This window comes from Puntigrus tetrazona, chromosome 14 (assembly GCF_018831695.1).
Source record: "Puntigrus tetrazona isolate hp1 chromosome 14, ASM1883169v1, whole genome shotgun sequence".
In the NCBI taxonomy this organism is placed as follows: domain Eukaryota; kingdom Metazoa; phylum Chordata; class Actinopteri; order Cypriniformes; family Cyprinidae; genus Puntigrus; species Puntigrus tetrazona.
In genome coordinates, this window is record NC_056712.1 from 15578140 (window position 1) to 15650228 (window position 72089).

Genomic DNA, 72089 nt, shown 5'->3' on the forward strand with positions numbered 1-72089 from the left:
GAGATAGAGTCAGAGGAGCGAGGCACGAAGAGAAGAATTTTAATACCCATGCTGTTAAACACTCTGGCAGTGGTTGTATTTTAGCCTCAAATCATGACACTGGAAAAGGAGATGCTATAAAACAGCAGTGTGAACTTTATTAGTGCATTTCATTTCAGGGCGAAGTAGACTGTACAAGCACCAGGAAATGAAACCCTCTATTAACCTCTCACAGCATGCGCCTGAATTAGTAGTAAGCATTAGCCTGCTTGTGTAAAGAGAGATTCAGAAGTCAAGGTCAAATAACATTAAAATTACATACTTTTTTTAATGACAGTCCGTGCCTGAAAGATGCTTTTCCCTCCAAATCCTAACCAGCCAAACCCTGACCCTGGGTTGTTTTTTTAGCTGCTTTAAAGCTGTTATGGACATAGTCAAAATTAATATTTAAAACAATAATTAAAAGAAAAAAACCGTATCACAAACTGTTTATTCATTGCTTTTTTTATAAAGGACCCATTTAGTCTTTTTTTAACTTTTGTTTTTCATTTTAAATTTTATGAGAATCTAGCTACACAAAGCCCATTCTCAGTCCTGGAACAATGACAGCTGTTCATATGTGAACACTATATGTAAATATTATCCCATATACAGTTTGAGATGCTTCCTCCATGCATGTGTGATGCAGAAGATGCCTGTGCTGGAAGATGATGCATGCTTGCACTGGACTGACTTTCTCTAGTACTGAAGAAAACACTTTAGAAACAGTCTCTTGGTATGTCCTGCTCCAACGCAGTAAGTTTTCATTGGGGCTTTGTCCATTTTCTGCACTCTTGACCCTGCTCATCACCCCAAATAACAGATTTCAGGTGTTTCTGTTTTCCTTTTGATGCACCTGAAATTGCACCAGAACAACCATACAACCAACACCAAGTTGATCAGAGGTCAGAAGAGCTCCAAATCCCCTGCCTGCTCTAATTTACCACCTTATCCTAGATCCCAATGCTTAACTAACTGCTGTCATATTGTTTCAATCATTGTGACATAGTGTGTACCAGGTTCTGGGCGATATAACTGAAATTATTGTCTTTATTTCACTGAAAGAGTCATTTTTAACTTTTTTGTTGTAAATCACTTCTTGCATATATATATATATATATCCTTTATATAAAATGATATATATATACCTGCTATGCAAATTAATGTAATTAAACAATTTCTATACAGTGAGAAATCATTGAACATTATTGTAAACATTATTGTAACAAAGTTATGTATCGCCCAGTCCTACTGTGTGTTATGCTTTTCTTTGTGTCTTACCTTCTCTTCTTCTCTTTCTTCTGTATATTATGTGTTCTGCTAATCTTGTTACTGTTGTTGCTTATTATTATTATTATTATTATTATTATTATTATTGACTCCATTGTTGTCATTTATATTTGTCCCTTTTCTTTGCTTATTTCTCTCATTGTGTTGAAATAGTTTGTTGCTTGAGCGCTATCCCTTTCTAACCCTGCATTCATTTTGTTGTGGCCCGACCGCAGTCCAGGATGATGCTGCCCCAGGTACCCAGGAGTACATTATGTTGCGGCAGGATTCCATCCATTCTGCGGATATAAGGGGTAAAGGCTCCCCTTTTCGTGCTAAGTGTCATGAAATCTTCTGCTGCCCACTGAAGCAAGTCGTCCTCAAAGAAAGCTCAGAGCCTGAAGGTTTGTGTGCAACCCAATCCGTGTTTTTCTTTACTTTGCTAATGCTTTATATCTTTTACTTAAGCGCTTAAGTTTCATTTGAACTTACTTTTGTTTTTTGCCTTTTTCGTAAAAAACACTTGGCTTGTGTGCATTTTCTGTTCCTTAGCTGGTATGTGTGTCTTGTAGAAACTGCTTGAAGCCTGCGATGCTAAAATGCCCTGAGGACACACTCTCCTCCTCTCTCTCTCTCTCTCTCTCTCTCTCTGTGTGTGTGTGTCTGTCTGTACTGAATGCAGACCTGTGCTCATGATTCTTCAGATCTGTATTCACCAGTGATTACCTCGATGATGTCACTCTGCCTCAGCTGAGGCTCCATACTTACATTTAGAGGCACAAATCGGGCTCTACATTTACATATTTTTCAGGAACATCTACATATCCAAGTTAAGCCATTTTTAAATATGAAATACATAACCCAACAAAGGCCGTTGATTACTTTTCTGTTAATGTTTCTTCAGGTAACCTGACAGGCAACATTAAGAAAGAACAACAGCCCAAAGGAAAAAGTTTAGTTTTTGGTCGGGTGTTCTTGTGCAACTAAATGTATTTTTAAATGACATGCTTTAGTGTAGAGCCCTGTTCATACAAAAACAACCACACGATTATATTGCAATCCCTTGATCACTAACTCTTTAACTTGATTGAGTGAGTGGACGATGATGATGATGATGATGATGATTGACACCCCTCACCACAAGCTCCTCCCCTTCAAAATCCAGCACTTCTCTTGCCGCCTCTTCCTCTGTATCTCTTTCTTCTTCTTTAGCCCTTCACTCATTTTCAGACTCCCCTCTCCTCACGCTATCAGGTCCACTTCCTCTTCGACGGATATCAGTTTAACTTCTCCGCCCATCTGTTTCAGACAAATGATACAGTTTCTGCTTTATAGCTTGACCTCTATCTCTTTGTCTTTCTTTTCCCATCAATCTGGCACTTCCCTGGGGTCAGGGTGTTTTCTAAACGTATGAGGGTTGCTTAACACTGCTGGTACACAGGTCCACGCGTCCTGTTGCTATGGGGTCCTGCATGTGGCTGAATGCTGCTGTATTGTCTTTGGCGTTGAGGGAATCTTTTAGAGGCTAAGACTGTCCAAACATGTTATAAAATGTGATTGTGAAGCAGTTTTTTCTTTTCAGACTCTCTCAGATCACTGGGTGTTTCATCAGCAGTCACCCTGCTTCTCCAAATAAATAAAGTTAAACACAAATGCGCTCATCTCTCAGCCGCGGCGCTGATGTGACATATGAATTGTTCACACATCGCTGGAATGCAGCTCAGGATTGGATGGATAATTTAGTTGTCATAGATACAGCGCCATTGTTGTTGACAAACATGTGCCTAATCAATTATTCAGTAATGGTTTATATTCACGGTCATTACTACCGCTAGTTTCTGCGTCTCATAGAGTTGTACAGAGTTCTCTGGAGGAGCTTAGAGCTTGGTTGGGCAGGGAATCTTTTCTACGTCTGCTTCAGGTAAATTTTTATCTGCCTGGATCATGCTGCAAACAAGAGGACACGTGGTGAAAAGAGAAGGAGGGAAGGCTTATGAAGAGTATTGGTGACCAGAGTACTGTAGGATCTATTATTCATTCAGTTCGATCAGTTCTGTTTGGACGTGACTGAATTTGTAAAGAAAGTCATTGGTTTCTTATGAAATGTGTTCATGTTATGCATCCCGCCAAGGGTGAGGAGAATCATTCACCTTAAAATGAAAATTCTGTCATCATTTATTCACCCGCTGTCGCTCGGGCGGCTTTCTTTCCTCGGTGGAACAAAAGGAGATGTTTGGAAGAAATTACACGCTGCTCTTTACATACTGTGAAAGTGACTGTCTAGTTCAATTAATGATTAATCTTCTGTCATTAATTACTCAACCTCATGTCACTTGAAATTTAAGACATTTGTTCATCTTTGGATAATCTATTCAAAATATGCTAATATAGCTTCCGGTAATTAACAAAAGTCTTACAATGAGTTTGGAATGATCGTGAAGGTGAGTACTTAATGACAGAACCATAGACATACCAAATGAGTTTTATTATTATTATTTTTTCATAATTTCACATTTACTTGTCTTACTTCAGGCAATGTATTACTTGTTGTTTTTTGATTTTTTAATTACAGGTGAGATTTGATTGAAATTTCTTGAGTAAACCCAATGCCGCGTAGTGACTTTATTTCAATTGTAGCAAAAATCTTCCAGTCTATAATTTCTCAAAACTTACATCATACAATAATATGTGGTTTGCCTGTCAAAGAAAGGTATCATATATCTTCAAAAGATGTGGAATATAGCATACATGTAGTACAAACTAGTTTTAAGATGCTTCTGGAGCTTTACACTTCAATACCTTGTCACTATATGTTTTCACGCGCAAGTTAAAGTACTAACACTCTTCTGAACTTTTTCTGTTGCAAAACCGTGGAAAGATACAGGTTTTGAATGATACAAGGGTGTGTAAAGACAGCTTTTAAGTAATCACAGTTTACATTTTTTGATGAACTTCTTTCTTTAAGAGAGAAAAAGACATCTGAACCAATTTGAGGAGGAGGAAGACATGCTGGGATCAGATTGTGTGTCACAGAGACTCAGAGTTACTTTGGACATGTTTAAAGTGATGGAGGGATGGGTGCAGGTGCTTCTCCTGTAAGTTGAAAATCTGTTGCTGATTTCTTTACAATCACAAATATTATTGCAACGCACACACACGCTCGATGGAGACTCTGATCAGCAGTGGAGTCTATAATCCAAATCCCCTGTCGCCCACAAGTGCAGTAGACTCTGTCACGCTTCTCTCTTCTTTCCTAACTTCTCCTCTCTGCCCCCTCTTTCTGTTACTACCATTTACCCTCAACATCCTTTATCTCATATGCTCTCTCTGACAGCTCTAAATTCATCCTCAATCAATATCTGCTTGATTTCTGCTTCTTCTCTATCCTAACTCTCTTTCTGTAATCCAATTTCTTCTTTTTCTGTCTTTTTTCATTCTTCCAGTATCTCCCAACGGCCTGTTTCTTTATCATATTTAATCAATAACTGAGGAACAAGTTGTATTTCTTTGCTGTTTATCCTCGTAAAGCACATACTCAAACCTCGGTATGTGCTAACATTTGTTATTTATAGGCCAAACATCTTCTATAACCCACGCTTCTATTATGTCCCTTGTCTTCTCCGTGAAATCCATATCACACTGTGATACGCGTGTGGTGTGCATGTTACTATTTTTCCTCTGAAATTCCTAAGTACCATTAGAAAGTTGCAGAAACTTCGGAAAAAGATCATTGAAAGGTTTATGGTCAGAAAGATGCTCAAAATCCCTTTTACATTTATTTCAGCAAAATAAATTAAAAATAGCAATATTGTGAATATCTGAAGTTATTACAGATGTTATAATTGTTATAATGTTAAAAATATTTGAACATTAACACTGACTCATAACATCAGTGCTGATGCATGCTATACTTTTTTTCAGATTTCTTAAAATATGTGTGTATATATATGTATATATATATATATATATGTATATACATGTATATTTGCAAAACAGAAAACATTGGGGTTTTTTTAGGATCTAGTCAAAAAGAATAAAAAAAAACAACAGTTTGATTGAGATTAATTTAGAATGCACCATGATTTTTGAAAAGCAGTTAAAAACCGAGTTATCTGTTTTTGCAAGTTCACTCTCTAATTTATTTTTTAGCTCTAATTTAAATTTCACTTTTGGTAAATTGAATGCATTCTTTGCTGAATTACTTACTATTTTTTTTAATTAACAAACATACACTAAAACATTAATGTATATTTAATGCTGTGAAGATTTAATCGAATTATTTATGTTTTATATCATGTTTTCTTAGTAATAATAATAATAATAATAATTATTATTATTATTATTATCATCATAATTTCAGATGTTTTAGATTTCTAGATTTTCACATTTTTGGGTTCAAAACATTTTTATAAAAGAAAGAATGTTAATTGCATTATGTTTTGCTAATAATGTTTGCTTAGTCACGCTGAAAAGAATATAATGCTAATAAAAATGCAGCTTTCCAACTCCATAGCACCCAACCCTATTAGAGACCATTTGCTGGCCTGGCAGTCATAGTTTCTCAAAATGATGTCTATTGTTGTTCACTTATATGGTATTCTTCGAACACATAACATATTGCAGTTATAAATCACGACTGTGTCCATAGCCCTATTTTCTCAGAATCCAAAATAATGGCTGGCTTGCTCATTTCCACAAACCATGTGTATCAATAAAGCGCTTGGCACATTCATCCACTCTCCCACCTGTGTAAATGGCATCAGTGCGACTGATGAGCTCTGAAATTACATTACGACTGACCCCACTTCTCATTTCAGCTGCTGCTCTCAAACTGCATGACTCAACAGCGCTATCAATAACCGCACAAGTCTAGCTCTAATAATGCATGCTTTTGTTTGTTTGGTTCCTCATTTTAGTTGCATCACGCCACGTGGATCAGGCTGGAGCTATTTATGCAAAATGTTTGCGCTAAACAGAGAAAGCATGAATAAGTCATGGTTATGATAATAGATGTGGGCCGGGGAATTGAGATGGTGGAGCAGAGTGAAGGACCATCTGCGCTGCACTCTGTTCGAAAGGTGTTTTTAATAGTGCGTTTATATTTTCACGCTTGATGCATAAAAAGGTGAGAGCTTTGGGACAGCAGAGGAGTAAGTTAGCGCAGCTGATCCGGTTGGTCATTCAGGTGGCAGTACTGCCATCATCTTGCTCCAGGACACACAGCCAGCCTTTTTAACTGCTGTGAAATGCCAACAGTGTGATGGAGGGCCTTCAGTGCCATGAGCTGGGTTAATGGTGATGTCTTTAGTAAAAAAATAATATACTAAAAATGCATTTATATATTTATGTACTTTAATTAAAAAAAAAAAACATGAAAAATGCACTTAGTTGTATAATAAACTGGTATAATTAAAGTCTGCTAAATTGGAACAACTAATAGTATATTTGACTGTGCTAAATTGAAACTATTGCAAGTATAATGTAGGCACCTTTTTAAAGATTTTGCATTTAAAGCCTGCTATTATCCAAAGATCATACTTATTCTTATCAAGTAGTGAAATTAAAATATAGTTTCAGCTTTAATATAAAAAATGTACTTTCAAATAAGTTTAATTATAATTTTCATATCAGTAAGTCTACAGTAATATGGCAATAAATGTATTGTTAAAGTTTTAATCAAAATGTATTTAATTTACATTTATGAAATAAATGTTTAATTAAATTTAATAAATTAAATGTATTAAAATGACTTTTTTTGCCTTTTATACTGTCACTTATTAGTATTTTAGTAAGTATTTGGAAAAATCTCTAAAATTTGTTTTTTTTCATTTCTTTTCTTTTTCTTTTTTCCAATTAACTAATTCCTAAATGTGCAGTTTCTTTTATTTCCCCTCTTATGATTCTGTCTATATTTTTTACAGCTTTTTTCTTTTTTTTTCCTGGAAATAACTATTGTAGTCATTATACATAAAGTGTAGCAATAGAGGCACTCTTCCCTTCAGCCAAACTACCCTGGTTACTAGTGCACCATAACAATCAAGATCCTTAAGCACAACTCATCTTAAAGCTTTCTTGAACCATTAGGCCACATGATTTCAGAGAGGTTTCTTTTACACGCCTCACAGACCTTCTGCGGCTCTCCTGGAGTGAAGATGTAAAAAAAAAAAAAATCTCACCCGCTGTCACTTTAGTGGATTCGGTCAAATCCAGTAACGTTCAATGCCAGATTTTCACAAAAACTTTCAGTTTTTGAGCAGCAGTTTGTGACTGCCATTGACTCACTTGCAATGTAAACAGCATTTTAGTCTGTAAGCTGTCTATGCTGCACAGCCTGCTGCACATGCATATCATCAGAATACATACTTCTTTTAGAAGTATGTATTCTGTTTTTAGACTTGGCAGTTTTTAGACTTGTTTTTTGTTTCTAAAAAAAGTACTGAGTGTAGTACAATATAATAGAGCAGAATGCAGCTGTGATGTCAAGGACTATTTTTAACCGCACACAATGACTTATAAATGCTTTATATCTAGATTTTTTTTTGATATATTAGTAACTGTGCTTTAATTTATGGAGCCATCAAGATGATAAAATCAGTTATCGATTTATTAATACTGTAATAAAAATTAATTTATTTTCATATGGAAAGGTAAATGGTATGTAGTTTAACTGTATGTAACAACAATAAATACTTTTTTTATAAATTAGTTACAGTTTCAAAGTGCTGTATGAAACTGGATGGCTCAAATGTAGGAGCAATCTAGTGTACATATTTAATACAAATCAATTTTGATTAAAAACAGTTTAAGGCTCTGATAACAAAATGTTACGACTAAAACATACAGTAAGATTCCATATAACCTAGCTGACCTCACTAAACAGTTGATTGCTAAACGAATAGAAATTGAACATTGTGACCCATCTATGGTCTCCATGGACCCACAAAGTCACAAATCAATCACTGGGTGATACAAGTAAGATACAAAACCTTACTTAACCCCTTTTCTTAAATGGTGCATAATACTACCTCAAATTACATATAAAAGTATCTATTGCTAGCTAAAGTGTACATTTTAGTAACTTTTGAAAGTTTAGTGTCCGCAAATGCAGATGGGGCTCTGATGGAATGAGGTAAAGATTGAGTGTCGATGTTTGATAAAGAACAGCAAAATATGTGAATGGTAGGATCGTGGATAGGACCGCTCACAGCACGCTTTCAAATCCCGCCAAACTCCCCTCTTTCCTTAAACACTCACACAAAACGCACACAAACACACACGCTTGGTCTTTTTTCCTCTCGCTTACGCCAGTGTATTCCCAGATGCCTGTTTAGACGGGTAGTCATGAGTCATCTCCCACACACGCTCTCGCCTATTCTCCTCTTTCATCAACCTGTTTCACACCTCTTCAATCCCTCGCGCTCCTGGAGAGTTGAACCAGAGAGGTGTGTACAGTAGGCAACTTCTCTCCTCCGCTCCCTTCTCGAGAAGCAAAACTAAAGCCGGATGCTGTAGCGGCGCCACCGTGAATGGAAATATTCCACCCCGCCAGAGAGAGAATCAATAGGTGAATAGCTCTACAGCTCCGTTTAAAACAAACAGACTGGCGATGCCCTCTGGGCTTTTTAGTCGAAATGTTTACCGGGAAAGTTGTGTTCTCTGTCTGTTCAGGTAGTGAGAATATGAACCGCAAGCCCTCATTCACAGAAAGCGGTCCTGTCCCGTGGGCCAGGGGACGCAGTGGAATAAGCGCAATTACATAAGACTCCAGAGCGTCTTCTCCCAAAGGGCTTCCTGGCAGGCTAAGGCCTTATCGGCACTGATTTACACAGACACCCAATTTTGGAGTATCGTCTCTCCTGCCAGCCCTGGTGAAGGATCTGAGAGTGTTGGGCTGGACAGAAGATGCAGAATTAATGTTTGCCAGCACTCTCTCTTCCAGCATACCAATATATAGATAGAGGTGTTTTGTGTTTATATGATTTCTGTTGGAAAACAGCTGAAATACTAAGATGTGTTGAAGGTTCAATATCGTAACAGCCTGTTTAGGCGTGTGTGTAATACTTATTTACCGGCTTACAAGGGATAGTGTGTTTTTCTGTGATGTGATACTGTGGATCAGTCACATGAGGGACGATCCCATTGGAGTAACCTTGGGTTAAATGCATTGCTCAAAGGCACGGTGGTGATAAAGCTCGGGTAGCCGGCCACCTCAAAATCACACTATACTGAAAGAATGATCACAAATGTAGCTCTCTGATTTCAACATATTTGGATAATACAGATCAGACCATAATTAATTTCACATTGTGGTTGGTCAGTATTTCATGGGCTGATATAAAAAGTTAATTGTGTACTGTTTTATGTAAATAGATATAAATCAAGACACTGCAAAAACAGCATTAAATGATACACATTAATTTAGGCTTCACAACATGACGGACTGAAAAATTATTCATTTTAAGATTTGCTTGGGGGTTACATTTAACAGTATTAACTGATTAGTGTTTAATTTTTAAGTAGACAGTGGATAATGGCAAAAGCAAATGTTAAAAATAGTGGGAATCAGCATGAACAATTAAATACTGACCAACATCAGTATGAAATGAAGAAAAAATCTGACATAAGCACACTTTACAATATATACTATCATGGCTTCATTCATTTATCAAAAATACTGTAAAAACTATTTGTATTGTATATTGTGAAATAGTAATATTAATAATCTCTTTATAATTTATTCCAGTAATGCAAATCAGAATTACTCCAGTCTTCATTGACACGTTACTATTGGAAAAATCATTCTAATATGCAGATTTTGTGCTGCTCAACAAACATTTTTTACTATTATAAATGTTGAACACAGTTCTGTTGCCTTATATATTTGTGGAAATACATGTATTTTATGATTCTCTGATGAATAGACCGCATTTACTTGTAAAATGATTTTGTAACGTTTTGTATTGTAATTTTTAAGAACGATGCAAATCTTATTCTTTTGCCAAGACTATTTTTTGTTTTGGAAGCTATAAAGACAGACAGTCAGGCCATGGGCCTGTTTCATAAAACAAGTTTACCAAATAAGCTAGGCTCATTTCAGTTAGTCTGACTTACTGTCAGATGATTTTGGTTAAGAAAGTCAGACTAACTGAAATAATCCTGGCTTACTTGATAAAAATCGTTTTCTGAAACAGGCCCCACTATCTTTTCAGATCAAAAAAGTGTTTGCAGTTTTTGTGTGCAGCAAGCATCTGGCTTGTGGGAAGTCTGATATTACTACAACTTGTGGTCTGAAGTAAGACGACTAATAAAAAACAGGCATATGTATGTATGTTAGACACCAAAGTTAAAACAGTTTTTGAGGGTTGTTTGATGTACTTTGTCTTTTAACGTCTCCTTAGACATGCAACATAAGTCTCTTTCCTGTTTTAGTGACACAAAGTGCATTGTATGATCTCATTTCTCGGTTGAGACACTTCACTGTCCTGGTTTTTATACAAAGAAACTTTTCTCATAGCTTTTATCAGTTCTGTGGTTCAGAGATACTGTCAGACAGAATATATAGCCTATGGTTAACCCAAGGATATATTTAGTCTCTTTTTGACAACTGAAGTACTCTAAACAGTCTGCACCTGAATATAGTGCCATTCTCTGCTGGTGCTGTAGTTTGTGAACTGCTGTAGGTTAAAGCAATAGGCTCAATGGGCCAGTAATGTCTTTACAGAGAGGATGAGATTCAGTGTATTCAACCACTCCAGGCGAGAAGCTATTTATAGCTAATCCTGAAGTGACAGGGAACAGGGCTAAGACACTGAGCCGGGACACGCATTCAGGAAAGATGCAAGCAAAACAGGATGGAAAGAGACCATTGCAAAGCATTTTTAATACATGTGTGCTAGCAGGATACTGACCTACTATCCTGAACCACATGTTTTCTCCATGGGCTTTTGACTTGTTTACTTTGAAGCTCAGTTGATGTCATGTGCCGCTTAAATATTTATTTGTTCCGGGACTGTTTCATTGGGCCATGTAATACATTACTTAAAGGGTCACTAATGCTAAATTAAACTAAATTGATAGATTACATCACCTTCTCAATGACTGTTAGACTGCATGACTATAAAACACACAAATGAGAAATATTTAAAGAAGGTACAGAAATGTACTAACATATGCCATTATATATATTAATATGTGCTTTAGGTAATAACGTGTTGCATTAAGGTAAATAAGGCACAATTGTCAATCTTTTGGCAAGCAGAACCTGCAAATCTCTCATTAAGTTACTAATTTGATTATTTATAATTTTACTAAATGTCCATATATGTTTGCCCAGGACCACAAAACCAGTCATAAGAGTCAATGTTTTGAAATCAAGATTTATACATCACCATATTTAGCTATTTGAGATATTTAGCTATTTGAAATTTAAGGTGCAAAAATCTAAATATTGAGGAAATCACCTTTTAAAGTTGTCCAGATGTAGTCCTTAGCAACGCTGTATTATTAATCAGAAATTACTTTTTTAATTTACAAAATATTTTCATGGAACATGATCGTTACTTAGTATATTAATATATTTAAAATAATATAATTTCTATGTATTCTAGGCTATTGCTGCAAATATACCCATGTAACTTATGACTTTTGTGGTCACAAGGGATTTTTATTTACAACAAAACATATGAAGAAAATGAAACAGTTTCATTTAGTCTGGAGTGGCACAGTGTTTCCATCTTGATGTATAAACAGTGTGTTGGTTGCGCTAGCAGTCACTTGAATCAGAATGCAGGACACGGGAGAGCAGGAAGGAAGTTGTTATCACAGAACCAAATCAGATTTGCGGGTGAAAGACTGAGGAGGGCAAGCGAAGAATAAATGAACACTGCTAGGATGCAAAGGCCGGACGGGAGCCTGAGAGAGAGTAGCCACGTGCCTGTGAGTGATGATAATGCTGTAACACGCCTGGGGCTGAGTCGGCAATATTCATATGTACAGACACACACACACACACACGCATGTTCTGTTCATACTGTCACCGATGTCTGCCACAGCGATATCTGATCAGATCTTGTTGCATGCATGTAAACGACAAAAACACTGAGCAAATCACATTTTTCCATATCCGATTTAAGCCACTTTCATATGTTGTTTGATACTTATCCAATATCTGGTCATCTGACCCAAGTCTGCAGTCTTGTATCCGTTTGTCCTCTTATTTCACAATTTTATGCCATTAATATCCGTAACAGAATATTTGTTTACAGTATATCTGTGCATGTGATAATTTTAGAGCTATGAGATGTGAAATGGAAATGTCAAACAAGCATTTTAAGAATGCTGCAGTAGATGGTACTCTTCTTAGAAAGGCTTTGTCTGTTTTTGTGCAGAATTATCATGTTGTAAAAAAGATATGTGAAAAAACGTACAGCAGTAACTTTTATGCGTAAATATATACACACACATATTCTGTAAATAAAAATGTTTATTTTGGATGTGTAATCATGATTAATCATTCGACAACACTAATATATATCAAATTCATTGGAGCTTGTCACAGCACTTACACACAGTTGCTCTTTTGTTGATTAGATTTTACAAAAAAAACAAGAAATATTCATTAATAGAACATTTCAGTCACTTTATTTAGATAGCGCTTTTAACAATACAGATTGCGTCAAAGCACTGAACAGTATCAAACAGGAGAATAGAGTGATAGAAGTGTAGAAAGACAAGATTAAGCACTTTATTTTTATTTATTACATGCAGGGACGGTCTGGGTAATCAGTTCTTCAGCATTGATGGTTGTGGCAGACAGTTAAAGGGATGAAAATTGTGAAAATAACTGGGGCTGTAAAGCTCCAACATGGAAGTATCATATCATTTTCTTTATGTTGCTATCTTTTTGAAGCTTAATGTTCCTATTTGTCGTTATTGCATGGAGAAGAGTAACCAGCTTCAGAATGTCTCTTTTTATGTTTTGATGTCATATGGTTTTGGGGTAACATGAGAATGAACAAATGATACCAAAATGTTTGTCAGACCTATCCCTTTAATTTTACACCCATCTTGACAGTATCTTAACAGGCTGCATTATGTAGTCTGTGTCTAACAGAGGTGTTAGAATGTGGGCCGTGCATGTGCGCTCTCTTCCCTCCTACCCCCTCCGTCAGACATGAAACCGTCTGATTGGCTGCCACACCGTGCAGACGCATGCTCGATGATGTAATATGCAGCAATCGAGCGTCATCGTCGTCGTAGGACACAGCATACAAAAGGCAGCGCTGATGATGCCAGCTAGCGCTAATCTCCGAGCTAACACTGATAAAGGCCTGATTAATGCTATCCCTCCGGCAGTGGCCGTGCGCTTTATCAGCTGATTAGCGGGGACCGCTGGATAACTCTGTAAGCTTTGTGTGATGATCTGCACTTAAGCCTCACTGATTTTAAAGCAGCGTGAGTCCGACTCCTTCCGCAGTGTGTGTTTGTTATGGCAGATGTTTTTAAATGGAATCAAATGGCTGCTTCCAATCCAAAAGGATTCTCAATCCACCCTGGTTACTGAAGTAAATCATGGTAATGTAATGCTTATGAATAGCCTATAATCACTTGAACTCGTCCCTCGGTCATTGCAGGAGCTCAGCGTAATCTCGGAGTCATATTGAGACTCATTACATGGCTTTCCGAAATGCTTGATTCTGATTGGTCAGCCGTGGCATCTTACAGACAAATATTTGTACATAATTAAGCTGTATAATTGACCACCGCCCCAGGCAGCTGATTTTAGCGTAGCTATGCCAGTGTTAACCTCTCCTAAACGCCACAGTCTGTTTGTTCTTGCATGAAATATGTGACCCTCGACCACAAAAACTGTCATAAGTGTCACCTTTCTGAAATTTATACAGCATCTGAAAGCTGAATATTATACAGCTTTCAATTGATGTGTGGTTTGTTAGATAGGACAATATTCAACCGAGATACAACTATTTGAAAATCTGAAATCTGAGGTGCAAAATAAATAAATAAATACAGAGAAAATTGCCTTTAAACTTGTCCAAATTAAGTTCAATGCACATTACTAATCAAAAATTATGTTTTAATATATTTACGGTAGGGAATTAACAAAATATCTTAATTGAACGTGATCTTTACTTAATATCCTAATGATTTTTGGCAAAAAAAGAAAAATATATAATTTTCACCCATACAGTGTATTTTTGGCTATTACTACAGCAACCTAAGACTGGTTTTGTGGTCATTTTATTTTTACTTATTAGCTGAATAATCAACCCCTGATCTCCTATCTGGGTTTATTTATAATAATGACAGAACGACTAGACGTTATATATTATTTAGCACACTAGTTGTAATTAATTGTAATAAGCAACTGCAATAATAAATAATCATTTAACCTCTTGTGCTTCCAGACTCCAGAATGCCATAAACATGCCTTACACAGAAGGGAGTGGGAAGAAAGAGACACAGACATCAAAATGAATAAAAACTCATTGTCTGAGGTCTCAACCAAGACAATTGGGCTCTGTAAAAGAGTTTTGGCACAAAGCTTTGTTCTTAGCCCTCACTCTTCCCGCTTCATTAATGTCAGAATTATTATTATTCCACTGGCTTTCAGAAATGAGAGCGCCTGCAGCTAAAGGACTGCTGCGTTTTAGTAAGGCAGCAGACGAGAGCGCAGAGTGGCAGAATCAAAGGAATTTCAATTGCTGTTTACTCTTCGACCTCCTATTCAGACAGCTCACACTGCATGAGCGTCTGCTTAGATCACAAACTATGCAGCGTGGAAAAAGGAAAGAATGTAAAAGATGAAAAGAGAAGGCCTCAAACGAATAAAACACACCCAAAACTTTTGTATAATGCATTCACTGTGCACATGGAAGTGACTTGAAGCTTGGTTGTCCAAAGAGAGATAGAGAAGATGCATATAAACTCTAACTTAAAGAGACTGGTGAAAATTCTATTATTTACTCATCATCTCGTCATTTCAAACCTTTATGACTTTCTTTCGTACTGTGTACGAAAGTCGATGGGGTTCAGAAAACATTGAGACATATCTTCTTTTACTTGTTTTCCACGTATGAAAAGTAAGTCATACAGGTTTGGAATAACATTAAGATTATTAAATGATGACAGAAGCTTCATTTTTGGGTGAACTGTCCCTTTAAAACCGCATCATGGAAGCACTGTTTGCGATGTAGGCAAAGTAAAGCAACAAACTGAATATCTATCTGAATATCTCCACCGTGCACCTTCCTCACCATTTTAATGGTAAAATGAGTTATGAGAAAGAAAAAGAGACAACAATTTATTCATGCACTGCAGTACAGCGGTGGCTGCTCCCCAAGGTTTTAGAACAGGTGGTGTGTTTGGAGCTGAGGTCTGTGGGAGAGAGCAAAGACAAATCAAATAAGGAAAGTTTTGAGAGTATCAGCATGCCAAGCAGGCATCCCAGAAGGCTGTGTAGAAGTGTTGCCTTGCCTGGGATCTCTCCTGGATACTTGTTTCTGAGGGGAAAAAACCAGCATGGTGGAAAAAGAGAGACCATCAATAATGCAGAAGGTCAGATCTACTCTGACTGTACTGCACAAATCAAAAGCTGGCTGCAGCTCAGATTCATAAAAGAAATTCAGTCTTCTGGATTTAAAGTCGTGAAACTGCAAACGGGCATTTTTAACAGAGATGTCTTCCCTTGAGGCGTTTCTACCTTTGACCAAGACTTTGCAGGCAACTTAAAGGATAGTCCACACTAAAATTAAAATTCTGTCATGCTTTACTCACACTCACGTCTTTTCAAACCTGTATGGCTTTCTTTGTTCTATGGAACATAAAAAAATTGAAAAATTATGGTTAAAAAAACCAAACAAACAAAAAACATATGGAAGTCAGTGAGCACCAAAGCTTTTTGGTTACCAACATTCTTTTTATTTTATCCATCATTTATTTGGCTTTTCACTTTGTGGAGGAAATAAATCATACTGTTTTGGATGTAAATAAATAAATATTTTTGAGTGGACTGTGGCTTTAATACAAAGAAACCAATAATTTGTTAGCAGTGTTAGTTTGAACAAAAAATGTTTCATGATATGAAATTTCCATGGTATTCTGAGAACTTTCATGTGTGTCTGCTCAATGTGGATTTTAGTATTATCTATTTTCATTGTTTTAATTTTGCATTTCATCTATCTATAATCAATTGGAAACTACAGACTTAAAATTGCTTTCTCATTAAGACGAGGTAGAAAATTACAAACAATATGTATGGAACATTCAATGTGATGTTACTTGTCAACAGTTTTTGCTTATGCAAAAGAAGCCTCTGTGTTTTCCAATTGCATGGTAACCAAACTAAACTCAATTTTGATCACAAATTTAGCCAGTGTGTGTAAATAAGTACACACATTACACACATGCACAAAAAACATATTATTATTTAAAAAAAATTTTTTTGTAATGAATCACTTTACATAATTGTTATGGAACTTTGGTGGTATGATTAGAAACGGCTCTGTGTTGACTCATGCAGTGACTTTTCGGCAGAAGTGTGAAGTCAGATTCCTCCGGCTGACTCTACCTCGGCCTGCTCCACTGATCCACACTCAGCTGTCACCGTACAGCTATGCCAGGCCTTTACGCAATGTCGCCGAGCAAGGCAGAAGACATCAGATATCTCCTGGAGGAAGCACGGTATTAGCATGGGAAATGAAAACCGCCTGCCACGCTAAATGGATTTTGCGTATGATCTTCCGCAGGAAACTTAGCAAAGTAATCAGACAGCTTATGTATCTACTTCTGTGCACCAGAAGCAAAGTGGAGATGATTAGGGCTATTTTTGAGCTGCGGCTAAGCTTAGCATCACATGTTCTCGAATGGGTCAGACTGATGCAAAGAGTTCTGACAGTCGGCTGCGATACAGCTGTCACCTCGGAGCTGAGGTGGGAGACGGCGCCATTTGCTCGGATGAGTTTCCTTTGTCCCTTTCTCTCTCTTATCTTGTATCTCATTTTCACTCTGTTGAATTAGCATTAGCGGGGTCATCTGCCCCTCATTTCCAACCATTTCCATTTATATCTGTCTGACTGGGATTCGATATAGGTCAGCGGCCCCTCACGCAGCCTGTGCCCGGGCCCCGCTGCCAGGATGAAAATAGAAAATGAGTTATTAATATGCTTAGGTAGTGTGTAATTCAGGAGCTCATGATTATTGCAGAGGGAATCCTGGCGGAAAACGTGTGTGAGTTTGCAGACATTAAGTGATTTTCATTCTCACCTTGGTGATTAGCTGGAGCGGGTTGTGGGCTCAGAGCCATCGAGGAAATGAAAGCATGTCATAGAAAAGCGATGAGCGCTTTCTTAGCCCCTCTCATGCTGCAAATTATAAACCAACATCTAAAATGAAACCTTTTTACTGTAGATCTGCCTTTTCGCCATTCCATGCTGGAAAGGTTTGTGAAATTACTAACAATCAGAAAGCTTCAAAATAGTGCTTTGTGTCAAATAGATGAATGCTTCATTCTTCATTTAATTGGACGCAGCCTTGCATGGTGCACTGAGGTTTGGCAGCATATCAGTGTTTTAATAAGCTGTGAATGAGTTTTACAGAGAACAGAAGTGGTCTATAAACTTTATTGAGCTCATTATAGCGGTAAATACAGACCTGTGTGGGTCACACAGCAATGAATTAAAAGAACAAAAATACTTAGTGGACTCATAAGCTAAACTTAATGAATGCATGTCTGCATTATATGACAAAACATAAAATAAGCGAAAACATCATTTTTAGACAGAAAAAGTTTTAGAAATGTGATTCGGAATTGCTTGGAAAAGTGGCGTGAGAAAAGACTGAGATCTGAGAAAAAACACTAGTGCTGTCTGAAGCAATGGCATCCCAATGGTGACCATGTCAAGGCCAGTAAAATTGTACGATTTTTTCACTTGGCTGCTGGAGTAACATAAGCTGTGTGCATGTGTAACTCTATAAATACAAGCAGAACCTGATTTTACCAATGTTCCTGTATCAACATCTTTTTTGACCCTGTGATCAGATTTGAAGAAACTGTTTATCGTTTTTATGAAATTTAGGTTTCCACTGATTTTAGCCATTACTCATTTCTTAAAATATGTTGACCTAGGAACACATCTAACTCAGCAAAATCAGGACGTGCATAGGTACAAGTTGGCATTTTAATTTCTTCAGACTTTCTTTAACTGGGCCACCTGTTGTATATACGGTGTCTTTCTTTTTCTGATCTCCACTCATTCAGTCCCATGATGGTAAAGTAGGGTACAATCTTTCAGCAACCCAGAAACAGCAGTAATCTGGGCTAGCCTCATCGTGCAGCGCCTGTGTGGCCTCTTTCTGAGAAACTAGCCACTTGCTGGATGAAATCTGGTCTTAGAAGACTGTGATGGTATCGTAATTATGTGCACAGCAGTCACAGATGCTATGATTTAGTTTACTTAAATGTAATCTCTGTTCATGAGTTATTTGGAATAGTTTTCAATGGATTCCAGTCTGAAAGAATTATCAATGTATTTGATCAAATTCTCTTATGCTCACCAAACACGCGTATTTGATCACATTTAATTCAGTGCATCCCTGCTAAAGAACGTAATCAGTTTCTTTAAACAAAAATTAAATTTGCTCACCCCAAACTTTTAATTAGCAGTGCATTTATATTTTCATTTAAATGCCTCAAAAGTTGAGGAACATTTAAATGAGCGTGTCTGTGGTTGTATCCTCTCAGAATTGAGACAGTAAGGATGTGTAACAGGGTTTGCAGCTGTCTTCGGCTCGCAGCATCACCTGGGGCAGCTATCTCTCTTTCTCTTAGGCACTGTAGAGCTCATACAAACGAAACTAGCACCCAGATTACTTATTCAGGTCAGATGGGCCCGAGCTCGGAGCCTCACTGTTGTGTGCCGTTTCACAGCTCATTTGGCTCTGGAGATTGAGACTTCTCCCACTCATCAAAGAGTGCAAGCTCTCAGACCAGGATTGAGACTGAGTTTATGAACTCATGCTTAACGCAGGAAACGGACACCTTGTTCACAACATAACAGATCGGATTCTGTGTACACTGTAAACACTTTACAAATACTTACCATATTTTGTGGTTGTAAGATGCACTTCTGGAATCCTGTTTAAAGATGAACATATGAATAGATTGATGAACAAATGAAAAATATGCTGAAAATGCACTCACCCTCAGTCCATCTGAGGTGTAGTGAATGCGGTGCGGTGAATGGGTGCCGTCGAAGTGAAAGTTCAAACATCAAAGTTAATGTTTTGTGAAGCGAAAAGCTGTATGTTTGCAATAAACAAATGGATTATTGTGTTTTTATCAGCTGTTTGGACTCTCATTCTGATGGCACCCATTCGCTGCCACTGACGAGCAAGTAATGCAGTGCTAAATTTCTTTAAAGCTGTTCTAATGAAGAAGCAAACTCATCTACAACTTGGATGGCCTGAGGGTATTTATTTATTATATATTTTGTTGAAGCTAATAACACACTTCAGGTTTAAAAGCACTTCTTTTCACACGACCCACATGTCAGCTGATGACTTCAAGTACTTGTCAGAATGACTCCTTTATCTGTTCTGATCGCACTCGTTTAAAGTGTCCTCACACTGTGAAGTGGACCAAGCAGCAATCTGTAATTACCTTCCTTACTACTTCCAATTGTTGATGCATACGCTTTATTCCTTTGAGTCAGGACACATAGTAACTGTACATAGCGTTTTTCCGAGAAAGCTGGAGATGAGTCTCCGAATTGAATTTTCCTTCAAGCTAAATGGGAGTCCCTGGAGGCCCAGAATGAAATTAGCCATAGTTGTGTACTTGGTTGTTGCAGAATAATCAGCTGCCTGGTTTGTGATGGACTCTTGCTCACCCCTGCTAATGCAGCTGATGGTCTAATGAGGACACAACAGCCTGATAATTGGGGCAGTGTTGACTTATGATGTATGTTACTGCTCTAGCCTGTTATCTTTCTCATTCTGATGCTTCTCTCCTACATAGCTCTATGAGACAGTTTTTGCTGTTTTGTGTAAGGATTTAATTGAAAATATATCACTAAAATTACAATAATGATCTGGTTTCGGTCAGGGACTAGTTTAAAACATACTTAACATTCAAGAATTACATTAAAGCTTAATCTTAAAACAACTTAACTTATCTGATTATTAACAGAAAGTATCACGCTTCCAACATCATGCATGACAAACCTAACATTAATTATCTCAGAGGTCTCACTTAGGCTGCGTATACACTGCCTTGATCAGTTTGGGATCAGTAAGATATTTTATGTTTTTTAAAAAAATGTTTATGTTCATCTATTTGATCGACAATATAGATAATTACAACAATATAAAAAATATATAATATAAAAGTATTTAAAACTATTTAACTATTTAAAACCTGACTCTTCTGTAGTTATATTGTGTATACTAAGACTGGTGGAAAATGAAAAGTTGTGATTTTCTAGGAACTATACTCTCATTCCAGCGCCTGCTTCGGCCAATGGTACAGTACTTTTAATTTTCCGACGGTCTTAGTACAAGATATAACTACAGAAGAGTCAAGTTTTAAATAGGAAAAATATTTAAACATTTTGGTCATTTTTGAACACAATGCTGCTGGTCTAATTGGATTCAATGATCTATGCTAAGCTATGCTAAAAGTGTTATCACCAGACCCGGAGATCGGCTGAATGGATTCCAAAACAGTAAAACTCAACTTCTTAACTCTGGAGAGGTGGAAAATGAGCCTATTTCCAAAAAAGTGGAGTGTCTTTAAGCAGCACGGCATTTTCAATACTGGCAATGAATCAGTATATTAAAATGATTTCTGTAGTATCATGTGACACTGAAGGCTGGAGTAATGGCTGTGAAAATTAATAATAAATTCAAAAATAATAATATTTTGAAGTAAAAATAAAATAGGAAACCAATATTAGAAGTCGCAATAATATTTCACAACATTGTTGGTTTTTTTTATGTATTTTTGATTAAATAAATACAGCCTTAATGAGCATATGAGATATGTGCACACACACACACACACGAAAACAGTATAGTATATAATAAATATATATGTAAATTCATTTTTGCCATCAAAAGAATAAGCATTTTTAATTATATTAAAATATAAAATATTTATTTGTAATATTAAACATTTTTGGTCAAATACATGCAGCTTACATTTATTATCCCTGGACATAAAATTTCAACAAAACATGGAGATTCATTTATTTAGACTTTGATGGAATGTTTTTTTCTTTCTTTTTTTTTTATTTTTTTTATCACAGCCCCTTATTATTCATCCTTTTTGTTGCTCTTTCTTATTTTCCGTCACTCACAACCTCTGCATTCAACTTCTCCTTAATATAACCTTCGATGATGACAAATATGCCCCGTCCCTCTCGTTCTCTTGCACCCACCCTATTATTTCATTTTCCCAATCTCTCCCTTTCATCTCTTCCAATTACACCTTATTTTATTTCTTACTGTCTAACACTTATTACATCAGCAGCTCAAAGCAAACAGCGTGTGACGGGTAACCTGGTTGTGGACATGATTTGAAAATCCCATTTTGCTGTTAAAGAGAGTGCGTGAAGAGAAAGAGAAAAAAATGGGGAATGGAGGGTAGTAGAGGGTTGAGGATGATATTCCCTTCCCCATCTCTACACACACACACACACACACACACACTCTGATATAGACACTGTCTCCATGACAACGTCTGCCATTGCCACAGCGCTAGTGGCCAGTGCTAACCAGAAGGCCCTCCTGTTTTTAGCAGCAGTAAGATGCTGTGAACCCTCATGGGGTCCTGGGCCACATCAGGACAACACATACTACATTTACACCTTCCATTTTCAGCTTAATCTCTGTTTGTTCCGCTTGCCGCTTTAAAAGGTAAAACGTGACACCCATGTGTCTGTAATCACCTTTTGAATGCTCGCACTGACCTATAATGACACGACTTTAAAAAGAACGCCTTTTAAATATTACTCACTTTCCACCTTCCACTGAGGTTAGAAATGAAGGCGCAGAGGTCAAAAGGCTCTCCATTCTCCGTAACTGCCTATGCATCTCGAAAGTCTGTTAACAACAGCTCCATCTAGTGTCCCCCGAAAGTCCTCACTGCCATGATGCCTGCGCATCTCTGAGGGGTGATGTCATTCTTTCTGGCTGTGCTTGGAGAAAAGAAGGCTGTATGTTGCTGATATCTGAGCGTTCGCAGGCAGTGAGAGAGGAACGGTACGGCCATCTGTGTGCCTGTGTGTGTCAGCAGGATCTGGCACAATTATCAGTGTGTGTGTCTACTCTTAATAGCACAGTGAATGTAATAAAACAGGTGCTATGTTGTGGCCGTTTCCCCATCTATAAGGCATTTGCTGTATGTTATGAGTCCGTGTTTGTGAACTCTCTTATATGCCTTTGTATGAGAGGTTTGCGCAGTTCAAACACGCAGAACAAACAGTGAACACTGCTGATTTGTACTAGGATTGTTCATTTTTGATTCCCCCGAGGTCGTTGTAAAACCAGCACAGGTGTAGTAAAGGTAAAGCTCAGTGTAATGTCTGTCAGTAGTTAGTGGACAGCAGTGACACTAATCGTACAGCAGTGTTTTTCAGCAGAGATCCTATAATCCATAATCATAATCGCCAAGCTGTTTGCGCCTTCTGATCAGCCATGGCTTCCACTGAGCTTTTTTTGTCTGCACTTTATGGCTGATGCTAAATAACAATGTATTTTCTATCGCTATACGTTTGTAATCGATCTTCAGGTACCAGAAATGCCAAGATTTATGTCATTAGGGTTGAAGAAATAGTGAGCCAAAAAAAAGAATTAAACTCTGACTGCGTTTGTCTGAAAGAAGAAAGTCATATACTCCTAGGATGGCTTTGGGGTGAGTTAAATATGGGGTCATTTTCATTTTTGGGTGAACTATTCCTTTATATAACACACTGCTCCATTTATCATACAGCTACAACTAAAAAAAATATGCAAGATCAATAACAATTGAAATTGAAAACGTCATGAATATTTTTATATATGTGTGTACTTGTCAGTGAGGTTTCTAGAGTGCTGCAGCAATGACGTATTTTGTAATGCAACGGAGAAGTTTGCATCACCCTAGTCCCGTCTCAAAAACAAATAGGATATTTATTTATTTATTTATTTATTTTTTGCTGCTAAATTATTGCATAAAATAAACTGATAAAACTTTGATTTGTACACGTTTTTTTTATCATAATCTTCATAGATAAACAACTTTCTAAATGCGATCAGAAAGAAAAAGCTAAATATAAATATAAACCAACTACACAATAGTTGCAAGACCACCATTAAGCATTAACAGCACTGCCATTAACATAGTGAGGTCGCAAAAGAGGACTAATGAGTAGTTGAGTTTACATTTTTAGCGCGTTGACACTTAATATCCCTAACAACCTCAGTAATCCAATTTAACTGCTTGTTGGTGACTGCCTATTTCATAAGTAAAAGTAAAAACATCTTGAGCTTAACCGAAAAGATTGGCAGAAATTCCTGTAGCACTTTCTTGATCTTACAATCTATGTTGCAAAAAAGAGAGTCATTTTGACCTCTAAAGAGTAAAGTAAGAGTGAAGTTGTGTTAAATATGCAAATAACTGGAAAATGATCGACTTTGACTTTGACATTATTAAACAGGTAATTTACATTAGAATCTAGCATAAATATCAATAATAGTTAAATATTAACAAGTACATAATATACCATATAAAACATAACTGGGTTTATAAAGTAATGGATGCTTCATAAATATGAATTGCTTGCGCCATCTAGTGGACAAACATGTGATAGACACTTTTGTGATTTATGAATCATTCGTTCTCTCGGCCACTTTTAATAAATATGTCTTGTATGGTTATGGATTCGATGGGGAAAAGGCATTATGGAGGGGATACATAGTGAAACAAAGCACCGTTTACAGTATAATCACAGTTAATCACAGTAGATACAATAAAGTGCACTCGTCTTACCGGCAGTAAATGTTATTCGTGTGAATATAGCAAGTACCTACCACTGAATCCTTCATTTAAAGAATATCGTCTAGTTGTTGTGGAAAAACATTTTGTGATCATCTGGACATTTAATATCCGCACTTTTACATACCTTTAGTATAAGAAACACTGAAATTAGTTAAAGGTAAGAATTATTTTTTATTGGTTTTACTATCAGTGATGTTTTAGAGAATCCCCTGAGATCTGTCTCATGAAACATTTCTACTTCAGTCACACATTTATTGTGACTCTCATATCGAGTTGTTTTAAGTGCTGTTAATGGACTGGAACTGGTATTAAAGTTCATCCTTTGGTATTTCAAATAATTTTCTCAAGATCGTGGAAGTTTACTGGACTAGCGGCAGCTTTTACAGATGTTTTTTATTAAAAGAACTGTGTCGAATCACTTTTATCTGGACGCTTAGATGGTTGTTAAATCTGTCAGATGCTTTGAGAACAACAGAAGGGAAAAGCACGGCTAATGTTTGCAGTGTATCTGCAGATGCTCGCTGATGCTTCAGAGTGGAGAATGGAAGGTCTGGTATAACTGGTTTACGCGACGCATTAAAGGATCACTTTACAGCCGTTTCTTTGTAACGTGAGAGGAACGAAAGCTCTGCTCTAGTAGGAAGTACAATGTTCGATTTTCTCCTGCAATTTTGACCCAGAGTACTGCAGTTTAGTGAACACACGCCCTGTGTTTGCCGGATCAACAGCGCTTCCCAATGAATCTTTAATGACCGCTTTAGAAGTCGTAATGGCTAGTCACTAATGTCCATTAATGATTTCTGAATGCAGCTGGCCCCGCCTTGATGGCCTCTCGACTGTTCCATTAGGATTTCTTTTAGTATGGTTAAAACTTTGAAAACATCCTCCTGCTTGCAGTGAATCACCACTGTCTTCCTGCTTTGTTCTTTCCACTACTTAATTGCTAAATATGACATTTCCTCTCCGAAAATCAACGTCAGGTAAGATTTTTCTTTGGTGTTAAGGTATATGTAGGTTTTTTTTAGTAAGTATGGAAAATTACTTGCTGGATTCATTATGTATTACTTTTAGAGGGCTGTATTGGTTTCGGGTTCAAGTTTCTTCTATTTGTTTTATCTAACTTTTCTCTGGGCTGTCAGTTTGTGGAGCTGTCCGAGGTGCTGAACTGCAGATAAAGATGCGGTTTATCCTGTTTCATCAGCCTCTTCTTTCTTTATCGCATGTTTATTTTACTAATTCACTCTTCGTTTAATCCCCTATTGTCTTATTAGATTTATAGCATGTATTTATAAAGGCAACAGGTTTTAATTTGAAGATAATTTCTCATAATATTTACCCTAATTAAATATTAAAATCGAATTTTTATGTGGACTGAATCACACCTCCACGGTTAACTCAACTAAAAATGCCTGCTATGTTGACACGAAAGGGTTAAAAGTATTTTCTACCATCTTATTTCAGAGTAACTTTGCATTACCGAATCAAAATAATAATATCTGTTTTTCCCCCGTTTGTAACGTTTGATGTTTTTTCTTCCGTTCAGACGTGTAGTTGTGTCTTATTGCGTCTTTTAATGTAATTATCGGACAGCAGATGGCGCTGTCGGTGTTCATATGAAATTCTCTAAAGCGTTTTGCGGTTAAATGACCAGGCAGAAGTCTGAAAGGTTGAGATCGATAATAGTTACTGAGGATGTTGAGTGTAATGCGTCCTACAATCGGCCACTTAACGTAATTTTATTAGATTTTCTTCATCTTTCCAATAATGCAGGTAAAAAAAAAAAAAAAACCTTGGTATTTATTTAATATACATTGCACATCTCGAATTTAAGCCACAGTGTTTAAACGTTTTTAGTTTCAATTTATAAAAATTATGCGGTGCAAATATTAATATGCATATTAATGCATGTTATATTACGAGTGGGCCTGAAGACAACTGTGCCGCGCACGCAGGAAACTCATTGCCATGGCAACCAACACTCCTCCAATCAGGACATCGCAACTCTGTTGTTTCCAACGCGATCCGTTATGTTTGGTAAAGAAATATAACACTTGACTGGCACATTATGTTCGACTGTGTAACTGTCTAAACATTATAAAGCTTCAAGAGCTCCAGTTCACTTGCAGCTGTCACATTTGTGCGTGTCATCGTCTCCGCGTGAGTCTCTAACGGGAGAGGCAGCCCGATGGATTCGTCTCCCTGTTAGAAATTGATCACTGGCGCTCTTTAGCTAGCTCGCTGTTCACACCGAAGGATTCTATTTAAGGATCTCGTTTTTAGGACCAATCTTTACGCACTTAAGTACAACATTACTACAACTACAACATCTTGAATCGGTCATCACCGACCCATTGAACCGAGACACGCCCTCTTTCGGACGTGTTCCATGCGCAGCTATAATGACCTAAAAAATAAGCGCATATTAACGCAAATATAATTAATATACGCGTCAGGGATTTTTAGGAACACTTCGCTTTTTTGGAAAAAGGCTCATTCTCCAAGTCCCCCTGAGTTAATGAGTTGAGTTTTACCGTTCTAGTATCTAACAGCCGATCTCCGGGCCTGGCTATAGCAATTTTCTAGGCCGATATGATTAAGAACTATATTCCCATTCTGGCGTAATAACCAAGAAGGTTTGCAGCCATACCATGGCCGCATCAGGCGCAGTCATATCACGCTTCTGAAAACAGCCAGACCCTCTTTCTTGCACAGGAGCGTGTCTACACGGGCTGGGGACTATTTTTCACAGGCGCTGCGGAGTATCACTGCGCCTGCTGCTGCCATGTTACGGTTACGGTTCCTTGATTATTATCCCGAAATGGGAGTATAGATCCTAATTAATTGTCATTTTTCGCCGTTCTTAATACACCACATAACTACAGAAGAATAAAGTTTTAAATAGGAAAAATTTTAAAACTCTTTAGTCATTTTTAACCGCGATGCTACTGGTCTAATTGGATCCAATGATCTATGCTAAGCTATGCTAAAAGCGCTATCGTCAGACGTGGAGATCTGCTAAATAGATTCCAAAACAATTTATATAGAATAACATTTGCTTAATTAGCAGTGGGTTTACAGCCTAGTCTCATTTAGCGAGTGAAGAGAATTCGTAGTCTAGATAGATATATATAGATTTATTTATGTTTACTATCACAAATGATGCTAACAAAACCTACATTAAATGTTTACATTGAACAAAAACTAAATGTCTGTTTAATGCATAACTCGTTTGAACAGAAATTATAAACAGCCGCGTTAAAATAACTTTACGCAGTGATACAGTCCTAAATCATAATTCCTGAATCATTTGAACCGGTTCTTTGAAATGAGCTGCTCGAAAGAACCGATTCGCAGAGATGACTTCAGCACTTGCAGTCAGATACCACAAACAAACCGAACTGCTCTGACCTCAGGTTGAGCGGTTTGCCTCTTCACAATTCGACTACCGTCACGTTTCAACTTGTCGCTCATGCCGTACCCGTCTGTTTCCACGTTACAAAGGGAATCAGAAGATTAACTAACTCTCGCTCACACACCCACACACACACAAAGCGCGCGCACCCAAGAGTAAATCGCGCCCGTGCGCTCGCTAACAGGTGTTTCTCTCGCATGGCTCTGTTCCGTGCGCCGCTGTGACCGACTGCTTTGTGGGATGCTGCGAGACGTGCGCTCGGTGTCTGGAGGAACATCTTCTCCGTCGTTACTCGAAATGGCTAGATAGTGACATTATCTGGAGGCAGATGCGGTAAGACTGCAGCCAATTGAATGCACAGCCGTTTAAGGACTTTATCTCCGAAGAAAATGAGCGTTGGAAAGATGCGCGTACCGTCTCCTACATAACTGCGTTTTGTGTTAAAGCTGTTTTAGTTTACAACTCCTTTCGGTCGAGCTGTCATTTTCATTAACGGACAATGGCAGCGACTGTTGTATGAAGACTTGGATGTGAGCTGGTCCGTGAAGATTTCCCTGAAGAAGTCGTGTCGTGGAGGAGGTGGGGAAACGGATTGTGTCCTCTGAAAGTTTTGGGTGTCGCACCGTCAAACTGGCCATGGCTGCGGCGATCGCCAGCTCCCTTATTCGGCAGAAGAGGCAGGCGAGGGAGCGTGAGAAATCAAACGCCTGCCGCTGCGTGAGCAGTCCGAACAAAACCAAAGGAACATGCGAGAAACCCAGTCGACTCAGTGTCTTCTCCAGAGTCAAGCTTTTTGGCTCCAAAAAGCGCAGGAGGAGACGACCAGGTCTGATGTTACCTATGTTTTTTTGGGTATTGTCTTAATGCGGCTATTATAGGTGTATCATATGCGTGTCTGTGCTTTTTTTTTAAAAATGTATTTGAAAATGTAGCATTTTGCATTTTCAAAAAGTACTTTCCATTCACATAAAGCAGGGCACTTACTGTTTTCAAAAAGTCAGCCAGCATGTACTTTCCCACTTTAGAGTGAGATCTCGTTCAAACTTAGATACGCAACCTTGGGGAACTTTTTTCAGGCATTTTGACCAAATATTGTATAAGGTGGAAAAGACAGAACCGTATACGACATTGTGTTGCAATGATGTCGATACTGATTCGGTGTCAGCTCTCTAGTGTGTTTCATCCCTTCAGAGACACGGGGACAATAGAAAGCAAACTAAGCAGGTTATTGTTTGGCACATTTTTGGGCAGCAAGCTAGATGAGCCTCTGGTGATTTAGTCTCACAATCTGGACCATATAGATATTCTGCAGCAAAATCTCCTGTTATCCCTTTGAATGCTTTTTGTTTTATTACCCGCTATTCCTTTACAGAAAGTCAGTTTAAGTCAAATAATTTAGTAACATAATTGATTGATGTTATGATGATCTGAATGTGGTCAGACTTTGTGTGGATGATCTGTAGTTTAAGGCTCTCTCCATAATTGGCAAGAGAGATCATATTCTGTTAATTTTTTTTATTGTGAACTACATCTATCTATCTATCTATCTATCTATCTATCTATCTATCTATCTATCTATCTATCTATCTATCCATCTATCCCATACACACATTCAGCACAACTGTTTACTTACAGTCTTGTCATAGTTCCAATTACCTTGCCTCCCTCCCCAGAGAGCATCTTACATAACCCTTATGTGACACCTAAGCAGAAGTGTGGAAGTTTGTGCGTGTAGAGTGGCAGTTGTTTGGAGTCTTTATTAAACAGTCTCATGCCTAACAATGTTGTTGATGAGATGCACATGGACCAACACGCACACGAGCATTAGTATATTTTAATATCCGTGTTTAATAAGTTAAGTGATGTTTTTTTAAAATGAAATTTGGTGTGTTAATTCAGAATTGTATCCGACCAGTTGTAATGTATCTATACTGTACCACTATAGCAATGCACTTTTTGGCTTATTCTCGATAAATATCTGTATATATATAACAGGCTTATTTTAAATATTCATATTCTCTTTGTATTCTCATGACTGAAATTTGGGGGCTGCTTACAATTTAAATTGCTGAAATTATATATACATAGTTTTTATTACAATGTGTAACCTAACATCCACATTTTTTTAAATCTCCTGTGATGAATTAAAGTTAATCAGTGTTTATAGTGTGATCCACTGACTCTCTAAACCTTATTAACTACAGATCTGCTGATGCAATCTGGTATTTTACACAGGAGAGCTGTGCCCTGTATAGTTGTGCTTTTTAGTTCCAGTCATGCAGATCAGACCCATGTAAGCTTATATATCTCTCTGCATCTACATATTCACATGAATACTTATCATGGCCAGAAGATTGCGGTTTCCCTGCAAATTGCAGTTCTCACCAATTTTCAGTGTGGTGGCTCCCATATGCAGATTTCTTTTTGTTTCTGTTCTTCTGTCAGCGTGATCTGATCTCTTGTTTGTAATGCAGGCTCAAATCTGTAGACCATGAAAAGCTCTTGCTAAGCCAGAAGCTTTAAAGCCCAGCGCACTTTCACTGTGGCAATGCCCGTTTAACCCTGTCTTTTTCTCATTCTGTCTCTCCATACCTTTTGTCTGTTTGCAGAGCCCCAGCTGAAGGGGATCGTAACGAAGCTGTACAGTCGACAGGGCTTTCATTTGCAGCTCCAAGCAGATGGAACCATTGACGGCACTAAAGAGGAGGACAGTGGTTTCAGTAAGTCAGCTGGCCTCTTTTACAATATGTTCTCAAATTGTAACCTGTCAAGACGCAAGTTCAGATTTGCTAACAAGGAAGTAGTGTTTAAAGTAGTGCACACTGACAGTTGCCCCAAAAAATATATGGACACTTTGATGTATGAATGTTTTAGTGTTGCATAACAAAACACAGAGAGTGGTGTTCATTTAAAAAAAAAAAAAAAAAGGATTTATATTGCTTTACAAAAATGTTTTATACCTCAAATGATTTATTTTGGATACTTGAAGTTAGTTCTAGTCTTGCATCATTTGCAGATGTCACTTTGTCTGATATGTTGCATCTAATGCAATGACATCCAGACATTTTTAAGTGCAACTTAAGTGTCCAAATGCTTTTTCAGGGACACTTTATGTCTACTCTTATTTCAGTGACAGCTGCTGTTGTTATTGTTTCCTTGGCATCAGTACTGCTCCTTCAGACTGCATTTCTATTTCATACTGGCACGTATAGACAGCTTCAGCTTCGCTTTTCACTTTTTAATACATTTACAGTTCCTTTATTGGCCACAAGAGTTCAACTCAGTTCTGTATTATCCTAAAATGGAAAACGTAGCCGGAGCGGTCACTGTTTTTCAGGAAACAATTCTTCAGAGAGCACAGTCTATGTAGCTGGAAAGCCCAAGTACAAGAGAAACATTTTTAGGCAGATGCCCATAGTGCTTGGAAAACAACTCTTTTTGTCCCTTACGACCAAAGATTATTTTGTGTCATTTGAAGTCATCTTAAGGGGCACCTGCAAGTGTGAATTATTTATTCCGTAGGCAAGTGCAGCATCGCCCAGTCAGTGTTTGAGCAATGCTGCTTCTATGAGTGAGGATTGAGCCGGCTGGTTGGTTGGCTGGGCTCTAATTTAATATGTGCTATATCTCACTGACGCTAAGTGTCTGTGGCATTCTGGGGCCTGTAAATTAGCTTGACTCTATTCAATTAGTCATTGGGTGAAGATGACGCTCATATCGAGCAAATGAGTTTGTGGTGAACGGAGTCATTTGGAACTGTGATCACTTGCGTCTCCAAATCCTCTCATCCATCATGCTCATCTAGATTAACATAAATTTGTGTCTAGCGCACATAAACAATGTTTAACATGAAGAGCTGCGCTAATTTAAATAACACCCTCTACTTGAATTTAAATAGTGGTTGTTTGACTCAAGCGTTTGTGTTTTATTTACCCTTGAGTTGAATCTGCGCCACCGGTGCAGCTGGCCAGCCTGTCTCTTGCTGTGTGCTTGTTTATTTACTTGTTTGTGTTCTTCCCCTGCGTGATTGACTGAGGTAAAATGAGTTATATAGGGGTGAGATTGCATAATAGCTGACCTGCTTTTCCCACCACACTCCCTTATTTTGTGGAGAGAATGAAAAGCTGTTGCTGGAGAGGAGAAGTGGGAAAACAGGGAGCTTCTATCTCTCACGCTACAAAAATAGAATTGTTAGGAGCTTGGTGCCCTTGTCTCCATAGCGACGGCAGTGCAGTCCTCTTGGCTCTCCTCTTGGTGTGTGTATGTGTGTGTGTGTTTGATAGGGATGAGGGTCTGCTCCAAAGCTCTCTAGATGTACATCTCTTATCCCAATTATGCTCATTGCATGCCTGATTGTGAGCTGAGCATGTTCAGTAAAAAAAAAATTATGGCATTGTTTCATGTAAATCCCATAAATAAGACATTAGTAGCAGTGTTTAGGTGTTTATAGTAGCCAAATGGTAATTTACCCTGAAGTCATGCCATTGTGCTAGAAATAAATAATATCTTCTTATTGTGTTTTATTGGTTATTTCTAACTATGTAAGGATGAAAGCCAAAGTAAGATGGTCTCATTGCCTTTTGATAATGATAGAATCAAATGGATTTTATTAGATGAATTGGTCAAATCAAGGGGTTGAGAAGAGAACATTTAAAGATAAAGACCTTATTGAAAATCAGCCTTTCCATCTCTCAAGTCTGACTGTGATGAGCTCTTGGAGGAACAAGACAAAAGCTCATTCCGGCCAGTAAATGTCAGGTATGGGTGGTCTATTGGATTATGTCTCTTTGTGCAGAGTTTTAGAGCTTAATTCAATTCCTAATCAATGTGTCTTGGCAGGAGGCCTTTCTCTCCATCAACATTAGGTTTTATCTCTGCTAACTCGCCTTCTGTCTGAAGAGTGGGCTGATGTGTTTTTCAGTCAGTCATGTTTGTATTTTAATCAGTCTGATTTATCTTTGGATATAATAAACTAAAATACTAACATCTGAATGAAATGGCGAAACGTTTTTTAAACAAGAAATAAAAGTATTCCCAATTTTACTGTAAAGTTCAGGCATCCAGATTTAAACCTCAGAATTAATGGCTAAGATCCTTTAGTAATATTTAAAGAGAATAAAAATTCCAAAACACAAGATAACATGGTAATATTTTACAGTTACACCTATTAGTTTCTTATTAGCATGCATATTATTAGAATATTAGCCATTTATTAGTAGTAAATGCCTAATCCTACCTGGTCCTACCTTTACTACTACCTTACTTAACTATAAAATAAGCAGCAAACAACATATTACATATTCTTTACATAGTGTTACATATTCTAAAGTGTAATACCATGCATGAAAACGTGTTTTATGTACAAAAACACAATCAAACCAGTAAATTTGCCATATTGGATTAGGTCTGTGTTTGTGTGCTGACATTTATATACAAATAAAAGTCTAAATTAAATCTGTTGATTATTTACAGCAATTGGGTATCTTTGGAAGACTTGGAACAGGAAGTGATTGGTGCTGTAGGCTGATAGTTGTTATATTGGCCTTTTTGTAGAGATGATTATTGTGGCCTCTTGATCTCCCCAGATCTCTGTGCTCAGGTGCTCTATTAGGTGTGAGTAATTGAGTCTCCTCTCCACAACCCCCAGCGACCAAGCTCTGGTAATCCCTCTGAAATGAGGTCCGCTCGTAACTACGTATGTGACTGAGCCACAAAAGCTGAACATACGAAAAACAATATCTTCCTATCATACAAATTTAATCAATAGCTCATTAAAGCATCTGCATTTGGCATCTAAAACTCTTCTTATGAGTCAGTGGCCATAGACCACATAGCAGGAAGAGAGAAGATCTCTACAGGTGGACCTGGCTGGTGTCAGAGGGTTTCAGAGGAGAGAGGAAGGGCCTTGATGTGGGATTAGAGGAGACGGAGAGCACTCCGGACTGTTGTGTAAAATAGCAACATGGACATCGATTGAGCTCTGCAGGAAATAAGAAATATTAATCAAGAGCTCTCATGTTTATGATGAAAGTCTGGTTGTGTTCTCTCTGGAGGACGAGGAAGCATTAAAGTATATTGAGTTAAATGGATAGCTCACCCATATTTGCTCACCCAGATTATCTGAAATGAGATGAGACTTTTGACCAAATATTGACAAAGATTGGGATATTTCACCCAAAAATCTAAATTCTGTCATCAGTTACCCGCCATATTGCTCCAAACCCATAAGAATTTAGTTCATCCTCAAGCATGCATGTTTGAGTTTGCCCATTTACCTTCAGAAAGCTCGGACTAATTTAGCTCGATTCATGACATGACTTTCTTATAACATGTATTTTTTGAAGTGCTAAACTTCAATGCAGGGAATGATATATATTTGGTTTTGTTAAAACATATTTTTATTTTATAGATTAGCCAAAGGATTATAGGTTTAAGCGTTGTTTATTTATTTATTTGTGAACTAACCCTCAAAAAAGAGATCACTCAATACACTCAAAACACATATGACAACTTTTGGTCATTTCATCACAAAACTGCCATATAACTTTTAAAGAAAAAGTGTGATTTTAATGACAGAATTTTCATATTTGGGGTACATATGCTAAATATGCTTCAAGAGATAAAGGAAGGATAATATGTTAGATGATTTGACTATATATTCCTAAAACACAAAATATTTTATATTGTATAGTTGTTATATGAAGCCAGTATTAATGCTAATCTAGATCAGTGTGCATTGTTCTCTATTAACACACACGCACGTACACACACACACACACCAACTTGAAGGAAAGCAGCCTTTTACTTTATAACAATTTAGTTTCCTTCTTGTTTTTTTTAATCACGCTAAGTTACATAACCAATGAAATGGCTCATACGTTTTTTCCTTTTCAAAAAGCCTGTGCTTTTTTCTTCTGAAGCTTATGTTCCTCAGATACTCTCAGTGTCAGGGGTGGCTGGCTGGCTTCACTCTTCCCACTGGCAGAAAGAGGCTGTGTGGATGGGAGAGATTGTCAGCTTTGTGGCTTACGTGGTGACAGGGGGGACAAAGGTGTGAGGAGAGTTGGCACAGCCAGTGGTACCAGGAAGACAGAGCCCCGCACAGCTCACTAACTCTGCTCAACAGAGAGAGAATGTGTGAAAGAGACAGAGGGAAGAGTGTGAAGCAGACAGAAAGAGAAAGAGAACGTGTGAAAGGGAAAAAGAGGAACTATGTTAAAGAGGCGGCGGTTCAGAGAAAACGTTAAGCAAAAGTGCCAGGGAGATGAAATGCTGCCACATGCAGATAAGAATAAGCCAGGTTAAAGTGCACTTGATTTAACTATAATACCCTTGGAAAAATCAGGGTTAAAATACAGTAAAATGTTTAAATCATTTTCATTAAAAAAAGTCATTTTGCTTTTATTTTTTAATTTTCAGTTATGTATTTAGCTATATAAAGCTTTTGTATTATTTCAGTTTAGCATAGCATTTTATATTGGCTTTATTTCAATTAACAACACCAAAAAAAAAAAAATTGTTGTAGTTTACACTAGCAATGCTGAAAAAAAGTTTCAAAATCTTATAGCTAAAAAAACTTTTCTACTGATATAAACACCCCAACAACTTACAGTTTGGTAAACTTTTTTGTTAGCTTGAAGCTTTTACAATCCATACAGTTGTTACAAAAATAGACAAAGACTGTCAGATAGATGCTACCTGGTTGCTAAAGCATTTCTAGGGTGTTTGTACTTGAGTATTAGTAATCTTTGCGGAGTCGGGTGCTGTATTGATAAAGTGTATGTGAGTGGACAGAATTTCAGCACGGCTGACATGATGCTGATGAGAAACGCAAGCGTGCACAGCTGCAATCTCAGACTCATGCTGCTCGCCTATTTCACGTTATGCCTGTCTCTGGATGACACTTTATTAGTTGTGCAAGTATTTGCTTTGCATGTAAACACTTCAAATAAAATTCACTTTTACAATTTTCACTACCCCTAGCAGCATTTTTATATAAGTTAATGCGATAGTGATATCCTAATCAGTTAGCTGTATTTGTGCTTAAATCTTTGCAAATATAATTATGACTTTTCTCTTTTTCCTATACAGCCATGTTCAACCTCATCCCGGTGGGCTTGCGAGTGGTGGCCATCCAAGGAGTTCAGACCAAACTCTATCTGGCCATGAACAGCGAGGGCTACCTGTATACATCAGTAAGTAACTGCAACTTTCTAATATAGATGTTAATTTATGCGTACTATACTTCACTCCTTCATCTGTTTTAAATCAAGACCTCTCAGACCAACACCTGAGCTCTTGTCAATGACACTCACTCTAACCAGCGCACACAACTCTCATCTCCTGCCAAAGCATGATATCAGACACTCAGAATAAACAGACCTCCTTGTGACCCAAGATCAAATGGTCACACAGCCTTTAAGATACGTTCTTACGCCCCAAACCCCATACTGTGCTTAAAAAACGGTCTCCCAAGAGCAGGCTACAGTCTTTCACAGATTTAACCATATAAACAGATGAAGCCTCCACTGTGCGCTAGTCTCAAACCCTCTCTCCATATGGCATGCTGTCAGAAAATGAGTTAAGTTACAGCTGTGACAAATATCTCAAGATGTTTTCATAACCTCGGCTCTACTCTCGTAGTTTAGATTATGCGCAGCGCCGCACGCTAAGTGGCGTGATTACAGGGTGGATGGTTTAGAGATGTTTGTTTACTGGCTGCGGTCGGGCCGAACTTTGCCCCCCTCACCCCCTCACAGTCCTGACCTTCCGCCTGCCTCTACCAGACGAAATGTCGGTGCTCTGGCATTCGTCTTGGTTACTATGGTGATGCAGGCAAGGCGGTATGTGGGTTGTGGAAATGTACACCAGTCCCAATCGTTTTATTCAGCTTCAGCGAAGATAAATGCGACTCTCCTCTTTCGTAAGCACACGTGAAATCATCCTTAATGAGCCAAATCCATATGGAGGACTGTTTGTAATTGCTCTTAATGTTTGAAAGTACATGCAAAACACCATGAATCATCAATGCATTCAGTTGTCAATAATATTTGGTTGTCGACAGTTGCAGTGCGTAAATAATGTTATTGAAACATAGTTGTTGCCCAGTAGACCTTTCTCTGAAAGAGGAGGATGGGTGAGTTTTCCCACTGCATGAATCGAGTAACATGGCTTTCATTGTAAAGATGACTAATATCGAAACGCTGAAACATTTAGAAACTCGTGAAAATATGCTGAGCAGGCAGCCTACATCCCAACATTGATTGACTGCGTGAAGACATGAATAATGCAGTTACGTACCTGCCAAACTTCTGCTGCAAGACAAATGTCAGAATTTCACTATGTGGTTGGCATTACTGGAGCTCGTGTTGTCTGACAGGAGAGAGTGGGCGCAAACGAATACACAGTCTCAACAACAACAACACGCTCTCTCACTCAACCTCAATCTCGAGGCTGACAGAAAACCTACATATTATGAATAACTGTGGAAAGATTGGACACTAAGCTTTGAGGGAAGGATCATTGAGAAAATGTAGCATGAACAAGCATGAGAACACTGACCTGGTCAGAGATCATAATGAATCAACTAACAATAGACAATACACTAGACGACATGTTTAATGTTTTCTCTAGATTTTGCATAGGTACACCGTACCAGCAAAGAGATTAAAGTTAATATTTTTTTGTGTGTGTTTAAAGGATCTCTTGTGCTTACCAGTGATGCATTTTCTTACCATGTTATGAAATATGGTAAGACCTTAGTATAGGGTCAATTTTCACTATTAACTAATTGCTTATTAGCATGAGCATTACTAGTATATTGGCCTTGTATTAGTATTTATAAAGCATATTCCGCATACTTAATCCTACCCAATACCTAAACTTAACAACTACCTTACTGTCTATTAATAAGCAGTAATTAGGAGTTTATTGAGGCAAAAGTAATAATAAACAGTTAAATAATGGATTAAAATAATGTAGGACTTTAAAATATTATTATTGTTCAAATAACATCAATTTTATTGTGATATAAATGTTCTTTCTTCCTGTGATGCGGAGCTGACATTCAGCATCACATTCAGTAATCAGTCTAATATACTGAGCTGTTTAAGACACATTTCTTATTATCGTTATTGTTGAAATCATTTGTGCTGCATAATATTTGTGTGAAAACGGTGATGGATTTTTCAGCATTCAAAAGAACAGCATTTATTTGAAACAGAAATCTTTTGTGTCTTTTTTTGATCAGTTGAATCCATCTTATAGTGAAAATGCAAAAAAAGATAAAATTGTTGGATGATGAGGTCGGGATAGTTGTCCTTCAGACCGATTACAGGTACATTTAAAAAAATTTGAATATCATGAAAAGGTCAATATATTGTCAGAATGTGAAACCCATATAGATTCATTACACAAAGAGTAAAATATCTCAAACCTTTATATCTTTCAATTTTGATAATAAATAATGGCTTACAGATAATGAAAATGATAAACAAAATGATACTTTATACAGAAATGTGAGGCTTCTGAAAACTTAAGTTTATTTCTAAGCACTTGGTTGGGCCACCTTTTGAATTAATTACTGTATTGATGCGGGCATGGCATGGAGGCAATCAGCCTCCATGAGATGAAATATTTGAAAATATTTTTGCATTTATCTAGTCCAGGAGCAGTGGGGTTTTTTTCAGCAGCTCGCTTATCCATGCTGCAAACCTGTTGCCACTGAATCTGTCCTGCATAATGCTGTTTTCAGGACGATTTAAGCTGAACTCGCTCGCAGCAGGCGGGAGAAAGACAAATAAGGCAGCAGACAAAAGACTCTCACATGAAATCTGACAAAAGCATGCAATCTGATCGTAACGTTAGGTGTGATACAGCTGCAACATATCCAGCAGGAGCCTCTGGGGATGATAGAGAAGCAACGGGATCTAAATACACACACACACACACACACACACACACATACAGCTACTGCACATCCCGACCTCAAGCACACTGTAACTCACGGCGGTTCTCTGTTCCCACTCAGTGACTTTAATGATGTGTGCTTCAGCGTCTGTAATGAAAACATATGTGCTGGAGTGCTCATTAAATTAAAGCTCTGTTCTCAACAACAGTAACGTTGTGTCACCGTGTGGCATCCTGGTCGACGGCTGAAGGACGGAGGCTATATTTAACATTTTTCTGAGTGACAGCACAGCAAGGTTCTGTAGGTGTTAATATTTTATTCCGACTGTAACCCTTAGCCTGAAGAGTGTTAATACACATAGGTCTTTGAACATTCATCTCCATTCGCTCCCTGTATTCATTTCCATTTGAAAAGATTATGCATTCCACTGTAATTGTCCAATATGGGATAAATACATTTGTGAGCTGTTTAGTTAAATGGACACAAGAGGTGATTTTTCGGGTGAATGAAAGCTGGATGTGGTGGTGTTTTTGAGTACACTGTAGCTCTTACACATTGGTGGAGAGCTTTCAGCTGGCATAAGTGCTTGGTGATTATGGGTGAAGGATTCTGAGTGTGTGGCATTACTACAATCTAAACAGTATTATAAGGCCTTTTAATGATTTAGTGTGCTGTAATTCTGAAGTCTCTCTGTGTTCTTGTGATGCATGTGTGCGCACACAATTCTGGGTGTTTTATCTCCTCTCTGGTTCTTTATGTCTGCTGCTATGGAGCCACATGCTGCCTGAGCCACACAGCCAGCCAATCATACGCCAGTGATGTTGGGAAATCCCCAATCAATGGAGAGTAGGTGCTGTAGTGAGTGACGTATGAGAGATTTGAAGCAGCTCTTGTGCTGCTGGGAAGGTTTACACCTGTTTCTGTTTGTAGATTTCCTTTTCCCCTTGCCTGTGTTTTGTTGTTGTATATACAGTACGCTACCATTCAAATGTTTTAAAAATGATTTAGTGGATGTAACACCTTTTTTATTTCAAAATGACAAACAAGATTTCCACGACCGTTTTTGAACAATAATGCAAATTAGCAATTTAATCTTTGTTTTGAATCTAGTCGTTAAAATGTACAATTTGGACTGATTCATAAAAGTCATCCAGTGGTGTTCTTTTCCCCTCAATAAATAAAGAACCAATCAGTTAGTAGACAAGCACAATGTGCATCCACAGTTATTACACATGAAGCTAAAATGCATTGAAAATCTTTATATTTGTTGTCCAAGGCCGTGCAAATATAATAAATGTGGCCAAATTATGAATAAACCGGCGAATAGCGAATGATGTTTGGTTAATTTGGTCTATGACAAGCCAAATCATCCATAACATGTCATAAAGCAGTATCCTACAATTCAGCACTTTTACTACAACACAGTCAATCAGCAGTACAGAATTAAGTCATGCTGACTCACCAGTGCAGTTCACTTTAAAGAAAAGGACCCTGCACAATAACCTTTTTTTTTTTTTACTCTTTCGAGATCTGGCAGTCCCTGAATGAATTCTTTTTCACTTGAAAGCATAGTGAGGGCGTTTCGCCTCTGCTGACCTATTGTATGTTGTTGTAAAGTTTTAATTCTCTCCAAAGGTTCCCTCATATGGAGCTCTCTAACCAAGTTTACGTGCTCAAGAATATTACAACTCGAATCTAAATTTGAGCACTCAGAGAAGCCTAAACACCGCATGGCAATATGCTAAAAAAACATTGTGTGTTTTTGCAATCTGCGTGTCTGTGATCAGAAGGCAGAAAAGAATATAGAAAGAGAATGCATGCATGAGTGAGTCTGTATGTCTTGCATGCAAATGTATTCATCCATCAGCGTGACAGTGAGTGGGAGAGAGGAAATCAATTAAACATATGTTCTGTTCTCTGCACACTTTCTCTTTACATTTAATAAACCAAACCGCATGATTCAATGCTAAGCTTAATGGTAATACCTGCTGTTTGATCAGTCAACACTTCAGATATTAAAACAACCATGCAAATATAAATAGTTTAATCACAACATATCGCAAATGAACAGGTGATCAGATGACAGTCAGTGCGCACTGGCGACGTGCGGGCTGTCCTGTGAGCTGCTCTGCCGGCGCATGAAGTCGAAAATCAGTTTAGTGTTGGGTCATTAAGAGCAGGCAGAGACGGGCACATCAATATTAGAAGTCCACAGACTACAGAGAGAGCACAGACATCATAGCCTGCTGTAGTGGCCATAAGAGACATTCTGCAAAGGAACAATTCAGATCTTATAGAGCACTTTCTACAAATACAGTACACATGCCTTTTTTATGCAGTTAAGACATAAATCCTGTATCTTTTAAATATATTAGGTTAAACTGACAGTATGTTGTTATTTAGGGATTGCCAAATACGTCACGGTACAGACGTAAAATAGTTTTTTTTAAAATGCAGTTCACATTAGCTTGACAAGAAGCTGAAAAAGGGAAACCGTAGTAGCTCTGTGGTGTTTTTCTCAGTAAAGTTAGTGCCATCAGCAGTACGACTCTCTCGTTTGAGACATCTTGAGCTTCACTGATAATTCAATTATTCAGATGGGTGGTTGAGTCAGAGGGAAGAATGAGGTACAGGTGAAGAGACCTGGTTACCAGGCGTTCGTACTGCACCGCGCAGGAAGGAACAGCCTCTGACTGGAATAGATAGTGTCAGCTTCCCCATTTACTTCTTTTCCATAAATGGGATTGGAGTTGGAAGAGGGAGAGTGGGTAAAGTAATGAGACCGAGGGAGAGAGAGGGGGAATGGTAGGAGGTATAGCGTACAGAAGCCGAAAAAGAGAGAATCCTGCAGAAAAATGGAGAAGATAAATAAGGTTAGTTTTTGAAAAAGATATTGAAAGACAGAGGGAGCATCTGATGGAGGATGGATCAAGAGAGAGAAAAGCAATAAGAGAAAAATAGGATGGAAAATATCAGACGGAGGGAGAGAGCTGAGCGGATTTCAGAAGATAGAGCACTTAGACATATATGAAGACCAAGTAGAAACACTATCTGTTTCTAGCGCACACACAAACATCTCCTTTTCCGTCTGGGAGGGGGAAGCCCTTTGGGAGAAGAGAGGGAGGGGCAATGCGGGATTTCCCCTGTCAGAGGAAAAGATATTAGATACGAATCAGTGAGCTGGCAACAGCATGACTGCAGCTCCTGATATAATTACACTTGGAGATAGAATCAGCTCGAACACAAAGCACTACAACACCTCAATATCTGCTCTCTTTTACTCAGCTGTTAAGAGGGAAGATTAGTCATGTGCTTAGGGACAGTACTGAGACACAGCCGGAGCCCAGGTCAAGTCACTCACCAAGTGACAATCACATACTTGTCGATGTCTAATGCAAATAAAAAATGGCTTTGAAAAGTGATTATTTGATAGTTCATTTCATGGATTGTTGATTGGTTTATTATGAACTATAAACAGTTTATGGACACGTTTTCATTGGGTTTCACTGAAAACTGACACTAAAAATTTAGGTAATTAAATTACATGCAGAAACACGGAAATAATTGCAGAATCCAATCCAGAACTTGCAGTATAACGCAGGATGTCGTGTCATTTACTACACGTAATGAAGCATGCATGATGTATACATGAAAGATTGAACATAATTTCTGGAACTGCATGTGCATTTTACTGTCTCTAAAAAAAAAAGAAACAAAAGAAAATAAAAGTTCACTTTAACTTGATGAAACCATAAAGAAATATTACTTTTAAAATGACTGATAATTACTAATAAAATTATTATTAAAACATTGTTTTCTTAAAACATTATTTCAGTGAAATAAAATAATAATACATTATTTTATAAAATTGGTTAAACCATTGAAATGGAATCCGGCAAATTTATGGAAAACAGAATGTGGCATCAAAAAAAAAATTTTGACAAAAGAAAAAACATTTCATAGGGCCTTAAAAATTTTTGTTTTGTTAAACTTTTAATAAATTGCTATTTAATATTGTAAATTAATCAGAATCCAAAAACAGAATAAAAAAAACTAAAATGGAAAAAACTGTATTTGGAAAGAAATAAAACTGATTTCCCTAGTAGAGGCGCCTTTCGAACTGCATGTTTCAGTTAATTATTTTGGCCTTCCAAAACTATTTTGGAATAAATTCCGTTTATTTTGCCATTTTGGCCAAATATTTTCAGTTGGCAAAATTTTCAGTGTATCGCTAAATGAAAGTGTTTTGTCCCATGTGGCGACAGATAGATGGAATATTCATCCTATTAAGCCACCAAGCAACAAAAACTAAACGGGATACTGTAGAGCTAAATGAGAGATTAATGTATCTCGCCCCATCACAGTGCACATTATCTTTGTTCCACTCCTCATTCTCAGCACTGCCGCAAGTATATGTGTGGTAATTCGATAAAACTGCCTCCTTCCTCTGTTCTCCACAAGACCTCAGCGGGTTCCCAAAAATATCTACAGTGTTTCTATGTATATAGCTGCTCTGCAGCGCTTTTAAACCATGCCACTACTTGCTGCAATTTTCATCAGTGTTGGTGATAAAATGGCATGGGCAATTAGGAAAGTGTGTTTGCCGTTTTTGCACAGTGCACCTCTCATCTAACACATTCTGGAAGCTGTGTTACAGTATGTGGTGATGCCTTAGAGATTTAACAGCTCTTCTCCTTCTCTGTGTGCACGGATGCAAGAACATTTGTACCAAGCATGATATTGTGGTACTTTCTTGTCTAAGTCAGTGATGTTAACATTTCTTATCTCCATTTAGAGAGGAGTACTGTAGCATGTTGTTTACATCCACATCACATATGTCTGGACCTACCGTGAAGTATACCACAATTGCAGGAAAAATAGAGGCTTTGTCTTTGAAATCGAACTGCACCTTGGTTATTAAATCGATACTGTTATGCACTTGTGGTAATGCATTGTGCCTCTTTATTGATGCTGAATGGCCTTAATCTCAAGGTTCTGAAAAACCATGGGAAATAATTTATTTATCTTAAAAAGCATGGGGGGAAGACTGTGTTGAATTTTAGCATTAATAGATGAATATGATTTATTACTCTTTAAGTGTCAGTTAATTGTTCTAGGTCTAGGTCTCGGTCACCGATTAGTGAACCAACGTCTAGATGCAAGCCTAAGATTGGTTTCACTTTGAACACAAATCATTTTTCATACATTAGCATAATTATAAATAGTTTTTTAACACATGAAATTAGACACTAGTTACAACACATTTTGCTTTTTTTTTTTTTAATTAAGAGAATATTATTCATTTAAAAAAATATTGCCTTTTTACAATTGTATTATATATGTATTTGTTTTAAACTACTTTGAAGCAATTATTACATTTATTATTTAAATACACTGACATTCAGTTTGAGGTTTCTATTTCTGTTTCAAATAAACTCTATTTCTATTCATCTCTTGTTAAGCCTCTGTCAAGTCTTGGAAAAAACTGTTTACACAAAAATATTACAAATAAAAATATTTCTAATGATTGCTAAAAATTCAGTTTTGTGTCACACATATAAATTGGATTTCAAATATTTTAAATTGTGGTAGTATTTCACAATAATGTTTTTACATACTTTTTACAAACAGCCTTAATGGGCATAATCTTACTGACTGAATCAAATGGAGTTGTTTTTAACTCTATATAAGAGTTTTGACTATTTAATCCTTGTAGGGTTTGAAAGGTATTTTGGCTGCCATTTAAAATGAAATTTGTCAAAGCTCACATTGCTTATTTAATTTCATATCCATGTAAAATATTGGCTATTTTAGAACCTTTATTTGTTCAAACTATTGCTGGGAAGGACATTTAGAGAGGCATTTAGAAGCATTATGTTTTTGTGTTTTATGGATTTGGTGGTTAGCATGTGCCATTTACAGTCATCCCCATTTCCTGCCCTCATCCTCTCAACATTTCACTCTTTTGTTTTTGTTTATTATGATAATTATGATGAATTATTCCTGATAATACTGGATGCAATCCAGTCATTATTAAGAGCCGCTCTACATAATGCTTTTGTGCTCCATTTGGTTGTAGCTAATTATTATGACCTTCAGCTGAGTCATTAACAGAATTATTAACAGAATAGCTGTATATGAGGCACAAAATATAGCAGTAATTTATTTGCAGAGATACAGCATGTGTGTGAGGGAGCATTTCTTCTGACTAGAAGCGTGGATGAGATGAGATGAGATGCATCCCTACTTTAAGTTCTTACCCAGACTGAACCCGACTTGACTGAAGTGTCTTTACCACAGTGCTGATAGCTGACCAAAGATCCATCTAACGTCTTGATGATGTTTATCTCAGGTGAAGTATCGATCCCAGAGCTGTCCCTGTGTGTCTGCTTGTAGGATATCACACGTAATCAAACTTTCTCATCAGGCTGACCGCAGCCCCTCAGAGCGCAGATCTTTTGAACGTCCGCACTTCTGTTTTCGGGGATGTAGCTCAGAGCTGAGCCGACAGCCTGTCCCAGAGCAGGTGCGATGTCACGGCTGGTCTGTGACATCAGGAGTGTTCCTGTCAGTGTGTGTGGGAGCTCAGTGTCTGTGTGAGTCAGCCGGAGCAGAAGGACGACTCCGGCCTGTACGTTGAACAGTGGAGTGCTCTTGTTGGCACCAGGCTGGAAAAAAAAAAGAGTTCAGGACTTTTATGGATACATGATGAAGGGACATCTCTACAGTAGCCGCATATCTGTGTTACGAATTCCCTTTAAGGCAGTCTGTGGATGTCTTGGTAACACACCTGAGCAGCTATTTGCTAAGTACATACTGTAAGCATTGTTGAAAAGCTTAGGGTTTGACATATAGTTGCAAAGTTACTGTTAGTATGTGTAAAGTGGATTATCAAAAATAAAACAGAAGATATTCCATGTTTAATAGAGTTATGTTACGCTAGATTTCAGATCAGCAAGCTTTCACTGGAGCTGTTCTGCTCAGTGCTAGAGACCTCCAGCAGTTTTTAAAATGTCTTGATTAACCAACTCCGATTTAGATGGAAGAGATTTTAGCGTCACATGTCTGGTTAGCTTATGTTTGATTGCCACAGATATTGAAATTGTAGCCACAACATTCTTGTGCAAGCACACTTATGGAATTCATGCAGGAAGTTAGATGAAATAACACAATTTGCCGTTATTTAATCTGCTGTCTCCTGTATAAATCTCAAACCTGCTGTAGTTTTTTTTCTTTTAAGTGCATCAAGCTGAAACACCGAACACTTTCCCCTAGTGATGTTTGCACAGCGACACAAAGATTATTTACAGTTTCTTTCTTCCCTTGACTCTGATGAAAAACATAATTTGATTTACAGCTCTCTCTGTAATATTTCCACATCATTTGCCACACTCAAACAGTAAAGATTACAGCCACAGGACCCGAGGTTCTGTAATCCATTTTAACAGAGCCGTTCAGTTACTGCAACAGCAGCCCAAAGGCTCGGCTTGGATATTAATCTAACCTCTTCTAATGACTTTCTGTTTGAATTTACTTCCCTCCTGCATTTAAGGAGATGGATATGTTACGAGCACTTGGATTTGAAAAATCAAGCATATATAAATTCATATGTGTAGAATATTATCAATATGAGTCTAAAATGCACTTTTTACGAGTACTGTACAAGCACTTTTTCTTAGTGATATAAGAAATATGTTACATTTCAGCCAGTTAGGTTTTGCATGGTTCACCATGCCTGGACTAGCTGGTTGATAAACAGGAAGTTTTGATCCATGAACAGTGTTTGTGTTGTTGTGGCTTTGCATAGGCATCGATTTATTTCAAATGCTTTATTGGGCAGGCGAATGAGTTAGACACCTCTTGAAAAGCAATTAGTTAGCCAGATAACATGCAGAATAACGTAATTCGCTGTTGCTCCATGCACTGTCTCTGATCTTTTCACCCTCTTACACCGTTTGCAATATCCTAACGAAGCACATAGTCAATACAGGATCGAGCCTAGTGGGAGGTGAGCATTTTTAATGACTCAATGAAGTGCACACGGTGTACTCGCACGCATCCAATACGGCCAGATCCATAGACTGAGCTGAAGAGCCATCCATCCACAAACTCCATTAGCATGTTTATGCAACACTACAACATAGATTGCTTTTGGAAGTGCTAATGAGAGAACGCATACAACAGAGCAAGCAGGGAAGAGTTAGGATTATTAGGGAGAAAAAAGATAAAAGGGGAAAAAAGAGGAAGTAGGGATGTTAGGAGGACGAAAGGGGTGAAAATACTATTTACTACACTGGGATCAGAAATGTTTCTGTTTAACAGTTGTTGATTAAGGAAAGACACTGCAGGCAAAACAGTTTTTATGCACTTGTCAATTTTGAGATTTGGGGCTTTTTATGATTTTTTGTTCTAAAATTATATGTAAATAGTGCATATTTAATTAAATAGCACCTTAGTAGCATATTTAAGTATAACATTTTAGAAAACATGTAATACAAAAATGTCTTTTAATTTTTAATTTGTAAGTATGGTGATATCTATTAGTTATTTCTGTTCACCTCGGGTGCCTAGCCTTAATTTAAAGTTGAGTTGCAAAATAATTATTTTTTACAGTATTGTTTTATTACCATTGAGATATTACTATAGTTGTATTTTTTTATTTTTAATATACATTTTTTCATTCATATTTTAAATGTCAATTTTTATTAATGTTTTGTGTTTTTTTGTCTGTTTTTTATTTTCCCATATGGTTTTTATTGATTTGATCTCAAATTTCGTTTATTTTTCTCATATTTATCAATTTTAATTATATTAGTACATCGTTAAAGCCTATAATAAAATGTACTATATATAGTTTAACAATTTTTTGTTTTAGTTTTAGTAAACTATAAAAACCCTGAGTTTCAAACTGATTTTCCTCCTTGCCTAAAATCTGAGACAGATAGTCTCACCCTAAAACTCATGCCATTGGTTAATGTTGTTATATACATTTGCAGGATACCATTCTATAAAATGGCTTATATTTGTCTTTGCATAGTAAAATGATTTTACATTTACTCTTTAGACACTGTGTTTATGTATATTTTTTCATCATATTACTTCATGCTAGCCACTGTGCCACGTAAAGGATTTGAAACTTCAAACCTCATCTTGCATCTTTTTTTTTCTCCTCCTTCCTTTGTCCTTCAGGAACACTTCACACCAGAGTGCAAGTTTAAGGAGTCAGTGTTTGAGAACTACTATGTGACGTACTCCTCCATGATCTATAGACAGCAGCAGTCGGGCAGGGGCTGGTACCTAGGCCTGAACAAGGAAGGAGAGATCATGAAGGGCAACCATGTGAAAAAGAACAAGCCCGCTGCACACTTCCTCCCCAAGCCTTTGAAAGGTAAGTCACTACCTCAACACACTATGTAGTCACTCCTATTGCTATTGATGCAGTAAAGTTGCTGTATGAAATTAGATTTAAAATCAGTATCCAGCTCTAAAACCTACCTGGTGTCTTGGCATATGTGTACCAGAACAATAAGTACACTAGAGGCAGTAAAACTGTGACATTGTTTATACCTTTTCACACAAATTTACAGAGTTTCGATTAATAAATTGATGCTAACGTTCACAATTGAATGTTAGCATCACGCATATTCAACTTCATATCTTTGGGTTTTCAAAGACGGTAGCTCATGGAGTACAGAGAGGTACTTGAGAGGTGAGGAGCTCTCGTTTAAATCCTGTGTAATTGTTGAAATGACACGGCTGCATCAACAAATACCTTTTATAACAGTTTAGGTAGGTTTAGGGTTGGATTTGGTGTAGGACATATTTCCAGCATGATAGAGCATTAACTTTTAGCGACAGTCACAGCAACACATACCTATATCAACATAATAAAAACGTGCCAGGGTTCACATATTGCTCACATATTGTTTTAGTGCCACGCAGTGGATATTTCCCTTAGCAACAGCGGCAAAACGTGCAGTAAGACACGTAAAAATGGAGTTGAAGTGTAGTAAGTTGAGTAAAAAGTGCACAGAGGTCCGTATTTTTATGAGACTTGTCTAAAACACTGAATCGCCTAAAAATGAGAGCAAGCTCTAAAAAGTGCTTCTCTAATCAAGAATGCCTGGTAAAGTCATTTGTTAGTTTGTGGGAACCCTGAAGATTCATATATGGAATATATGATTGCGTGCCCCAGACCTGTGAGCACACAATCTGCCCTTCCATTGTCCCTCCAGATCTGTTCTGAAGGGAACGCAGATCTCAGGCTCTTTGCGGAGGTGATGAGGTGTGGATAGTGGAGTCCTTAGGAGCACTGCAGACGCCAGCACAATCAGACAGTTTAAAGCGTCGTCTGTGGCAGAAGGCTCTGGAATGATAAAGCAGCTTTTGACAGCAAACAGCGCTGTACCCTTCCATCCAGGCCAAGGCAGCCATCTCTGAGCAGAACACAACAGAGCTTTGTGCAATTGTCAAAGTTCCTTGTGGCTTTCATCTGCCGGCTGCATACTTTCTTGTCAGCGAACACAGAGAGAGTGCGCCCTAAGCATAAATCCAAACTCCGGAAGTTTTTTGTTGTTGTTTTTGTTGCTTTGGAAAAAGGTCGAATGAAAGCTTACATTTTAAAACATTAAGAGACTCTACGCATAAATATTACATTTATTCCTGAGCATGTGCCGATTTCAAGGTAAACATTTTGTTTTATTGCTTTTAGATTGACTTTTAATGCCTTGATCATCATTTAGTAACGACGCATAATTAGGATTTCTCTTAATGAAGATGAGACGTTCTCCAAACTATGAGCCGCTTTGTTTTTATGTTAAGCAGTAACTTATCAAATGACTCATGCTGCACAAATGAGTTTTTGAACGTAATGTCTGATAATGTTGCGCAATATAGCTACTCAAGAGAAATCAGTAATGCTTTTCACTGCTTAAAGAATTAAAACAAGCTCTTTTATTTGATTATAATTAAAAATGGAGGCTTAGCAGCTGAGAAACACTTTGTTCCCAGAGAACATGCATTTCCTTTTTCTAAAGCGAATAGAGAGGATAATGGTGAATGGTAGTAATGTAGGAGACAGCAGGAGTAATGCATTAGCTTGGAAGTACAGTCTGGTGCTACTGGCTCCACACTGCATTCAGAGCCGAGGCCAGTGCGCAGCCATTGAGTGAATTTATGCTTAAAATGGTAAAATGCATAAAATACACCTATTCAAGATAGGGATGCAATGCTGCCATTTTTTCAGAACCGATCCGATCCGATACTGAAAAGTCTTGAGTATCTGCCGATACTGATCCAACCCGATACCAGCACAGTTTTTTTTTTTTTTTTTTTTTTTTTTTTTTATATTTCTTTAATTTTCTGTGTTGACCTGATCATCGCTCTTTTGGACATTTGCATAAATAAAAGTGAAAAAATGGAGGACTAAATCTGGTAAAATGTTACATGTTGCTCTTTGTATTGTTGTAAAATACATTCATGAAAAACAAGTAAATACATTTATAAATAAGTAAAAGGCCTTCTATAAAATTTAAAGACATTCTGTGGATAGAACAACAGAACAAGAGAGACTAATAATCTTTCACTGCTCAGAAAGTGTTACAATACAAAAGGCTCCAATGCAGACAACCAAGCACTTATGAGCACAGAATGCACAGAATGATGTGCTTGAAACAACACAAAATCACAGTGTTCAGTCCTCCGAGTCCACATAATATGTATTTAATCTGCTTCATGCTATATTGAGCATTTCTCTTGACAGCTATAAATGTCTTATTGAGTGCTCTTTAAGAGAGTTTAATCATTTTGACTGTAGTAACCGAACGCCACACAGTTTTGAATACTGAATGGAGGATGAGAGAAGAGTTTATGTGTACTTGAATTTAAGGACTTAAAATATTCATCTCTACCTCACATTGAACTTTAGAACAGCTTCAGAACACTTATGGTGCTTTGTAATATTTTTGTGCCTTTTGTGGGGCTCAACAATAACACAGGATAGTATACACACAATATCGGATTTGGATCGGTCTCGTCTGATCAATACCCGATCCACAGAAAATGACTGTATTGGACCCTTATACCTGATCTATTAATTGAAGATACATTCTCTGAATGTAAGTCCCAAGTAAATGCTGTCTTACTTTAAGGATGTTTACACGTATTTACGGGGAAGCCAGACATTTTGTTTTCAGTTTTCAGTAGACTAAGATACTCACACATTCAATCATTTAGATACTTCACCTAAATTTAGTTTTAAAACGTGTGTAAATACATGAAAATATTTGTTACATTTTATAATACATTAATTAGTAATATGTTAATGTAGTAGTTGTAATATAAAATAACAATACTTTTGCAGCATTTATCAGTCAAGGTTAATGTTAAATTTTAAACGGCAAACAAATTTTCTTTTCATCTTTTTCAAAAATTTCACCAAGGCTGCATTTATTTGCTAAAATGCAGTAAAACGGTAATATTGTGAACATTTCACTTCATTGTCACATTTCCTTCAGAAATCAATCTAATATGCTCATTTGCTTCTCAAAAAACAATTCTTGTTAAAACTGAAAATTCCTTTTTTTGGAATGATTTCTTTCTCTTTGATTCACTTAATGCATCCTTTATGAAAAAACTAAAATAATTTTGTAAAACTTGTACTGTATTAAAAAAAAATGATATTTCAAACTAAATTAAATTAATCTACATGAATGCGTTAAGATGAAAATGAACTAACAGTGATCAACAGTACATAAAGAATTAAGATTAACTTGCTGTGAAAAGTTGTCAACCCTGTGCACTAGCTAGTGTTAACAAATTAAATGTTGCAAATGGCAAACTGTTACCATAATCGTTCATGTAGAAAAGCGACGCTTGTGTCAGTTATGAGTTTAGTTGTTGTCGAGAAGAGTTGTGTAATTTGAAGAGAGAGAGGGAATTGGAATTTTGCTCGCTGCCTTATAAAGATTCTCCAGCAGTATTCTTCCAGAGGACCAATTAAGGAACTGTCTCCTCGCTGTGAACATGGCTTCGCTGCCAGCTCTCGCACACAAAGTACTGTAGTCTCTGTCCAGAATGCACACATGCATATTAAGCCATCATACGACTGAAGTATCTGCATCCAAAATCCCTGAGCTTGGGGCCCTTATTTACGTTCAATTACTTTAATTAGAAAAAAAAACGTTTTTTAACATTGAAAAGCGCTTAGCACTTCACCCATGTAATGTCATATTGACGCAGTCACATTTTAAAGCACTCCGGTCCAGACGATTTGATGAGCAGGTTTGTGACAGCCCAAAGAAAGCTCTACAGGGTGCAGTAATAATGACCAGGCCACCGAGTCTCTGAGACTCCTGCATCCCTCCAGCGAGAAGCTCGACACTCGCTTGCACAACCAATACGTCAAGTATCGATTTGTAGAGCTTTCCACTTAAGTGCTGTATCGATTGCATGTAGCAGGCAGAAGAAGCTTTGTGTGAGGTTAAAGGAAGTCTTTGTGATGCTCCCTGCACTGCGCATCCATCGTTAAGATGATCAGACAGATGAATTTTAGCACACTGGCTACCTTGTGGATCTCTGAAGTGCTGTCTGAAGAGTCTGATGTTTGTGTCAGGGAGCAGGAGTAGTGTTTTTTTGTACAGCAAGACAAATGTTTCTGTTGGAAAGGCAAGGAATGGAGTGAAAGGGTGCCTCTCAGAAGCTTTCCTGACTCATAATCGCTTTTCACAGTCTGTTCTGCTCTACTGATTTTGCCCTTTTTGTCTAACAATTTAACAATTTCGACTTTATTACAACATCAATTTAAAAAACGTACTAAAAATAAGTTATATATACACTAAGGTTTTACGTCTTTTGAAAGAAGTCCCTTATGCTCACCAAGACTGCATATTTTTTATGGACTTTTTGTGTCACATGATGCTTCAGATGTCTTTTACTTTAACAAATGCATAGTTACTGAATAAATAAAAAAACTGAGTAGTTAAACAGAAGTGTATATATTTGTCATATAGCCTTGATTTCAGATTTTGCTGCTGCTGCCTTTTTGTTTTTTTGATAAATAAAAGGTTTAGCCAATTACTAAGCACTAGTTATTGATCATATTTAAGGCTGACATTTTCTGTGCATATTTATTAAGAAAATGGCTAAATTTCAAATGGGTAAATACACAAGCGATATACATAAAAAAAAAAATCTGAACATACTGTTTATTAAAACTGATAGAAAATGTTCACATTTAATCAGCAGTTTTCATGAAGTAAACAAGCTCATTTGCATCCCATTAGCATTTCCTCTGTGTGCGCATCTAACATAAAAATGTGGGATGCTTTTACTAACCACACGCTCTTTCTCTGTTTCCTGTTTTTCAGTGGCCATGTACAGGGAACCCTCTCTGCACGACCTGACCGAGTTCTCACGTTCTGGTAGCGGCACACCCACTAAGAGCCGGAGTGCCTCGGCTGTGCTGAATGGGGCAAAGCTGTGAGTCAGAACGAGTCGACGTAGCCCGGTTTACCCGGACCGGCCCGCTACCTTACGCCTTCGCCAAAACCTCTGAATGCTTGTGACTTCACACAGACTTCTCTCCAAAAAGCTCTCAGCGGTTCAGGACAACATGAAACATAACATAACCACTTGCGAACTAGAGTAACATTTGATCGGACTTCTTTATAATTAGCTCGTTTTTTTTTTTTTTTTTGGTTCCGTTTAGCTTGTTCGGTTTGTTTTCGTTTTTGATCACCACTATAATAGCCTTTTCCATGTGAAACAAAGAAATTGTAGCCTTTCTTACAATGGGACGTCGCGTTGCAGTTGAACGTCAGTCATCGCTGTTCATTTCCTAGCATCGCAGGTCCTGATCAAGTAATGCATTTGTTAAGAGTTCAGGGCAGTCAGTGAGGGTTTTAGTGGAAGGAAGGGACCCTTGGATCCTCCATGCTTCCTGAGTGTGAAGCGATCGAGATGCGCCCGTCCCGGTGCGTTGGGGGCTCCTGCGTTCTTGTGCACTCGCTCAGAGGGCTTCGCTCTCTAGCATGGGAATATAAAGCCTGCGTTCCGCTCACATAAAGAGCCAAGCTGAGCCTCTCCGAAGCAAGAGGCCACGGCTTGCTAATTGTTTGAATTAGCTGTGAGCTTTTCTTACTTTCTCTTCCTCTTGTTCTTCCCCAAATCAGCGTTTTTTCGAGGTTTTAACCGCGACTGGAGATCCAGCGCACCAAAGACAGAACTGTGAGAGTTTCCCCTCGAGCCGTCAGACCACACCGATACATATATACGCATGACAGAAAGCTTTTTTCTGATTAGTGAGAGGTTTCAGTATTCGAGGAGATGGATGTGTGGTTCACGAGGGCTGTTTCGATGTCACCCCTTACGTCTCTTTTGCGTCCTGTTGTCCGTTTTCCGAGTTCCTTTAGTCTGTGTGCTTGTGTTCTTTTGCCTTTTCCCGCACATGTCGAGTCTCTTTTGGTCAATGCTGGTCACCGTTGCCGGTGATTCCCGAGACATGGCGGGACTCCCACCTGGACTGCGTTTTGTGTGTAAGTAATTTATGGTGGTGACAATTTTCTATTTAAATGAGCAAACAAAAAAATTATACTGTGGAACTTAAGTTGGTTGGATTTTTTAGGGTATGTCTAATTTGTAAAAGTGAAAAAAAAAATAAAAATAAAATAAAAAAAAACTTGTACAGGGCATGTACAAATCAGGTTGTGTACAATAAGGACCCTTTTTGTGGCCTGCAGTACAGTATATATATCCTTCCCCTCGGGCAACATAACGTCATACAAGCTACACAGGGGTTCTTCTCTCTTCTGTTTCTTTCTGGGTTTCTTTCTTCTTTTAGATGAACATACAGTATCTGTTGCATGGGAGACTGCAGGGAGGTGAGGAATAGAGCTGCATGATGTAGGCTATGTGTATTAACTCCTCCCTGCATCATATGTTCCAAACTACCAGGATAAAACTGACAAACAACATGTATGTACCGACTGGCGCTCTGCCACGTACCTTCAAGTTGTTTCTTATTTGTTGTGTACATACAATGCACTGAATAAAATGTTTATATTAAGATATACTTTTAAAATGTGTCTTTGTGCTTTATTTGTTAGCCTTCGGTCGTCGTAATCGTATTAGCATTCTGCAGGCCGTTCGGCGGGCAGCTGCTCTCGTCTTTCTCTTTGCCAAATCGGTCTGTTCTAATGGCCTCTTACATCTTATTTTAATCTACTTACTTCTGGAATTGGGATATTAAAGAGCCATATTGTGCCAACAAAATCAAATACTGAAGAGAAAGAGCGATCGGATTGATTGACCACTGTAGGGATCAAAAAAACTGCTGTTGTTGGAGCACTTTTGTGTTGTTTTAAGTGTGAATAAAAGTAAAATGGCACTTAACAGTGGTCTGTTTTGTAAGAAGGTGACAAATAGCGCTGCACTGGGGAGCGGATGCTGTTTTTGATGGTCTTCCTCGCTGGTGCTGGCATGTAGTGGAGCTAGTGATATAGCCAACTATATCACTTCCTCTGGACTGAGATGAATTACCCCTCAAAAAATCTGCTCTTTAATTGCCTGCAGAGTCAAGACTACTACAAGGCTCCTACATTGTGAAGCACTTCCATGTAATGAATCAATATGGCAGTAGACAGCTTTGAGACTAAGACTGAGTTCCCTAGAATAATATAGTGTGTTTATATTTAATAAATCCTATTATAGAGCAGCAGACCCGCACAGTTCACAATACGGGGATCGATACTCTTGATCCTTAATGATATAGCCATATGAATATTATAATGTCGATATTGGACACCTTGTTTAAACGTGTAGGTTTGGTAAGATTTCAAGTCTCTCAAACCACGTTTCTTTGGCTCACCAAGGCTGTATATATTTGAAAAAAAAAAATCCAAATCAAAAAATAATATTGTTAAATAGTATTACAATTTAAGTGAGTTTTTTTTCCCAATATATTTTTCAAATGTAATTTATTCCTGTGACGCTGAACTTTCAGCATCATTACTCCAATGTCCCATGATTCTTTAGAAATCGTTCTAATATGTTAGTTTGCTGCTCAAAAAAACATTTATTATTATTTATTGTCCTGGTGCTTAATATGTTTGTGGAAATCATTATTTTTCTGTTTTATTTTATTTGTTTTTTGGGGGGGTTTTTTTGGAAAATAACCTTTGCTCTTTGAATAAATAGAAGAATGTTTATTGGAAACATAAATCGAAATGTTTCAGTGTTGTAGAAATGGTCTAAAAAGGAATTCATATTTTATTATCTTGATTAGTTTTGCCATCACCTAGGGCTCACTTAATGGTTGTAATTTAATCACCATGTAAATCTAATCTTCGGCAAATTAATTAAAAAGTTGTCATACTGTGATGCCAAAATTTACTTATATCATTTGAAGTAATAGATTGTTTTATTTTTAATTTTACATTTAACTTTTAACATGTAACATTTAACTTTTGATGAACATGTATGTGTGATGTCTTAGGGATTATAAGGATCACTAACAATGGCACAAATAGTACGAATGTCTTCGGTTGCAGTGCAGCATGTATATACAGCAATCAAGCGCTCTGTGTTAGCTCTGTAAGCAGAAATGAACTAATGAGGAGTCTGTTCCACAGCAGCAGGTACGACACATTTCATCTCTTATGCTGCTGCTCTATGCACTCCCATTATTTCCTCTCTGTGGCCCTTTCTTCTTGTTCATTAGCCAGCACACTCTAATTCATTAACACAGACAGTTCTGTAGCACTGCAGGCTAAAGCCAACTGGACAGACAGCAGCTCACAGAGCAACCAGCGTAATGAAGACAAACCCCCAGGGGACCCGAGTAACTCACTATAGAGACTCACACAACTTATAGACATTTGCACATCTTATGAACAAAAAGTGAAAGCAGCAAACGAACAGCAGACTCCCAATGTAAATGTGCTTTTTAAAATGTTTACATGTATAAAAAAGATATCTTTATCTTATGAAAACACATTAAGGAATGCACCAATATTTCCATATTATGGGCAAAGCCTCTATACTTTTGTAACTTTCTAACTCAATTGACTAACTAAAAAAAAAAAATTATAAACCATAAACGTATACTACTACTACATGTATAGTATAATGTACAAAAATGTGTTTATTTTAAACATTTATATTAAACTTCAACTTCAAGCATTAGATGGAGAAAAAACATCTAACAGATAATATACGGTAAGACATAGTATGATGTCCCCTGTAGAAAGATTAGCATTTTTAGCACAAAATCTCACCTCAACTCATTATGATTCATGATGATTTCATTAGTTCAGTTCCATAATAAATATTTCATTTCATCTTTGCTTTTTACTTAAAACCTGAGTGAAATCATTTAATTAACATTGTTATTATGATGGATCTTCAATAAAAACGTGCATCTTTAAATAATTTCACATTTTGTGCTATAACAGCTAAATTAGCAAATGTATTAATTTCCCTTAATAACACTTTGGCACAATGTGTGCATGAGTGTGTGTGTGTGTGTGTGTGTGTGTGCACAGCATACATACTGACACATTAAAAACTTTCTGATGTTGTACAACTATATCATTCTATTTAAGGTATTTCAGCCAATTGCTAGGCTTCCTAGGTTTCAGCACCACGGACAGCAATCAGAAGAACAATAACATCTAAAGCTTTCTTTATAATCCTGTTTCTCTTGGAGTCATCTCTTTGTTAAGCTTCTCTATGTGTCATCTATCTGTGTGTAAAACGATTCCAGCTCCATTTGAACGATATGAGCGTATCAAAGCCATCATCCCACTTACATTTTTACATCATTCCCCAATTACATTTCGCTACATCTTTTATCATAAAATGTCAACATTCTGACTCACACTACGCTGAGCAATAAAGTATATATCTATCAGCTGGACCCGGGTGAAGTCAAATGAAACTGAACTATGTAAGGGTAAAATATAATACAACATCATCGGATATACTGCGTAATAACCTGCTGTGTTGAAGCCCACAGCACACTTCTCTAATCACGCCTTACCTAAAGGTCTTTGTAAGTGACTTCATGTGAGTGTGGTTTGATGATTGCAGTGACCTCTGGAGAAAGTGGTTTGATCTCTATGAGAGAGCTGAAGCAAATGAGCCCGATTGGGGATGTCTGAAGCGCATGTGCGAGGGAGACGTTACGCAAGAGCTGTTTATGTGCTCAGATAATAGCTCTATAGGCTCGGAGGAACACACACGTATGTACAGCCGAGTTCACTGAAGGACACGAGCGCATAGAAGAAGCTCTTGATGTGATGACATAATTCCGTGCATCTTTCAAATGCGAGCACTAGAAGGTCTGTGAGTATATGTTTAATTTAAAGACATAATCCAGGTCAGAAAGCGCAATCCTCTTTAAATGCATTAATCATCTGAACTCTGACTCCTGTGTTTTGCCCCCGAGAAATGTATATGATGTAATGGAAAAACGAGCTGCATATTACAGTTTAACCTACATCTGAGTTACATAACGCCATCATGCTCGCTTATTTGTAACATCCCTATGTTTTATCTGTATGTCTGATTTATCGTTTGCTTAACCTTTTTTCTTCCCATCCCTTGTGATTCTACCCGTCTGTTTTTTCCTGTTTGTGAGCAGGTGCAGGAGGGAATCCCGGACTGCGTGTGCTGCTGCAGTGGGAGGGATGTGATTACATAAGAGAAGCAGACAGGCCTCTCCTCTCCGCTCTCTCTCTCCGCCGGTCATGCACTATTCATGAGGCTCTCTGCATCAAAACTGCATTCCTATTCCTGACACTTCCATGGTTCTGCCAGGAAAACAGCCACACTCACCATGAAGAATTTACACACCTTGTCTCTCGCTCATACTCGCTCCAGCATACTTTTTCCTTCATTCTTCAGCTGCTTTAACCCACACTCTTAAAAATAAAGGTTATTTATTTGGCATTTATGGTTCCATGAATAAGCTTTGGAACATTTCCATTGCACAAAACATTCTTTACTCTTTATTAAATTATAGGGTTCTAGGGGAAAAAAACTAAACAAATAGGATTTTATTTTTCATGAAAATGCTTATGTTTTCTAATTGAACTAACACTTGACTTTGCTCACACAATGTATAATAACTTTATCATTTTTAATATATATATATATATATATATATATACTGATTCCCTACCACCAACCTTATTATACTTGTGATCTCAGTGCCTAGAAATAATGCTTATTAATTTGTCATTGCCATAAAGCTGGTAATTTTTTAACCATTAGATTTTCAGCACAGTACAAGAATCGCTGACTGATAATTTCTTTGGGAGCACAAATGGATCTTAAATGGATAAAAAAAAAATGCTTTTGTGACCTTTATTTTTTATAGTGACTGCAAGTTTATCATTTAGTTTGCTAATAAATATCGTTTAATTGATCAGTTGATGAGCTCGTAGATGCCCCTCATCTATGTGTGTGAGTTTGCCAATGAGTTCCGTGATGTATAACGTTCACTATAGTCTTAGTGAATCAATAAGTCCAGTAATGAGTCCAGGGATCCCTCTGCCTGTACTGTCAGCTTTTCAAAGTGGTTCTTTGATAAACTCATTGGCATGTTAGGAAGCATCTTGGTGCTCATGGTAAATGACACATTGGATAAATTGATCTACATCAATGAGGCTGTCCAGCTTGAAAAGTTTACTAATGCATTTTAAGGTTTTACTAATGGACCCCTTGATGGATTCTCCAATCTGGTACAGATAATCAAAGAACTCACCAATGGGATGAACGTACTCTCTTTTACTCTCCTTATTTATTATTAGGCCTACTATAGCCTCTTTTTAAAAAGTTGCTATATTGTTAGTATATTGGCTTTTGTATAAATTGGCTGTGATATCATATCACACATTTTGGAAAGACTACATATACTGCAGGTAACATAGATTCATTGCCACCTGGTCTCATCGCATAAACGTACCTTGGTGCCCTTTTTAGCGAGACACGAAATACGTACCAGTAAGCACTTATTACTGCAGCTTCCAAAAGAAATTAACACTAGAGCTTTTATTTCTTTTCACACAAACTCAGTTGATAAAGCGTAATTTTCGCACAATCACTTGAAGAATATCATTCAAAACAATATTAATATGCTGGCATATTTGAAAACTGATGCTTTTGATCGTTAGCATCACGCATATCCAGCTTTTTTTATAGCAGGTTTGTTCTGTAGATCAGAAACATACTTAAAAGAGCTCTGGTTCAAATCCTGTGTAATTACTATTCAACAAAAGTTGAAATGGCAAGGCTGCATCAACAAATACATTTTTATCAGTTCCTCGGTTATTTCAGTTCTGAACCGTCACAATACATACCTATATCAATTAATACAAATGTGTTTGCTAGCAAGATTTACCCATGTAATCAAACCATGATCAGCAGGGTCAGTCCATTATCAACATTTAAGTTTTCTTTCAATCTTGAAGTCTAATTTGTAGTCAATTAAAATATTATGCAATTGACAAGTGTTTCGAGAATCTGAATCACTGATAAAACTTCATGATTCACAGATCTGACATTTACAAATGCAATTTACTACAGGAAACTTCATAAAGGGAGTCTGGGAGAGTTTTGAACACAGTGTAGTCAAAGTAAACAAATGAGGTCAATTCTACATACAGTACTACATTAGCATGAAGAGCAGGATTTTTGAGAGTGTGATTGAAGGGGTTTAATCAGGACCACATGCTTTACAAAGACAAATGAAAGATTTTGTCCATGCTTGTTTCCACTTCTGAGTAAAATGTTTTTCCTCTATACAGAGTATAAATGCTTTGTGCATGTTTCAAGTTTAGGCATGTTTTTTCCCCATTATTCTACAGCTTTCCAGGATGAAGTGAAATCTGATTTGGATCTGTTTAGTGTTTTGAGATAAAAAAGGTGTCAAATGTAAAACAATGCAGGTTATGGTTTAACTTTCAGCGCATTCAAATGATGAAAGCATCTAGTGAGACAGCTAGAGGCAAAAAGAGAGAGAGAAACACTTGAAGTGCTCCTGCAGCAGATAGACAATCATGTGCTTCCAGTAGAAGGAGTGCGAGATGATTTTTCAGCCATTTAATGAGCAACATGACAAGATGAGAAAAGAAGTGCTGTGAGAGTACTGGTGCTGGCGGTGTCACGCAGTTTTGTAACTTCAAGAAAAATTGAACAAACACATTTCAAATGCTGGTGAAGTGTGATTCATGCTGCATTAAAGAATACAGTGAACTTCAATGATTTTTTTTTTTAACAGGCTTTCCAAACTCTAATCTGCTGTTGGTCAGTCAAACTGACGATCCCATTGGTTGAGCCAGAGCTGCTGCATTGAGAAGTTCTTCCTTTCTTCCTATAGATAGTATACATATCCTACATTTCAGGTTTGGGATACTGTATGTTACCCTTTACACTGGTAAGGATACTTAAACCAGGATTGATATCTGAATGTCCCAAGTACAAATAAGTTCATCTGATTAATTATGCCTGCGTGAGTGACCTCTAGAGCTGAACACAAACTGAGTGTGCAGGAGGATGGGGTCGGGTGGGGGGTGAGCCTCTTGTTGCCATGGCATCACCTTGCATCACTGTTTCTTTTATCAGGAGAGAACCACAAGCTGCCTCTTCCAGAGCCAGATGGAGATTCCAAGGTTTCCAAGAAATGACAACTCTGCTGATGTACAAACACTTTCCCATCTGGAGCATATGAATTGCATCTGCCAATTTAATAACAAAACCGGGGGCATATTTAAATAGATAGATAGATAGATAGATAGATAGATAGATAGATAGATAGATAGATAGATAGATAGATAGAACAACAACAAAACAAAAAAACAGTACGTAGGTGGGCAGTGAAAGAGCAAACTGAGCCCTCAAATAACTGCTCATAAAAACAGCCTCATTTGTTTTTTGTGCGACCTGGTCATTTTCTTGGAAAAGTACAGTCAAACATCACTGCTTCACCCAATTAAAAAGTCTCAGGAGACTTGAGTCAACTTACAGCTCTGTTAATTAAGAACAAAGGATGAAGCCGTCAGGGCTCTGTAAGAATCTGGTTTCCTAATATGGGTCTCTGTAAAGCAAGACTGGTTCATACACACACAGCGATACTGCTGTTGTATGACAGAGCTGGTTTTGCAAGACGTACCAACATTAGTATTCTAAACAGGAGGGCTTCGCCATCTGTTAGAGACATATCTAACCTCTGCACATCCTTCAGGGCAGCGGTGCACAGCAGCGTAATTATTCAGGTGTGAGTCAGAATTCACAATATTTTGTATGGTTTCAGTCTAAGACTCTAATAGAGTGGTTTTCTGATGCCAGGAAACATAAAATATAATGATCTCCTTGTCAATGGCCCCCTTCCAAAAATCTAATATTTTAACACATACAAAATTTCACTTAATTTATTGCCCTTGGCTGAGAGCATTTACATTATATGGCTAATTAAATGCTTAAAAGATAAGAAAAGCTGACGGGGTATCTGAGATTAACTTTATTACAGTATATTGTATTGTCTTTTAGAAAACTTTACGAAATTAATAGAACAAGCTAAATCAAAAATAATCTAATAGAATAATTAAATAGTAGTATCAGAGAATGATAAACATATTTGAATAATATTGATACGTTTACTTTGTAAAGGACAGACACATTTAGACGTTTTCGAGTTTTAATGGACCCCAGTTTTGCAACCCCCTGGGGATAACAAGACGATTGTTATGTACCACAAAATTATTGAAAAATCCAGTTAAACTGCAAACGGTTGCTATTTAAAATGGACGGTACAGTAACCCAGCAGGGGTTGAGGGGTTCGGTGATAAACCAGACTTTGATCACTCGATGCAAATCATACATAAGTTAGTATCAGATTATAGATTGGTATTAGTTGCTCATTTCTTTTTCATGCATGGAAAGTACATGAAATTGTTTGTTACTAATTTATAATGATTTCAATTAATTGTATTCAATTAGACCTTCATGCAACATAATTAAACAGTCAAACCATTTTAAACGCTTTTAAATGATTCTCAATGAGTAGTATGTTTACTCCAGACGTGCTTAAAGGAACAGTTCACCTAAAAATAAAAATTAGCTGAAAGCGGACAGCCTCAGGCCATCCTCGATGTAGATAAGTTTGTTTCTTCATCAGAACAACGCTCATAAATGATCAAAAGTCTGAATACGAATAATTCAGAATAAAACGGGTGAAAAAATAAATAACATTACAGAATAAAATACATTTAGAAATAAAAAGAAAATATCAAGGAAGAGCAACACAAGAAATGAGTACAAGAAACATGGGAGCGAGTCTCCTTATCAGCATCTCATTTTCTCCTATTTTCACACTTTCTCTGCTTCATACAATGCACAGGAGTCATTAATATGCTAATAGCTGCATTCCGTACTGCATTGAAATGAGTGTATTTAATCAAATGTGCTGTGACAGTCAACTTCAAATCGAATGCCTGGTTCACCCTGTATTTCACAGTATATGTTTCATCAGCATATTTCCAGGGGTTTTAGTATGTGTAGTGCACAGTAACGGTGTCTGTGTTTTTGTATTCATGTCGCCTCTCCGTTTTCCTCTCACTCGGGTGCTCCGTCTAAGGCAGTGGTAAGTGTAGCCCTCTCCCCTCAGGACAGGGCATGTAAGGTGACGATAGCGCTCCTTTACTTGATGTTGTGCGTGACCTCGGCGGTAAGACCTCTCTTTTCAGTGTTTTCTCGCTCCCTCGGGGGGCACTTCCTCTATTCATCAGCATACTGCTGCCACAACAGCTTCTCTGCCATTAGCCGTGGAGTCACAGTGAGCGTTCATTAGAGGGAGAATTTGTGTAAAGGTGAATAAGCACAATGTAGAGAATCTAGACGTTCCCCAATTTAGGTGTGGACATCATTAGAGCATTTCATAAATACAGGGAGGTCAGGGGTAAAGATGATACTACTACACACCAACATCTAATAGCAATTCATAACTACTTTTCATGAACTTGTTATGTTCAGGGCTGGAGTGTTCATGCTTACACTATATGTTTTTGTTACTGTAGGTTTCCTTTTGAGATTGGGCTCTGCCATTAATGAATTATTAGCTGTTATTAAAGAATGGCGCCAGTGAACCCACAACATTAAGGTTTTTACCTCTCCCTTTATTTTTAACACAGTTTACACACCGGTTTTCTCATGCAAACAGCTTTCACACACTCATTTTAACTCATGTTATCAATACAAAAAAGCAACGTTTATAATCTAAAGATTTAGTAAGAGTTAGTCTGTGGTGACCATATGTCCTCTTTTACCTGAACTATATTTCTAAACTCCCAAAAGTATCCAGGTTTTGGCTTTCTTATTGATGTGCTCTCATACACTACACACACATGTATTTGCATTGCTTTGTCCTTTCTCTGTAGAAGCCACATTTTCACACTCGATTACATTACAACACCTGCATATTACTGGTCAAACTATACTTTTCAGTCATTATGTTCAATAATTATGACAATAGGTAAGTAAAGAATATTTTTTTTTAACATTTATGTCATCCAAGATGTTCATGTATTTCTTTCTTCAGTTGAAAAGAAATTAAGGTTTTCGAAGAAAACATTGCAGAATGTTTCTGCATATAGTGTGCTTCAGTGATGGCCAATGGGTTCAAGGTTCAAACCACAGTTTCAATGAGGCATGAAAGAGCTCTACATGATCCCAGTCGAGGAATAAGGGTCTTTCCTAGCAAAATGTTCATTTATTTTCTTTAAAAATATAACAATGAATTTAACCACAAATGCTTGTCTTTCACTAGCATGACCTCAAGCATTACATAATTCTACAATGAAGTTGAACATGCCCCCCACCGAGTGCTTTGATACAATCTGTGTTGTTAAAAGCGTTATATATATATAAAAATGGTTGAAAAATAATTGATTGATGCACATCGAAGAGCTAGTGCAAGACAAGCATTTGTGGTCAAAAGGTTTATAGATTTGCTTGTTTTTGTACAATGGGGGTAAATAAATGATCAGTCAATTGTTTTCATTCTGGAAGTAAACTAATCCTTGAAAGATTCTTGATGGAACCACAGACGCCAATGAATAATCACTATTTTAAGAGTTCACATTACAGTTGTTTTTGCTGATCTGCTTAAGGTTTTTTTTTTTTTTTTTTTTTCCAATGATTGAATACTTTAGGTAGTTCCTGACATTATACGAACTTCAGTTTTCCTCTGCATAATCTACACTTTTTGCTTGTTGCTGGACTTGCACTTTTTTGACAGTAATGGCTGTTTATTTGCTCCACGTTATTTTGCATTAAAGCCTCTGTGTGCGCATGGCTCAGCGCTGAGATTATTTATTTATTGGGTCTTGACATCATGTTGCCTCTGTGCTGGAGGTGTATGAGTACACGCAGACTCCCTGGAGGAGGGTAGTGAACTCCTCTCAGCATGAGAGAGAAAGAGAGAGAAAGTCTGATTCCCCAGAGGTCACAAACACATGCACATGCACACAGCGCTCTGTCTGTATCCCCCCGCCTCTCGTCCTCAGTCACTGCTTTCTGACTGAAGATGGGCCTCCACTTAGTGTTAGTCAACACCACTAGTTTTCCCCTGTGCCTAATTCCTTAATCGGCCCCCCACCGAGGCACTCAGGACCCCCGGGGAGGGCCGAGTGTGCAGTTAACTGCACAAAGGAGGGCACATGTGTGTTACAGGGGGTCTTTGTTGCATTGTGGCATGCTCTTGGCCTCATGGTGATTACCCGCACCAGGGGTCCCGCATTGTACCGCCGCACCCGAGAATCTCACCTTTACAATCCCCCCCGCCGAGAGCCAGCAGGGGGCCCGCTGCTGCTTCGCCAATCACTGTTCTTTTACAGTGAGCACAGGCACTTATCTCAAGCACTTAAACACTAATGCATACACTAAACACTCACTTACACACACAACAGGCACATTCCTAAAGGAGACCTACAACACCATTCATTACTCTAAGAGCCGAGTACTCACAAGCACTTAAACACCATACACTTAAACAGCCACGCATCTTCAAACTCACTATCTAATCGCTTGTGTGCACGCTTCTACCATTCAAAAGTTTGAGGAAATGTTTTATGAGCCTCCTGTGCTCACCAAGACTGCATCTAATCAAAAATACACTAAAGTTAGTAATATTGTCACATATTATTTCAAATATACAATTTTAAATACAAAGGTTAATATATTTGAACATGTCATTTATTGCTATGATGGCAAAACTGAATTTTCAGCATCGTTACTTTAGTCTTCAGTGATCCTTTAGAAATCATTCTAATATGATGATTTTGCAGCTATTAATATCACTTTTAAAAGTCCTGCTTACTTTCTATAACAAAGCATTCTTTGCTCATGATTTTTAGCATTATCAATAATATTATAAAGTATGTTTTAACAATATGAGTGAAAACTATACTTACTATTACTTGCATAGTTGTTCATTGTTTATTTGTGTTGGTTTACAGTGCATTAACTAACATCAACAAACACAACTTCTGATTTTAATTATTAGTAAATGCTGAAATTAACATTTATTATTAATAAATGCTGTAGAAGTATTGTTCATTCATGCTTATTAATGTTCACTAGTGAATCAATGTTAACTAATGAACCTTATAGTAAAGTGTTACCCTATTGCTATTATTTTTTAAATGTATTATTTTATTTTTCACCTGTACCATTTGACCTCATTTCTTATCCTGTCACTTTTTCTTATAGTGAACACTGATGCTTTTTTCAATATGGCACTTCAATATAAATTTTAGCGCAAATAAAGGAACACAGTCTCTCTACCTTCCTCCCTCACTTTCAGAGATGGAGACAGAGAGAGTTTGTTCAAAGCTTGTGACAATCATGAGCTCAAGCTGCAGGGCCTGATGGTTTCAGTGAAACACGGGATCACATCAGCTCCCCACCAACTCTTCAGCTTCTCCACCACTGACCAAGAACAAGTCCTCAACAAACTTCTTCAATAATTCAGCCCATTGTGCACACACAACAACACTGACTTAAAATTAGATGCCTTGATCCCGTGCTAACATTGCAGATTTCTTAGTTAAGAAACCACAATACTTCTGCCAACCCGTAAACCCCCAGGAGGAACATGCAATAAAGATTAAGTCTATGATAGATTGGGAGAAAGAAGCCATCAATAATGAATGAACAAATTGGGTCTGAAGGATAGACTGTGGAAATCTACAGCTCTTTACACTGCAACAAAACACGGCTGTCAGTTCTATTTGGAGCTCAAAATATGGTTCTGTTTGTGCACAGTTTAATAAAAGAGACTGGCAAGCTCGTGATATAACCAAACCGCCTGCCTAAATATCATAACGGAATTTTTAGAGCGAGTTTGGTTGATATGTTCTGCAAGAACACAACTGCAATAGCTTATATCACTGACATATAATATGCCATAAGTCACAGGCTTCTTTGCTGTCATTCAATAACATTAGGACTGTCAATCTCTCTCAGGTTATGAAAAATGGAAGAAATAGTAACATGAAACAAAACTCCTGTATTGAGGCAAAGTCATTAAAAAGTGAACTAGATGGGGTTTTGAATATCTGAAATAATCTGAAATGCCGAAAGCAGCAGTAGCTACACAGAAAAGTTTCAAATAACAATTTTAAAGACCCATATCATGTGTTCACATGAAAAGTTCATATTTGGTTTTGGAAGTCTCCAACAACAGGTTAACATGCATGCAATGTAAAAAAAAAAAAAAAAAAATTATAATATGCATAATATTTTTACTTTATTTGTTCAACAACTCCAAAACGATTTGTCCTATTATTAATTTTTCTAAACCCCTTCCTTCATGTAAAGCAGTGTATGTGAACTTTTAATGCTCTCAAAGCGGCACCTAGTGGCAAAGAATGTATCTACATTTTCATTCAGACCAACTCCAAAAGCAAGTTTTCCCAGGTCTGTGTGGGCGACAAGGGGGCGGGCAATATGCTAATGATTCATTTTGACATCACCATGAAATGGCTTATGACTTGTTTCACTGATTCTGAGTCGACTCTTCTGGATTCAATGTTACTCAATCGATTTGCGTTTACAGTACAATCTGAGATACATGTGGCCTGCATGAACTTTGCCGATGTTTAAAAGTGTAAATAATGCATAAAATCATAAGAAGAGGGTTAGCAGTGGCCCTTTCGAAGAGTCTAGAGGCGATACGAGCCCCACGTGTGATTAACAGCCGGCTCTTCCATCTCTGTCAAACAGATGCTGTTTTTAGCACTACAGAATCCTTAATATTAATATCCATCATCCATTCTGATTTGCCCCTTCCATAGTAAATGAGATCCTCTAATGGGAATAATTCCACGGTCTGAACCGTTTCCGTCCTCCCTCTGTCAGCAGAAACAGATGAGGCCCTCGAGTCCGTCGAAGGAGGATGTGGATGTTCAGAGGAGTGACTGTTCAGAAGGCAGACACACGAGAGCTACGGGATGCAATCAACATAAGCGTGATGAATCATTCTGGACTCAACTAAGCTTCTTTACATGTTTGGATCACTTTAGATAAATCTCCGTTACTTTGGTGTGGGCAGGTCCCGGTGCTCGTAACTCATTGTCTGTTTTAGCTGCAAATCGAAGCCACATCTAGAACAAAAGAAGAGCTCATTTTTTTAGGGAATTCATCTGAGATAACAGCTTGTATACTGGTGGTCTCGAAGCAGCATACAGCACTCCCACACAGAACGCATGTCCGCCTAGCAACCGTGTCTCCTCTGGCCGAGCAGCAGATTCATCCCAATTGGTATTAGCCTCTAATAAAACCAGGCAACGGGCTGCAAAATCCTCCTAATGCCTAGTATATGAATAGAGTCCAAATCATGGCCCGCCAATCAGTTCCTATGGTAACCTTACTCGCAGTTCACTTCTTGATTTCTTTAATGATCACACTAGGGAATATATTGGAGGAATACAGGATGTACAAGTGTGAAAGGAAAAGAAATATGGGGACGTGTGAATGAGTCACTGAGCCCAAGCTGTTGAACAAATGTATTCAAATGAGGTGAACCTAAATTCTGCGAAGCTTTTGAAAAACAAGCAGACTTCATTAAACTCCTGTATAACAATGCTTACAGTGTGATAGCTGCTCTCTCCAGCGAGTTTTATTGTTCTGTACCTGTTTGAATTTCTCTATCGAAACATTACAAGAGGAAGAGAGCGAGAGAGACAGGGAATGAGTCACTGGTTCGAGCTGCTGCATGTGTAAATGATAAGCAGACAATGCAGTTTGTCTTCCCATAACCACAGCAGCTGCACTGTCAAAGAAACCCCTTCAGTTACTTTCCTCCTGGATTTTTGCAGCTGAAACATTACTTCCATATTGGAGTATTTTTTTTTTCTCAGATTATCCATTTTATGTCCCAAGGGTTGATTTTTCTTCAAATTAAAACATTTACACTTCTAATTTCCAGCGTAAGATAGCATAAAACCAATAAAGTAAGACCAGCATAAAATGTGTTCCACAGTCATTTCCACCAGACCTACATTCTTTTGTTCTATATAGCTGGCAAAAATATAGTATATTCATTTATAAAGTAGACAACAGTGTCGGTGAAAGAGTAGGCTTAGGACAATGAGACAAAATTTGACATTTGAACAAAATAAAAACCAATATACATCTACTTAATCAAGCTGTCATTTCGTTACCTATGCAGGGTGAAAAAATAAATAACAAATTTGCCATTTTATATATATATAAAAATTACAGTGTAATTTCCATGGCTATCATTGCCATAACAACCATAATGATGTGAATAAATTCTAAAAATATTCTATTTGAACAAACTAGTAAAAAAAAAAAACTTTATAATTAATAATTAATAAAAATAAATACATAAAAACAAACAGTGTGAGGAGCATGGCATGGGGCATCAGACCACATTCAACAATGAGTAATAAAAGTAATTTCAGTTGCAATTGAAATACCTGAAAAATCATAAATACAACCTCTAATAATGTGATTAAATGGCTTATCACTTTTGACCACTTTTGAGCACTTTCAGGTCATGACATCTAAAGAGTTCAGTTTTGTGATTTTTGGCTAAATCATTCAGAATTTATAAACAAAAAAATTGCATTTTTATATCTCTGACTGACCACTAGGTGGCACACACTGCAGGTCATCTTAGGTAATATTTGTTATAATGAACACCTAGTTCATTCTCAATATGTCAAACATTTGTGGAGATATAGTCTCACATCATTTTTGTGTGTTTTTCGTAGAAATAGTTTTGCACGCTGTTTGAGAGCGGTTTGACGAATCAACTTGAATTCCGTAACTTTTTGTCAGCATGGTCTCAGGATTATCTGAGCCAGTTTTGGTGCAAATTGGATAAACCTTCTAGGACGGGTTTAAAAAAGTATGTTTTATGAACTACTGAAAAAAGCACCAAAACTAAACATTGCGATTTTGAATGTTGGATTTCATTCGACTCCACCTGAGCCAAGGAAAAAAAATGTTTTTGGTTCAAATGATATTTAGCATAGAATTTGTAAAATCTTGAACAAGTGGTGGTGTGAGAGAGTTCGTTTAGAGACTACAAATTTGCTATAGTTAGTATTGAGACTGCCTTCTATCAGTGTGCCAAATTTTACAACTTTCCCGTAAGCGGTTCTACGGTGGACACGATGGTGGCAGCAGAATAATAATATTTTTTTAAGAGGTGCTTTGCCACTAATTATATTATTATATTCTCTTGTGCTAAGAACACATAGTTTATAATGATCTGAAGATGCAGAAAAGACCTGAATCAAAGAGTGGATGCTGGTCCCTGTGCTTGTTCTTCAGGATTCTGATACTGTGATTAAATCAAAATCACAACCCACCCATCTTACTTGGAAGTCAAGAAGCTTCAGCATCCATGCGTCAAATACAACAGAAAACCAACAAAAAATCCCTTTAAGGCAAGTCAATATAATGCAGGCATACAGAAAAGTCAAGTAAATATCAATCATATGAATCATGAATAAACTATAAAAACAATGGAATCGTGAATTATATATATTTTTTTACTTAATCTCGGTCTCTCTCTCTCTCTCTCTCTCTCTTCACACACACACTGCATTTTGTCCAATCAGGTCCTGCCAAAGCACACGCAAATTCAAAAGTGAGCCTACGATCTCCTTGCTATGTCCTTCTCCTTCTTGTAGGGTCTTCTAAATTTGCTTACTGACACACCAGAGCACACCTGCCTCTATCTATCATTCCCTCATATCTAATTACACGAACATGAGAACAAATACAGTCCTGCAGTGCCGATTGCCAAGCCAAGAGACCATTTAGACTCCATTAAAAAAGATTGATATGACTTATCAACACCAAGTGTTTAAGTGCAACTTAATCAAAAGTGCAACTGTCCCGTTCAGTCTACTTCTCAAGTGGAGAGGTGAGATAAGGAAAGACATGACACTCATTTAAAATTGTCTTCTGACAAATACAAATTTGGTACATTACTCACAAAATGATAGACCATACCTCAGTGTACTGATGCTATAGACTCAGGACATGTTGTCCTGGCAGACTGATGCAGGTTTAGTCCGTCTGGCTAGCAAGGCTGTGTCTGGATGTTATCCTTAGGATATAGTGCTGTAACAAAGCCAGTCATAAATTTGCCATAAATGTGCAAGCCGTTTATTAGTATAATTAGTTGCATTTCATCTGGAAATTGAAATGCTGATTCAATAGTAATGGGTAAGATTTTTTTTGTTTTGTGTAGGATAATAATATGATAATCCCCTTCTTAATATAGAATTTTTTATATTTTTGCGTATAGCAACCAATATACTACTTGAGGAAAGATCTATCATAACAACTCTCTGAAGATTTTAGCATGGTAATGGATATGACAGATAATGTTAATGTATTTGGTCTTGGTGGAACAGATCTGCTATGCAGCAGTTGCTGAAATGCTATATTGCGGTTGGTTATTGCTGTAGTTGTAGATTATTGTTATTATTTCTGCTGCAAGCAAGTACAAGCACTTGCTACTACCAATGCATATGGTAATACAGAGTATTTAAGACATGCTGCTGCTGCACAAATGGCAAATAAAATAACCTAAATCATAATGGATCTATACAGGTGGAGAGTTTTAGAGGAACAAAATGTTCAAGTTTATGCTAAACAGATGTAAAATGTAAAACAGAAAGCTCATTGGTTGCATATGCAACATGAACAGCTTGAGCCAAGTCGTTTAACGCTGTGAGTATCATCAGTTACGTTAAGACCCATTAGTCTGCACCTTCTAGACTTTCTATGGCAGTACTATCTATAATAATATGATAACTAATTATCTTTTAATAGCACAAATTTTGAAATATTACCTGTAAAATACATTTTTTAAAATCTATTCATAA

At 37.4% G+C, this 72089-nt stretch overlaps 1 protein-coding gene across 1 annotated transcript; it reads left to right on the forward strand.

The window, feature by feature from the left end:
* Positions 1-27886: 27886 nt before the first annotated feature.
* On the forward strand, positions 27887-54739 carry fgf13a (fibroblast growth factor 13a). Its single transcript, XM_043258053.1, is given in 6 exon segments — positions 27887-28578; positions 30362-30472; positions 35844-35947; positions 47851-48049; positions 53028-53126; positions 53129-54739. Coding segments are annotated over 6 exon segments (738 nt in total). The 5' UTR covers positions 27887-28388; the 3' UTR covers positions 53164-54739.
* The last annotated feature ends 17350 nt before the right edge of the window (positions 54740-72089 follow it).